This window comes from Bos taurus, chromosome 3 (assembly GCF_002263795.3).
Source record: "Bos taurus isolate L1 Dominette 01449 registration number 42190680 breed Hereford chromosome 3, ARS-UCD2.0, whole genome shotgun sequence".
Taxonomy (NCBI): domain Eukaryota; kingdom Metazoa; phylum Chordata; class Mammalia; order Artiodactyla; family Bovidae; genus Bos; species Bos taurus.
The window spans coordinates 11,721,708-11,782,655 of record NC_037330.1 but is presented as its reverse complement, the minus strand read 5'-3'; the positions used below and the strand labels follow the sequence as shown (position 1 = coordinate 11,782,655).

The following is a 60,948-nucleotide window of genomic DNA, read 5'->3' as shown; positions in this document are numbered from 1 at the left end:
GAAACAAAGGAAAATAGTCAAGCATGACAAGATAATATTATAGTTTAGTTACGAAACAAAGTCAACAGCCTTTAATTCCTCCTCAAGGGACATAGATAATATTCCAAACCATATCCGTGTGCTATTTTGCAGATGCTAAAACCTTTGTCAGGTGAAAGAAGTTAACTGCAGGCTGACCACCAACAGATAAATCCCAGACTAGTTGGAACCAGATGTTGATGATTTTAACTGCTGAAATACCACCCAGTTACCTCATCATCAACCCATCAGAAGGGTGTGCACAAGCTGATCATGCACCTGGAGACGTTCTCCCTCATTCAGTCTTTAAAAAATCTTTCCTTGAAAGCCTTCAGGGAGTTCAGGTCTTTTGAGCATGAGTTGCCCATTTTCCTTGCTTGGTCCCATGCTGGGCACCTTGCAAAAAATGCTGTATTTTCCTTCACCATCACGCAATGTCAGTAGATTGATTTTACTGCAAGTTGGACAAGTGGACCCAAGTTTGGTTGGGTAACAATATTAACCAGTAAAGCTAGTTGTGTTGCAGTTATAAATAAATATGAGAATCTTAGTGGCTAAAGACAACAAAGTATATTTCTCATGCAAGCAAATCTCAGGTAGGCCAGACAGCCCTTTTTCCTGTATCTGCCATCTGTAACAGGTAACTCTTGGGATCCTTTAATGGACTGAAATCTGGTGGTCCAGAGTTGACGATAAGAAAGTAAAAGAGAGAAAGAGGCTGATATTCCCTGTTTTATGCAGAGAACCAATAAAGACCTTGACACAGGGCTTGCATAGCTCACAAAGGCACAGGGTGCCCTCTCGAGGGGGTTTTGGAAGGCTGGGCAGGAGAGTGAGCATGATGGGTTTCTACGCTCCAGAGAATTAACCGGAGAGAGAGAGAGAAAAGAAAGAAAGACACAGGGACCCAAGCTCTGATGGAGCAAAGGTGCTTTGATGATCTTTCTGTGAGTATATATAGGCTGTTGTACAAGAGATTTCTTTCGACAATGATAAAGATCAGAAAACCAAATGTACAGCAACTGTTACCAAGGGAACAAGGGATTAATATTGGTCACAAGGTCAGGAGACAATCCATATCTCAAGAAAGAGGATCGAGACTAAGCAGTTTTTTTTTTTTTTTTTAGCAGTTTTGTCATAAAGAGAATGTTTACTGAAGGAGATTCAAGCCTGTCTCATATAATGACCTCAGTCCTGGGAGCATCTTGCTGTTCCACTGATAAGGAACAGATGATTTATGAGAAACAGCACATAGGAATCCTCCTGTTAAACATTCCCTAATAGGTGACCTCCAGGATGGCACTGCATGGCAAGATGATCAGCTGCCATTGTCTACATGGTCAGGCCTAGAGGAAGCTACATCTCCAGCACACTGCATTGCATTGCTCAGAACTCCATAACATGGCCTTGAGTCAATTACAAGAGAGAAAAACAGAGGCATTTTAAGAATAGGTTACTAGGCAAAAAATATGGTTAACATGTAGGATTATATCAGCTATAGCTTCCTAAAATTGCAAACTAAGTGCTTGCTACTGACAAGAAGATTTAATAAAGATGAGATCTGGTGCTTATGAGTGATTTGGGTGGGGCTTAAATTGTGTTTGGCTCTTGGAGGAGTTTGGAGGTCAAAGAGATTGCCAAATATCTGTATCCAGAAGTCAAGGAAAGCATGGAAACAACCCCATGTTAGTTGCCCCTCCCATTGTTCTTGCTGAGGTTCAGGTAGTTCTTTGAATAGCTTTTGTTCCATATCTTTGGTGATTTTTAGAAATCTAAAATTGGTTATTTTGAAAATTTTGTCCAACTATTATTATCAATATTTGGAGAAAGGATTCGCTGAGCTCCTAACTCTGACATTCAGGATATCCTGCTCCACATAGACATTTAATAACATGATAAATTGAACAAACAGGAGTTTCAATTCCTAAAAATTAAAGCAAAATGCAAAAAGGAGCATAACTGCTTACAAAGTTTGTAACACACCAGAATTTAGGGTGATTTAAAGCGTAAAAATTTATTTGTCTCCAGGGGATACACTTTAGGGCAAGAAAACAAATCTTAAATTACCCCACATCATGTTTTTGGTGGTAGGGTTTTTATTGTTGTTCTAAGACTATCATGTGTATATAGGCTAGTGAGATAGAGTGTACAGTGGGACAGGTAGAGAGTATAGAGTATAGTGTATAGTGAAATTAGATGAATACATTTGTGTTGATTCCCTGGGAACCGGTATTTTCTTTGTGGAGAAGAGAAGTTGATACGAGATGGATAAATAAAACTCTGTAGTTTTAAACTTGAAATATACATAAAAGTATAAAATATATTTATTGCAAGTATAAATTTAAAAAATCATAATATTTAAACTTTAGAAAAAGGTCCTAGCCACTTGAAAATCCCCCAAACCAATGCTTAGGACTCAGAGTATGGTTTTCCCATATTATTTTCCCATTGAAAGTCACCAAAGCATCTTGGGGAAATGGCTAATTTCTAGTTTGGGGTAGGAAGTTTCTACAAGAGTCTGGAACAACTTTGCTGTACCAGAAGGTAAAGGGACGCTCAAGGATAAAGCCATGTTGAAAGGATTCATAAGTGACTGGCTTTAAAAGGCTCCCATGTCACAGCTGGGGACAATTTGAACCTCAAGAAAAACAATGGCCAGGATAGATTCAAGTATTTTTAATATGCTGAAATTCATGACTGTTCAATAATGCAAAATCTTACCCATTGTTCTCCTAGGAAGCAGTATAAGCAATTCATTCTCTCGAAAATTGGTAAATATATGGAAAGAATCAAGTACTCATTCTGCCTTTGGTTACCTCAGGGTAATGAGATAGTTATTTTAAATGAATCTTTTTTAGAAATATTCTAACTTAGAAGACATGATACCTTCACACATCCTCTACAGAAATAACAGATCTAGGTCAGTTGTTCTTGAGGTGTGTTCAGGGACGCTTGTCTGCTCCTGACATGAGTTAAAAGCTATTTTTATACCAAAACCAAGATGTTATTTGAGTGTATATTGTTTTCCAGAGACTATAGGACATCAGATTGTATTTGGGAGCAGATATGAAAATATAGCTGTATTCTACTAAGTCAGATGTTCAAGACAAGTGCAAAAAGTATTTAAAAATTCTCTATTACTATTGGTTTATTTTTATTTTTAATAGTTAATAATGTGTATTTTAAAATATTATTTTTTACCCCTAATATAGTATGCATCTATTATATATGTATGTATCTATCCACCCATTTAAAATTCCATCCCTCACACATTGCTTGTGGGAATGTAAGATTGTACAGGTGCTATGGAAAATTGAATATTACACAAAATTAGACATTGAGGTAATCATTTCACTCAACAATTCCACTTCTAGGTGTAATACCCATAATGACTGAAAACAGATGTTCAAAGAAATATTTGTACATGGAGGTACATAGAAGCACTGTTCACAATCAGTTCATTTCAGTTCAGTCGTTCTGTTGTGTCTGACTCTGCGACCCCATGAATTGCAGCATGCCAGGCTTCCCTGTCCATCACCAACTTCCGGAGTTCACTCACACTCACGTCCATCGAGTCGGTGATGCCATCCAGGATCTCATCTTCTGTCGTCCCCTTCTCCTCCTGCCCCCAATCCCTCCCAGCATCAGAGTCTTTTCCAATGAATCAACTCTTCACATGAGGTAGCCAAAGTACTGGAGTTTCAGCTTTAGCATCAGTCCTTCCAAAGAACACCCAGGACTGATCTCCTTTAGAATAGTGAATAGTAAATAGGAGGAAATAGCCAAATGTCTTCTCATTGATGAGTGAATAAATAAACAAAAAAAGGTATGTACGTACAATGGAATATTATCCAGCCCAAAACGGCATGAAGGATGCAGCCTTGATGTACTCCAAAAATATTATGATCAGTGTATTATGCTAAGTGAAAGAAATTAGACACTAAAAGACACATAATATGCTATTCCATTTATAAGAAGTATCTCAAATAGGTAAATCCATAGAGACAGAAAGAAGATTATTGGTAAGGGTTTAAGGTGAAGGAAAAATGGGGGTTGGTCACTGCTTAATGGGTACAGGATATTTTTGGGGTGACAAAAATGTTTTGGAAGTTGTTAGAGCTGGTGGTTGCACAACAAAATAGTATACTACATGTCATTGAATTGTGCAGTTATTAGTAATTTTTGTTATGTTTCACCTCAGTGAAAAATGAATAAACAATTGTGAGATACTCACACTATAATAGAAACTCTAGAGTCTAAGATGGTCCATTATATAATAATGGAAGAAAAGATGGAAAATCTTTAGAGAGACAAATTGCTTATAAAGTAGTAACAGGTAGACTAGCAGTAGTTTCCTCATCAATAGCAGGTGCAGCAAACCATAAAATAGAATTTGATACTAGAATTTGAAATACAGATTTACCTGGATCTGTATCTGTTATTCAGCTACAAGGCTGATATGGACCTCACTATGTGCAGTCTTAAAAGGTAGAGAACCTTAACTAATCAATCAGTCTGTCTCAGAGGCTGAAATCTTTCTATGTCCAAGTAACTGGGAAGACATGCAAATTTTCACTGAAAAGATGTCCCTTTCAGATCAATTTTGAGGTTTTTCTCTAATACTTAAGAATTTATGGATCCTGAAAAATTTGAAGAAAATAGCTGAAAATATCTCTAACATGGGAAGTGAAATAGTCAATCAAGTCCAGGAAGCACAGCAAGTCCCAGGCAGGATAAACCCAGGGAAGAACATACCAAGACATATATAATCAAACTGTCAAAAATTAAAGACAAAGATAAAATATTAAAAGCAACAAGGGAAAAATGACAAATAACATACAAGGGAACTTCCTTCAGGCTATCAGCTGATTTCTCAACAGAAACTCTACAAGTCAGAAGGGAATGGCACAATTCATTTAAAGTGATGAAAGATAAGAAACTACAACCAGGAATACTCTGCCCAGCTAGACTCTTATTCAGATTTGATAAAGAAATCAAAAGCTTTCCAGACAAGTAAAAGTTAAGAGAATGCAGCACCACCTAACCGACTTTACAACAAATGCTAAAGGAATTTCTCTAGGCATAAAACACAGGAGAACGAAAAGACCTACAGAAAATAAACACAAAATAATTAAGAAAATGGTAATAGAATCATACTTATCAATAATTACCTTAAATGCAAATGGATTAAATGCACCAACCAAAAGCCACAGACTGGCTGAGCAGATGAAAACATGTGCATGCATGCACTTCTACTTATCACATCACTCTGCTTGGCCCTCCCAAATTGTATGTAATTATTTTATATTAAGTTAATCAAGTTCCCATTATGGCTTGCAATTGTAATTTTGTTTTTTGTCTGGCTCTTGATGGTGAAACCTAAACATCTTTTACTATTGTGATTATATAAGTATTACTCACTTAATACCATTATGTCATGATTGGCCAACAGAAAAATAGAACTTTATATCACCCAAACTACAGTTTAATAGAAAGATCTCTTATCACTTTTCAAAATCCAGATGCATATCATAATTATTTTGGAATTTTTTGAAAAATACGAATGCTCAGGTATTATTTTCTTTTTTCCAGAGCTCCAGATATGTTTCTAATGAGCAGCCATGCTTGAAAATAACTGGACTGTATGATGATCTTATACTTTTATCTAGTTTGCTTCATTTTTTCTGTTTTATATTCAGAGCTCCCATTTCATTTAACTTATGTTTTCCAATTTCTCCATCTCTTTTTTGTTGTTGTTGTTATTCTGATGTTCTTTCTCAAACCTTTATCTAGAGTAGCAGAAAAACTTCTGTATACATATATATATATAAATAATGTGTATAATATATATAATTTAGAAAGCATGAATTTTTGCCTAATTTAAAATTAATGACATTTTGATAGAACTTGTTTGACTTGGTATGAATAGAATGCTAGATTTCTAATTTTAAAAAAATAGATATGCAGCAAGCAACAAGGTTTACTGTATAGCACAGGGAACTATAGTAAATATCTGTAATAACCTATAATGATAGGATACTGAAAGAGGAACTCCTCAGGTCAGTAGGTGCCCAATATGCCACTGGAGATCAGTGGAGAAATAACTCCAGAAAGAAGGAAGGGATGGAGCCAAAGCAAAAAGAATACCCAGCTGTGGATGTGACTGGTGGTAGAAGCAAGGTCCGATGCTATAAAGAGCAATGTTGCATAGGAACCTGGAATGTCAGGTCCATGAATCAAGGCAAATTGGAAGTGGTCAAACAAGAGATGGCAAGAGTGAATGTTGACATTCTAGGAATCAGCAAACTGAAATGTACTGGAATGGGTGAATTTAACTCAGATGACCATTATATCTACTACTGCGGGCAGGAATCCCCTCAGAAGAAATGGAGTGGCCATCATGGTAAACAAAAGAGTCCAAAATGCAGTACTTGGATGCAATCTCAAAAATGACAGAAAGATCTCTGTTTGTTTCCAAGGCAAACCATTTAATATCACAGTAACCCAAGTCTATTCCCCAACCAGTAACGCTGAAGAAGCTGAAGTTGAAGGGTTCTATGAAGACCTACAAGACCTTTTAGAACTAACACCCAAAAAAGATGTCCTTTCCATTATAGGGGACTGGAATGCAAAAGTAGGAAGTCAAGAAACACCTGGAGTAACAGGCATATTTGGCCTTGGAATATGGAATGAAGCGGGGTGAAGACTAATAGAGTTTTGCCAAGAAAATGCACTGGTTGTAACAAACACCCCTCTTCCAACAACACAAGAGAAGAGTCTATATATGGACATCACCAGATGATCAACACTGAAATCAGACTGACTATATTCTTTGCGGCCAAAGATGGAGAAGCTCTATACGGTCAGCAAAAACAAGACCAGGACCTGACTGTGGCTCAGACCATGAACTCCTTATTGCCAAATTCAGACTTAAATTGAAGAAAGTAGGGAAAACCACTAGACAATTCAGGTATGACATAAATCAAATCCCTTATGATTATACAGTGGAAGTGAGAAATAGATTTAAGGGCCTAGATCTGATAGATAGAGTGCCTGATGAACTATGGACTGAGGTTCGTGACACTGTACAGGAGGACAGGGATCAAGACCATCCCCATGGAAAAGAAATGCAAAAAAGCAAAGTGGCTGTCTGGGGAGGCCTTACAAATAGCTGTGAAAAGAAGAGAAGCAAAAAGCAAAGGAGAAAAGGAAAGATATAAACATCTGAATGCAGAGTTCCAAAGAATAGCAAGAAGAGATAAGAAAGCCTTCTTCAGTGATCAATGCAAAGAAATAGAGGAAAACAACAGAATGGGAAAGACTAGAGATCTCTTCAAGAAAATCAGAGATAACAAAGGAACATTTCATGGGCTCAATAAAGGATAGAAATGGTATGGACCTAACAGAAGCAGAAGATATTAAGAAGAGATGGCAAGAATACACAGAAGAACTGTACAAAAAAGATCTTCATGACCCAGATAATCACAATGGTGTGATCACTGATCTAGAGCCAGACATCTTGGAATGTGAAGTCAAGTGGGCCTTAGAAAGCATCACTACGAACAAAGCTAGTGGAGGTGATAGAATTCCAGTTGAGCTATTCCAAATCCTGAAAGATGATGCTGTGAAAGTGCTGCACTCAATATGCCAGCAAATTTGGAACACTCAGCAGTGGCCACAGGAGTGGAAAAAGTCAGTTTTCATTCCAATCCCAAAGAAAGGCAATGCCAAAGAATGCTCAAACTACCGCACAATTGTACTCATCTCACACGCTGATAAAGTAATGCTCAAAATTCTCCAAGCCAGGCTTCAGCAATATGTGAACCGTGAACTTCCTGATGTTCAAGGTAGTTTTAGAAAAGGCAGAGGAACCTGAGATCAAATTGCCAACATCTGCTGGATCATAGAAAAAGCAAGAGAGTTCCAGAAAAACATCTATTTCTGCTTTATTGACTATGCCAAAGCCTTTGACTGTGTGGATCACAATAAACTGTGGAAAATTCTGAAAGACATGGGAATACCAGACCACCTGATCTGCCTCTTGAGAAATTTGTATGCACGTCAGGAAGCAACAGTTAGAACTGGACATGGAACAATAGATTGGTTCCAAATAGGAAAAGGAGTTCGTCAAGGCTGTATATTGTCACCCTGTTTATTTTACTTATATGCAGAGTATATCATGAGAAACGCTGGACTGGAAGAAACTCAAGCTGGAATCAAGATTGCTGGGAGAAATCTCAATAACCTCAGATATGCAGGTGACACCACCGTTATGGCAGAAACTGAAGAGGAACCAAAAAGCCTCTTGAAAGTGAAAGTGGAGAGTGAAAAAGTTGGCTTAAAGCTCAACATTCAGAAAACGAAGATCATGGCATCCGGTCCCATCACTTCATGGGAAATAGAAGGGGAAACAGTGTCAGACTTTATTTTTCTGGGCTCCAAAATCACTGCAAATGGCGACTGCAGCCATAAAGTCTGCAGACTGATGTGAAGCTTGGGGACATGATTTTACAGAATGACTTACAGAGTAAAAACGAGGACGTTATTAATTTTTACAGTGATTGGTTATTATAGTGGAAGTTTCTCATGCCATTTTTAGGAAGATGACTTTTTCTTTCATGATTGTCAGAGCCATTTGCAAAGAATAATCTAGGTTGAATTTCACTTACAGTAATGAAATAAGCCAGATTTTTTTTGTTACATGGTTTAAATGCCTGCTCAGGAAATTCCCAAATACAGACTCCATTTGTATTTAATACTAATACTCTTAGATACTGTGAACACCACTCAAACTGTATAAGATTGCACACAGTAGCTGCCCTCAGGCAACCATTAGGTACCAGCTCACTTGGGCACCTGCCTGGTACTTCAGTGGAAGGTCCTCTGTTGTCCTCAGGCTTAGAAATCTTAATTCTGGACCCATGGTGTATGTTTTTCCTGCTTTTGGAGTAGACTGTAAGATATTTGTTGTATTTATTTTTTTAGGGAATCAGAGGTAAATTTTTACCTTTTCCTTGCTACCCTTTCACTCTTATTTTCACCAATAAAGATAGGCCCTTGTCTTCTGAGCTTCTTGATTGCTGTAACTGAGATTCAGAAATAATTTGTTTCCACTCAGGTTTTTGCTTTGGCAACATGGGCTTTTGAGAGAGGAAATGAACATGGGTCTCCTGCATTGCAGGCAGATTCTTTATCATCTGAACCACTAGGGGAGCCCAAGAAAACTGGACTGTCTTTTTTAGTATTAGTGTGGAACAAATATTAAGTTCCGAGGGCCCTTTCCTGGCCATCATCTTCATGTCCCAGCGAGTCTGTCAATACCTTTAACCAAGTTTTAGCCAAGTAGGAGATACTAATTGTGATGGTAACAGCAGTACAAGAGCACAGATTCAATTTTTCAGTACTGACTCCCTGAAATGGGGCTAGGGTTCTCAGAATCTCCCTTTCTATGGTATGTCTCCATTCTCAGAGGAGGTCTCTCTGTGAATGTACACCAAGGTACTGTGGCCACTCACACTGACCCATTTGGTATTCTCTCCAAGACTACCTGCACTACCTCTCTGTTACTGCTACATCACTGACAGTGTTATATTTGCTGTATGAGAGAATGAGATAGGTGGACAAACCAAAGGAATACTTCTAGATTAAAAGAGACTGAGTGTTGAGCAATTGTTTAGTATTACCTTGTTATTGAATAGATGTGGCAATAAAGGATTAGGAAGGTGAAATAACTCTTTAGCATCACAAGGGAGCTTCTCCAGAGTAGAACGTATAAAAGAGATGAAGACCAAAGAATGGAAATGAGATGGAGTGGGAGTTCAGAGCTGTGGGAGGCACAGTTTTTCTGAGATGTGCAATGTGGGTCAAAGATTTGTCAGTTGGGGAAGAGAGGAAGTCAATTTAGAGTACTGAAAAAAATGCTGAAATTAGAGATCAAATATCAGTTCTGAGAGTCAGAAGTTCTACTTCCCAGTGAAATGCAGTTAGGGTGTTTCTACCACTTCTGTTACTTGGAGTTATCCTCCCAGGTGGTGACAATGAGGATGTTAAGAATGACTCTGGCTGCTCCCAGCACAGGTGCAGGGGTTCTGGATAAAAGCATGCTGCACCCACCACTAAGGGTCTGGGCTCTGCTGTCTCCAGCCGTTTCCCCTATTCTGGAGGCTGGAGATGGAGCCAGAAGCTTTGGGGGCAGGGGACCATTTCAAGTTCTGTATTGTTGTTCAGACTCTGGGTTCTTTTTCATACTATCCTAATTCCACATCTCCTCCTCATTCTTCTTATCTTTCCACTGCTACAGTGTTCCAGGGGCCAACCTCCTTCCATCTCATCCAGATTTCAACCTTTGTCAATAACACATGGGCTCAAAATCAAGGCTCAGGCTGGTTGGATGACTTGCAGATTCATGGCTGGGAGAGTGACTCGGGAACTGCCATTTTCCTGAAGCCCTGGTCCAAGGGAAACTTTAGTGATGATGAGGTGACTGAGCTGGTGGACCTCTTCCGAGCCTACTTCATTGGATTCACTCGGGAAGTGCAGGATCGAGTCAATGAGTTCCAGTTGGAATGTGAGTATAGTCCTCTGATCTGGAAAGACTCTCAATGACTTTTCTTTCTCTTGTGTCAGGCTACTGCTCCCTCTGATGATGGTCCCTTTCCCTCCTCTTTATCCAACTGCATGTACACACTTGTCCAGAGTAGCCTTCAACCCCGACTCCATACCTCCATCCAGTATCTGAGATTCTTCCTGTTTCTTGCTCTCTTCTGTGTACATGACCACTCTTGTGGTTATTTCTTGTTTGCATCTATGTAACTTGCTTCTCTAAAACCTCAAGGAAGAATCTCCTTTTCCTACTCTGTGCTTGAGTGAACTTAAGGTGACTTCCTACTCCTCCAATTGATGTTGTCAAGCATCTTCTGCCTGATCCCTTCTCTACACGTAACCATTCCCTACACCGTGGAATGCTGCACTTCTGACTCCATCACACATTGCCCCTCTCCCCTCTTGCCCCCTCTACATCCTTAAAACAGCCTAACCCCATGACTGATAATATGCATACCTCTCCCCAGTGCTCTTTCTGAAAAGTCCTGAATACTGTACTTGGTTTTATGTCAATAATTTCACCTCTCAACTTGTTGCCACTAAAATGAAAAATCCTATGCCTTTTTCTCGTCTCTTTCTTTCCTGTTTGCTTTTTAATAACTTGTCTCAGTTTTCCTTTACACAGATCCCTTTGTGATCCAGGTCACAGCAGGCTGTGAGCTGCATTCTGGGGAGGCCATAGAAAGCTCTTTGAGAGGAGCTTTAGGAGGACTGGATTTTGTGAGTATCCAGAATCATTCTTGTGTGCCTGCACCAGACGGCAGCAGCAGGGGGCAGAAGTTTTGTGCACTCACGACTCAGTATCAAGGCATCTCTGATATCATCGAGAGACTCCTCTCAGAAACCTGTCCTCGATATCTTCTGGGTGTCCTCGATGCAGGGAAGGCAGAACTGCAGAGGCAAGGTTAGTCTTATGCTCTCCCCAAGATGTTTCTATTTCTCCTCCCACAACTTTCTTTAAATTCATTTTGATATATGGCAAAACCAATACAATATTGTAAAGTTAAAAAATAAAATAAAATTAAATTTAAAAAAAATCAGCTTTTTTGCAACGGGTTTGCCGCCAGGACACAGGTGTCGTGAAAACCACCGTTAAACCTAAGCCAAAATGGGAAAGGAGAAGACCCACATCAACATCGTTGTCATTGGGCACGTAGATTCAGGGAAGTCTACCACGACTGGCCATCTGATCTACAAATGTGGCGGGATCAACAAGAGAACAATTGAAAAGTTTGAGAAGGAGGCTGCCGAGATTGGAAAGGGCTCCTTCAAATATGCCTGGGTCTTGGACAAACTTAAAGCTGAACGTGAGCATGGTATCGCCACTGATATCTCCCTGTGGAAATTTGAGACCAGCAAGTACTATGTTACCATCATTGATGCCCCAGGACACAGAGACTTCATCAAAAACATGATTACAGGCACATCCCAGGCTGACTGTGCTGTCCTGATTGTTGCTGCTGGTGTTGGTGAATTTTAAGCCAGTATCTCCAAGAACGGGCAGACCCATGAGCATGCCCTTCTGGCTTACACCCTGGGTGTGAAACAACTAATTGTTGGCGTTAACAAAATGGATTCCACTGAGCCACCCCATAGCCAGAAGAGATATGAAGAAATTGTTAAGGAAGTCAGCACCTACATTAAGAAAATTGGCTACAACCCCGACACAGTAGCATTTGTGCCAATTTCTGGCTGGAATGGTGACAACATGCTGGAGCCAAGTGCTAATATGCCATGGTTCAAGGGATGGAAAGTCACCTGTAAGGACGGCAATGCCAGTGGAACCACCCTGCTTGAAGCTCTGGATTGCATTCTGCCACCAACTCGCCCAACTGACAAACCCTTGCGTTTGCCTCTCCAGGATGTCTATAAAATTGGTGGTATTGGTACTGTCCCTGTGGGTCGTGTGGACACTGGTGTTCTCAAACTTGGCATGGTGGTCACCTTTGCTCCAGTCAATGTAACAACTGAAGTGAAGTCTGTAGAAATGCACCATGAAGCATTGAGTGAAGCCCTTCCTGGGGACAATGCGGGCTTCAATGTCAAGAACGTGTCTGTCAAAGATGTCCGTCGTGGCAATGTGGCTGGTGACAGCAAAAATGATCCACCCATGGAAGCTGCTGGCTTCACAGCTCAGGTGATTATTTTGAACCATCCAGGCCAAATCAGTGCTGGATATGCACCTGTGCTGGATTGTCAGACAGCTCACATTGCTTGCAAGTTTGCTGAGCTGAAAGAGAAGATTGATCGTCGTTCTGGGAAAAAGCTGGAAGATGGCCCTAAATTCTTGAAATCTGGTGACGCTGCCATCGTTGATATGGTTCCTGGCAAGCCTATGTGTGTCGAGAGCTTCTCTGATTATCCTCCCCTGGGCCATTTTGCTGTGTGTGACATGAGACAGACAGTCGCTGTGGGTGTGATCAAAGCAGTGGACAAGAAGGCAGCTGGAGCTAGCAAGGTCACCAAGTCTGCCCAGAAAGCTCAGAAGGCTAAATGAATATTATCCCCAATACCTGCCACCCCAGTCTTAATCAGTGGTGGAAGAACGGTCTCAGAACTGTTTGTCTCAATTGGCCATTTAAGTTTAATAGTAAAAGACTGGTTAATGATAACAATGCATTGTAAAACCTTCAGAAGGAAAGGAGAATGTTTTTGTGGACCATATGTTTTGTGTGTGGCAGTTTAAGTTATTAGTTTTTAAAATCAGTACTTTTTAATGAAAACAACTTGACCAAAAATCTGTCACATTGAGATCCATTAAAAAAAGTTTAATGAGAAAAAAAAAATCAAAAGTGAGAAGTACCTAAATAGAGAAATGATTAATCAATAAGTCATTTGGTGCCCATAGGAGTGGAAGAGGAAACTGTCCAAAATTGTGGCTTTCTGAGTCCCCATGCTCTGGATTAAAGTCATAATCTGACATTCTTACTGCTCCTGCCTACCCCAGTGAAGCCTGAAGCCTGGCTGTCCAGTGGCCCCACTCCTGGGCCTGGCCGCCTACTGCTGGTGTGCCACGTCTCAGGATTCTACCCAAAACCTGTGCGGGTGATGTGGATGAGGGGCGAGCAGGAGCAGCCTGGCACTCAGCAAGGAGACCTCATGCCCAGTGCAGACTGGACTTGGTATCTCTGAGTAACCCTAAATGTGGCAGTTGGGGAGGCAGCTGGCCTGAATTGCCGAGTGAAGCACAGCAGTCTAGGAGACCAGGACATCATCCTGTACTGGGGTAAGAAGGAACTGGGGCCCAACTGGGAATGGGAGGAAATGGCCCTCAAGAATAGAGAAAAGGACACAGGAAGGGGAGGGATTTGATGGATGACGGAAGGATGGAGGGAGGAAGACAGGCATGGAGAGAGGATAGGCGGGGAGGAAAGAGAATCAGGGAGACAGAAAGAGAGTCAGAGAGACAGAGTTTGAGATTATTTCTAGGACTACAGTGCCAGAGGTATGAAAATAGCTGATCTAAGCTGTACAATAGATTAAAATGAAGTAGTCTTCACTACTACAGTAGTAGTCCCACTGTAGTCTCGGTGGGATTCAGCAAGAAGGAAAGATTAAGGGTGGCTGTGCGTATAAGACCTCTGGGAATAAGAGAAGGGGAACCAGAGATGCCCAGGCAACAGAAGCAGTTAATGATGGTGCTGACACTCAGATGGACAAGAAGGCCTGGAGAACTAGAGAATGGGTTTGAAGTGACATTCCTTTGTCTTCTCCCAATTTCCAGGACACCCCACATCCATTGGCTTGATACTTGTGGCAATAATAGTACCCTCCTTGATCCTTTTGATATGCCTTGCATTTGGTGTGCTGCGATTCATGGGGTCGCACAGAATTGGACATGACTGAGCGAATGATCTGATCTGATCTGATCTGATGGTTTTGGACATACTGGTGAGTTTTCATTTTTTAAACTATTTTTTTTCAGTCCATCCTTTTATTCTTTCCCTCCTTTTTATCTATTAATATTACATGTCTTTAGTCTCAAAATTTCTGCTAGAACATTTCCCTTTTGTCCCCAACTCCCATCTGTAGGTAAATTTATTTTTTCTAAACTGCAGTAAAATATGTCTTGGAAAATTTACTGCATTAGCCATTTTTACACTTAGAGTTTAGTAGTGTTAAGTACATTCACATTTATGCAGCCAATCCTTAGAATTCTTTTCATCTTGAAAACCTAGAAGTCTATGCCCATTAAACCACTTTCCCCAATCCTTTCTCCCTCAGGCCCTGCCAACCACCATTCTACTTTCTGTCTATATGAATCTGTCTACTCTAGGTACCTCATAGAAATGAAATCATATGTCGTTTTGTGAATGGCTTATTCCACCTAGCATTATGTCCTCATAATTCATTCATGTGGTGGCCTGTATTAGAATTTCTTTCCTTTTAAATGTTGTTTTGTTTACCTGTTCATCTCTCAACAGACACTTGTGTTAATTCACATTTTAGCTGTTGTGAATAATGCTGCTATGTACATAGTGTACAAATATCTCTTAAGTTGAGCATTTTTTTGCTTGTGTTCTTAACAGGTCATATCAGAATATCTTGTGAGCCCTGACCATGTCTCCTTTTGCATTTGGAATAAGTATCCAGGAACCCTGAAACTCAAGTTGTCAGCCTAGGAGTTAATCTCATCATATTGGTCAAATAATCATCACATTTGATCAAATCATTGTTCCTGTAGGTTGTAAGATAAATCATAATGTATACCCTAGCAGAAACATAAATGAAAATTGTTATTATGAGACAATAGCACTAGCAGGATCCACTCAGATTTCATAGATGTGATTTGTGAGAAAGAATATACCTTGAAATAAATGAAATGATGTACACAACTCCATGGTGACATGCTTTTGACTTCTTATTTAAAACTTTTTTTTTTGCTTCTGCTGAAATATCATTTTTCAAATTGATCTAACTATAGTTATGCTGAGGTAATTATATTTGAAGAGTTGCTGAGAATTTTTAACATAATTTCACTCTCTTTATTTGGATGATTTTCTAACTATGAGGGTCAGCTGAGCAGCTTGTTTCTCCAGATAGCCTTCCTTACTGTTAGAGTAGAAGAAACTCTCCCTTGACTGGTATTGTGCAGAGATTCACTTTACTCTGTACCCAGAACACGGCAGTTCCTTTTCTTTTTCTTTTCCTTCTACTTATGAGTTCCTTAGAGAATGGCTTGTTCTCAGTGGATCCCTGTCGAAAATTTATTTCTGGTGGTAGAGTTATTACTGTTGTTATAAGACTATCATGTTTGTATAGTCTAGTGAAATATAGTATACAGTGTGACAGGTGGATAGTATATAGTTTAGGTGATTATATAGTTGTGTTAATTCACTTGGAACCAAGATTTTCTGTCTAGAGAAGGTGATGCGAGATAGATGTAATATAAGACTCTGTTATTTTAAACTTGAATTGCAAGCATAATTAAAAAATCATAATATTTAGGCTTAAAAAACGTCCTGACCACTTAAAAAGCCACAAAACCAAGACTTAGTGCTCACATTATGGCTTTGACATGTTTTCACACTAAATGAACCAAAGGACCTTGAAGAAATCACTGATTCCTAATTGGGGCAGGAAGATTCTTCAAGAGTCTGGAACAACTTTGCCAGCAATTCACTTCAGTTCAGTTCATTTGTTCACTCATGTCCAACTCTTTGTGATCCCTTGAACCACAGCACATCAGGCCTCCCTGTCCATCACCAACTCCCAGAGTTCACCCAAACTCATGTCCATCGAGTTGGTGATGCCATCCAGCCATCTCATCCTCTGTCGTCCCCTTCTCCTCCTGCCCCCAATCCCTCCCCGCATCAAAGTCTTTTCCAGTGAGTCAACTCTTTGCATGAGGTGGCCAAATTATTGGAGTTTCAGCTTTAGCATCAGTCTTTCCAAAGAACACCCAGGACTGATCTCCTTTAGAATGGACTAGTTGGATCTCCTTGCAGTCCAAGGGACTCTCAAGAGTCTTTTCCAACACCACAGTTCAAAAGCTCAATTCTTCGGCACTCAGCTTTCTTCACAGTCCAACTCTCACATTCATGCATGATCACTGGAAAAATCATAGCCTTGACTAAATGGACCTTTGTTGGCAAAGTAATGTCTCAGCTTTTCAATATGCTATCTAGGTTGGTCATAACTTTCCTTCCAAGGAGTAAGCCTCTTTTAATTTCATGGCTGCAGTCATCATCTACAGTGATTTTGGAGCCCCAAAAATAAAATCTGACACTCTTTTCACTGTTTCCCCATCTATTTCCCATGAAGTGATGGGACTGGATGCCATGATCTTCATTTTCTGAATGTTGAGCCTTAAGCCAACATTTTCACTGTCCTCTTGCCCTTTCATCAAGAGGGTTTTTAGTTCCTCTTCACTTTCTGCCATAAGGGTGGTGTCATCTGCATATCTGAGGTTATTGAGATTTCTCCCGGCAATCTTGATTTCAGCTTGTGCTTCTTTCAGCCCAGGGTTTCTCATGATGTACTCTAAATTAAGTTAAATAAGCAGGGTGACAATATACAGCCTTGACGTACTCTTTTTCCTATTTGAAACCAGTCTGTTGTTCCTTGTCTAGGTCTAACTGTTGCTTCCTGACCTGCATATAGGTTTCTCAAGTGGCAGGTCAGGTGGTCTGGTATTCCCATCTCTTTCAGAATTTTCCACAGTTTATTGTGATCCACACAGTCAAAGGCTCTGGCATAGTTAATAAAGCAGAAATAGTTGTTTTTCTGAAACTCTCTTGCTTTTTTGATGTTCCAATGGGTGTTGACAATTTGATCTCTGGTTCCTCTGCCTTTTCTGAAACCAGCTTGAACATCTGGAAGTTCATGGTTCATGTATTTCTGAAGCCTGGCCTAGAGAAATTTGTGTTTACTTTGCTAGCATGTGAGATGAGTGCAATTGTGTGGTTTTTTAAGCATTCTTTGGCATTGCCTTTCTTTGGGATTGGAATGAAAACTGACCTTTTCCAGTGCAGTGGCCACTGATGAGTTTTCCAAATTTGCTGGCATGTTTAGTGTAGCACTTTCACAGCATCATCTTTCAGGATTTGAAAGAGCTCAACTGGAATTCCATCACCTCCACTAGCTTTGTTTGTAGTGATGCTTTCCAAGGCCCACTTGACTTCACATTCCAGGATGTATGGCTCTAGGTGAGTGATCACACCATCGTGATTATCTTGGTTGTGAAGATCCTTTTTGTACAGTTCTTCTGTGTATTTTCACCACCTCTTCTTAATATCTTCTGCTTCTGTTAGGTCCATACAATTTCTGTCCTTTATCAAGCCCATCTTTGCATGAAATGTTCTCTTGGTATCTCTAATTTTCTTGAAGAGAGCTCTAGTCTTTCCCACTCTGTTGTTTTCCTCTATTTCTTTACACTGATCACTGAGGAAGACTTTCTTATCTCTCCTTGCTATTCTTTGGAACTCTGCATGCCATAAGGTAAAGGGAAGCTCAGTGATAAAGGTGTGTTGAAAGGATTCACAAATGACTGGTGTGAAAAGGCTCCCATGTCACAGTTGGGGCAGGTGAGCCTCAAGAAACAATGGCTAGTATTTGTTGTTGTTCAGTCACTCAATAGTGTCTGACTCTTTGTTATCCCAGGGACTTTACAGCATGCCAGTCTTCCCTCTACTTCGTTATTTCCTGAATTTTGGTCACATTCATGTCCATTGAGTTGATGATGTTAACTAACCGTCTCATCCTCTGCTGCCTCTTCTCCTTTTGCCTTCAAGCTTTCCCATCATCAGGGTTTTTTCCCCCAATGCATCAGCTCTTCACATTATGTGGCCAAATTATTGGAGCATCAGATTCAGCACCGGTCCTTCTAATGAATATTCAGGGTGGATATCCTTTATGATTGACTGGCTTGATCTCCTTGCAGTCCAAGGAACTCTCAAGAGTCTTCTCCAGCACCACAATTCAAAAGTGTCAATTCTTTGATGCTCAACCTTCTTTGTGGTCCAACTCTTTTATCTGTACATGACTACTGGAAAAACCAAAGCTTTGACTATGTGGACCTTAGTTGGCAAAGTGATATCTCTGTTTTTTGTAACATGCTGTACAAGTCTGTCATAGCTTTCCTTCAAAGCAGCAAGTGCCTTTTAATTTCATGGCTGCAGTCACAGTATGCAGTGATTTTGGAGCACACACAGAAAAATATCTCACTGTTTCCACTTCTATTTCCCTTTCTATTTGCCATCTCATACCCATAAGATGGCAGAGTAGAAGAATGCACATTTATCTTCTCTGTCAAGAACACCAATATTTCAATGAGCTGCTGAAAAAGCCTAATAGACAGAATATTGGATCCCACAAAAAAAAGATATCTCATGTCCAAGCGCAAAGGAGATCCTGAAACAAGATGGCAAGAGCGGGGCAACTGCACTTAAACCTCATCCCCTCCAGAGACACTTGGAGCATGCAAAGGAAACCTGTGTGCACCAGGACCTAGGGCAGGGAGCAGTGACCTGCACAGCTGACTGAGCCAGACCTGCCTTTGAGTATTTGAGTGTCTCCTGTGGAGGTAGTGGGGGTAAGTAGTGGCCTGTCATGGTGACAAGGACTTTGGCAGCAGTAGTCCTCGGAGTTGCAGTTTGTAGCATAAGTCCTCTTGGAGGAGGTCACTATTAGCCCCACTACAGAGTCTCAGATAGGCAGATGACACCACCCTTACGGCAGAAGTTGAAGAGGAACTAAAGAGCCTCTTGAAGAAAGTGAAAGAGGAGAGTGAAAAAGTTGGCTTAAAGCTCAAAATTCAGAAAACAAAATCATGGCATCTGGTCCCATCACTTCATGGCACATAGATGGAGAAATAATAGAAACAGTGAGAGAATTTATTTTCTTGGGCTCCATAATCACTGCAGATGGTGATTTCAACCATGAAATTAAAACACTTGCTCCTCGTAAGAAATCCTGTGACCAACCTAGACAGCATATTAAAACGCAGAGACATTACTTTGCTGACAAAGGTGCATCTAGTCAAAGCTGTGATTTTTCCAGTAGTCATATAAGGATGTCAAGATAAGATAAGATCAGTTGCTCAGTCAGGTCTGACTCTTTGCGACCCCATGATTCACAGCACACCAGGCCTCCCTGTTCAGCACCAACTTCTGGAGTTCTCTGGGACTCACGTCCATCGAGTCAGTGATGCCATCCAGCCATCTCATCCTCTGTCGTCCCCTTCTCCTCCCGCCCCCAATCCTGAGCATGACCTTGCCCATCAGAGCAAGACACAGTTTTCACCACGATCAGTACCTCACACCAGGAAGCTTCCACAAGCCTTTATCCTCATCCATCAGAGGGCAGACAGAATGCAAACCACAATCACAGAAAACCAAACTGATCACATGGATCACAGTTTTGTCTAACTCAATGAAACTATGAGGCATGCCATGTAGGGCCACCCAAGACAGATGGTGGGGAGTTCTGACAAAATGTTGTCCACTGGAGAAGGGAATGGCAAATCACTTCAGCATTCTTGTCTTGAGGACCCCATGGACAATATGAAAAGATAAAATGATATTTCATTGAAAGATGAAGTCCACAGGACAGTAGGTGCCCAATATACTACGGGAGAAGAGCAGAGATGTAGCTCCAGAAAGAATGAAAAGTATGGCCCAAAGTGGGAAAAAAAAAAAAAAAAAAGTCCAGCTGTGAATGTGTCTGGTGGTGAAATTAAATTCTGATGCTATAAAGAGCAATACTGCATAGGAACCTGGAATGTTAGGTCCATGAATCAAGATAAATTGGAAATGGTCAAACAGGAGATGGTGAGTGAACATTGACATTTTAGAAATCAGTGAACTAAAATGGACTGGAAAGGGCGAATTTCATTCAAATGGGCAAGAATGTGGGCAAGAATTCCTTAGATGAAATGGAGTAACCCTCATAGTCAACAAAAGAGTTTGAAATGCAGTATATGGGTGCAATCTCAAAAATGACAGAATGTTCAGTATCATAGAAATCCAAGTCTATGCCCCAACCACTAATGCCAAAGAAACTGAAGTTGAATAGTTCTAAGACCTACAAGAACTTCTAGAACTAACACCAAAAAAGATGTCCTTTTCATCCTAGGAGACTGGAAAGCAAAAGTAGGAAGTTGAGAGATACCTGGAGTAAGAGGCAAGTTTGGTTTTGGAGTCCAAAATGAAGCAGGGCAAAGGCTAACAAAGTTTTGCCCAGAGAATGCACTGGTCATAGCAAAGAAACACTTCCAACAACAAAAGGGGTGACTTTACACATGGACATCATCAGATGGTCAATATTGAAATCAGATTGATCATATTATTTGCAGCCAAAGATGGAGAAACTCTATACAGTCAGAAAAAAAAAAAAGACTGGGATCTGACTGTGGCTCAGATCATGAACTCCTTATTGTAACTATCAGACTTAAATCAAAGAAAGTTGGGAGAACCACTAGGTCATTCAGGTATGACCTAAATTGATTCCCTTACAATTATACAGTGGAAGTGAGAAATAGATTCAAGGGGTTAGATTTGACAGATAGAGTGCCTGAGGAACTATGGACAGAGGTTTGTAACATTGTACAGGAGGCAGTGATCCAAACCATGCCCAGGAAAAAGAAATGCAAAAAGGCAAAATGGATGTCTGAAGAAGCCTTACAAATAGCTGAGTAAAGATGAGAAGTGAAAGGCAAAGGAGAAAAGGAAAGATATACCCATCTGAATGGAGAGTTCTAAAGAAGAGCAAGGAGAGATAAGAAAACCTTTCTAAGTGAACAGTGCAAAGACATAGAGGAAAAAAATAGAATGGGAAAGATTAGAGTTCTCTTCAAGAAAATAAAAATACCAAGGGAACATTTCATGCAAAGATGGGCACAATAAAGGACAGAAATGGTATGGACCTAACAGAAACAGAAGATATTAAGAAAAGTGGCAAGAATAACAGAAGAACTACACAAAAATGATCTGGATATCCAAAAGGTGTGATCAGTCACCTACAGCCAGACATCCTGGAGTGAGAAGTCTACTGAGCCTTAGGAAACAGCACTATGAACAAAGCTAGTGGAGGTGATGGAATTCTAGCTGAGCTATTTCAAATCATAAAAGATGATGTTGTGAAAGTGCTGCACTGAATATGCCAGCAAATTTGGAAAACTCAGCACTGGCTACAGGCCTGGAAAATGTCAGTTTTCATTCCAATCCCAAAGAAGGGCAATTCCAAAGAATTTCAAACTACTTACAATTGCAGTCATTTCTCATGCTATCAAGGTCATGCTCAAAATTCTCCAAGCTAAGTTTCAACAGTATGTGGACCTAGAACTTCTAGATGTAAAAGCTGGATTTAGAAAATGCAGAGGAACCAGAGATCAAATTGCCAACATCCACTGAATCATAGAAAAAGCAAGAGAATTCCAGAAAAATACCCACTTCTGCTTCATTAACTATGCTAAAGCCTTTGGCTGTGTGGACTAGAACAAAATGTGGAAAGTTCCTCAAGAGATGGGAATACCAGACCACCTGACCTGCCTCCTGAGAAACCTGTATGCAGGTCAAGAAGCAGCAGTTAGAACCAGATAAAGAGTAAAAAACTTGCTCAAAATTGGGGAAAAAAAGCGACAAGGCTGAATATTGTCACCTTATTTAACTTATATGCTTATTTAACTTATATGCAGAGTATATCATGAGAAATATATACTCTGAGAAATGTGAAATATGAGAAACCCAGCTGGGCTGGATGAGCATGAGTTTGAATCACGACTGCCGGGAGAAATATGAATAACCTCAGATATGCAGATGACCTCACCCTTATGGCAGAAAGTGAAAAAGAACTAAGAAGCCTCTTGATGAAAGTGAAAGAAGAGAGTGAAAAAGTTGGCTTAAAGCTCAACATTCAGAAAAATAAGATCATGGCATCTGGTCCCATCACTTGACAGCAAATAGATGGGGAAACAGTGGAAACACTGACAGACTTTATTTTGGGGGGCTCCAAAATCACTGCAGATGGTGACTGTAGCCATGAAATTAAAGGATGCTTGCTCCTTGGAAGAAAAGCTATGACAAATCTATACAACGTATGAAAAAGCAGAGACATTACTTTACCAACAATGGTCCATAGAGTCAAAGCTATGATTTTTCAGAAGTCATGTTTGGATGTGAGGATTGAACCATAAAGAAGGCTAGTGCTGTAGAATTGATGCTTTTGAACTGTGCTCTTGGAGAAGAGTCTTGAGAGTCCCTTGGACAACAAGGAGATCAAACCAGTCAATCTTAAAAGAAATCAACCCTGAATATTCATTGGGAGGACTGTTGCTGAAGCTGAAGATCCAATATTGTGGCTACCTGATATGAAGAGCTGAGTCTTTAGAAAAGGCTCCAATGCTGGGAAAGATTGAGGGCAGGAGGAGAAGGGGGTGACAGAGGATGAGATGTTCAGATGGCATCTCCAACTCAATGGATATGAGTTCGAGCAAGCTCTGGGAAATGGTGAAGGACAGGGAAGCCTGGTGTGCTGCAGTCCATGGGGTTGCAAACAGTCAGACACAAGTGAACAACTGAACCATGGCAACAATTTGCCAGTAAGTGATGGGACTGGTTGCCATGATCTTAGTTTTAGAATACTGAGTTTCAGGCCAGCTTTTTCACTCTCCTCTTTGGTCCTCATCAAGAGGCTTTTTAGTTCTCTTCACTTTCTGCCATTAGAGTTGTATCATCTGCTTATCTGTGGTTGTTGATATTTTTCCTGGCAACCTTGATTCCAGGTTGAGTTTTACCCAGACCAGCATTTCACATGATGTATTCTGCATAGAAGTCAAATAATCAGGTTGACAATATACATCCTTGATGTATTTCTTTCCCAATTTTGAACCAGTTCATTTTTCCAAGTCTGTTTCTAACTGCTGCTTCTTGACCTGCATACAGGTTTCTCAGGAGGCAGGTAAGATGGCCTGGTATTCCCGTCTCTTGAAGAATTTCCCACAGTTTGTTCTGGTCCACCCAGCCAAAGGCTTTAGTGTAGTCAATAAAGCAGAAGTAGATGTTTTTCTGGATTTCCCTTGTTTTTTCTTGTGATCTATGATCCAACAGATGTTAGCAATTTGATCTGCGGTTCCCCTGCCTTTTCTATATCCGACTTGTACATCTGGGAGCTCTTGGTTCATGTGCTATTGAAGCCTAGCTTGAGGGACTTTGAGTATTGAAGGATGAAGTCTATTTGATTTATTTCCAGGAATAAAGAATGTTTTATTACTCATTTTGTGTCTTCCTGTCTATGTAAATAGGATGACTTAGTGAAAATCTCTCCTTACACTCAAAATATAGATGATATATATCCACAAATTTGGAATATTTTTCTGAGTGGAGAAAACCAAGAATTATCCTGAGAGCCAACATATTGATTATAGTCCAAATATTTCTCCAGTGAATGCTAAATGTATTGTTAAAAGTTGCCAAATGTATATAAAGAGGACATAGGATATGACATCTTAAGAAAAACATCTCTGAACCTTGGATGAAAAAATGCCAAGTTACTTGCTGACATAGCAATGCTTTATTTGGTAATAGGAAAGATCAAAATATAGATGGAGATTATAAAATATTACAAAGGCAGAAGGAAGTTCTACTGTTAATGAGCCTATTACAAAAAGTTATTTTGACTTGGCCTGAAGCTGGGGCATAATTTCTGAAGTTTTATTTGTCTAATGAAGATTGGTTACTGAAAGTAGTAGAGGAGAAGAGCTACTGAAAAGAAGGTCACATACCATTGACCAATGTAATTTTCAACCTCAAAAATTCCTGTGGTGTAAGAGAATTTTGGTCAGAATATAAACTATTTATTATATTTAATTTTGGGATTTGGGCCCCAGCATCAAATATAAAAAAGACAGTGATTGTAAACACACACGCACACTCAGAAAATTTAACATGGAATTAAAAAGCCAGGTAAGAAGAATGAGATACGAAAGAAGGGCCATTGAGATGTTGGGAAGAGGTAATGACAAAGTGCCAGCGGTGAGAAGGCCATGGGGAGGGCGAACAAGATAGGTAGAGAAGCCAAAGGTATTCTAGATTAAAGAGACGGGAAGCTAAGCAATTGTTTAATATTATCCTTTTATTTCAAAGATGTGGAAATAAGAACTGGGAAGGTGAAATAACCTTTCATCATCATTTGCTACTTCCAAGGTAGTAAGTATAAAGGAGACTAAGTTCAAGGAACGGAAATGAGAGGCAGAGTGGGAGTCTAGAGCTGTGGGAGGTACAGTTTTTCTGAGACGTGCAATTTGGGGCTGAGATTTTTCAGCTGGGGAAGAGAGGAAGTCACTTTAGAGTACTGAGAAAAAGGTTTGCTGAAATAAGAGATTACATACCAGCTCTGAGAGTCAGAAGTTCAACTTCCCAGTGAAAGGCTGCCTCTACCTCTTCTATTGCCGGTGGTTATCCTCCCACGTGGTGACAATAAGGATGGTAAGAGTAATGCTGGCTGCTCCCAGCACAGGTGCAGGGGTTCTGGATAAAAGCATGCCACACCTACCACTGAGGGTCTGGGCTCTGCTGTCTCCAGCCCTCTCCCCTATTCTGGAGGCTGGGGATGGAGCCAGAGGGCTTGGGGAGAGAACTGTTTCAGGCTCTATATTGTTCAGACTCTGGGTGCTTTTTCATTCCATCCTGATTCTACATTTTTCCTCGTTCTTTTCAACCTTCCACCAACACAGTGTTCCACTGGCCAACCTCCTACCATATCATCCATATTTGGACCTTTGCCAACAGCTCCTGGGCTCAAAACCAAGGCTCAGGCTGGTTGGATGATTTGCAAATTCAAGGCTGGGATTCTGACTTGGGCACTACCATTTTCCTGAAGCCCTGGTCCAAGGGGAACTTTAGTGATGAAGCAATGACTGAGCTGCAGGACCTATTCCAAGTCTACTTCATTGGATTCACTCGGGTTGTGCAGGACCATGTCAGTGAGTTCCAGTTGGAATTTGAGTACAGTCCTCTGATCTGGAGAGACTCTCAATGACTTTTCTCTCCCTTGGTGAGGCTACTGTTCCCTCTGATCATGGTCTACTCCTTCCCTCTTTACTCAACTACACTCACACAGCTCTCCAGAGTAGTCTCCAACCCTGACTCCTTACCTCCACCCAGTATCCCAGATTCTTCCTGTTTCTTGCACTTTTGTGTAATAGATGATGTTCCTGCTTTGTAGCCATTTCCTGTTTTGCGTGTATGTCACTTGCCACTCTCAAAACCTAGGAAAAATTCCTTTTCCTACTGTGTGCCTGAATGAACTAAAGTATGACTTCCCCATCCTCCAATTCATATCCTCAAGCATCTGCTGCCTAATCTCCTCTCTCAGTGTAACCTTCCCCTTCACCCTGGAATGCTGCCCTCCTGACTCCATCACACATTGCTCCTCTTCTCCCCTCTTGCGCACTGTTCATCCTTAAAAGAGCAAATCCCCACCATTTACAATAGGCATACCTCTAACCAATGCTCTTCTTCCTGAAAAGTCCTGAATACTGCAATTGGTTTTTGAGTTACAATTTCACATCTCAGACCTTTCTTGCCACTAAAATCCAAAGGCCTATGCCTTTTCCTCATCCTTTTCTTCATTGTTTGCATTTTAATAAATTGTCTTAGTTTTCCTTTACACAGACCCCTTTGTGATCCAGGTGATAGCAGGCTGTGAGCTGCATTCTGGAGAGGCCATAGAAAGCTCTTTGAGAGGAGCTTTAGGAGGACTGGATTTTGTGAGGATCCAGAATCATTCCTGTGTGCCTACACGAGACAGCGGCAGCAGGGGGCAGAAGTTTTGTGACTCATGACTCAGTATCAAGGCATCTCTGATATCATGGAGAGGCTCCATTCAGAAACCTGTCCTCGATATCTCCTGGGTGTCCTCAATGCCAGGAAGGCAGAACTGCAGAAGCAAGGTTAGTCTTGTTCTCTCCCCAAAACTTTTCTATTTTACCTCCTATCACCTTCCTTAAATTCAAAAGTGGAGAATACCTGAATCGAGAGGAGTTTAATCAATAAATGATCTGATTCCCATAGGAGTGGAAGAGGCAACTATCCAAATTTGTGGGTTTCTGAGTCCCCATGCTCTGGAATAGAGTCATAATCTGACATTCTTACTCCTCCTTCCTACCCCAGTGAAGCCTGAAGCCTGGCTGTCCAGTGGCCCCACTCCTGGACCTGGCTGCCTACTGCTGGTCTGCCATGTCTCAGGATTCTACCCAAAACCTGTGCGGGTGATGTGGATGAGGGGTGAGCAGGAGCAGCCTGGCACTCAGCAAGGAGACATCATGCCCAATGCTGACTGGACTTGGTATCTCCGAGTAACCTTGGATGGGGTGGCTGGGCTGAGTTATTGAGTGAAGCACAGCAGTCTAGGAGACCAGGACATCATCCTGTACTGGGGTGAGAAGGAAGTGGAGCCCAGCTGGGGATGGGAGGAGCTGGTCTTCAAGAACATAAGGCAGTCCTGAGGAAGGGGAGAGACTTGATGGATGGACTATGGAGGGAGGGAAGGAGAGGGGGAAGAAAGACTGACAGAGGGAAAGGTAGGAAGGGAGAGACAAAGAAAGAGAGTTAGAGTTCGGGATTTATTTCTGAGACTCCAGTGCCAAAGGAATGAAAATAGCTGATCTAAGGCAGGCAATAGGTAGGAATGAAGGACTATAAACTAGGTGGGATGGAGCAAAAAGAACAGACTGTGGGTGGCTGTGAGAATATGACATCGTGGAATATGAGAAAGGGATTCAGAGATGTCCAATCATCAAAAGCAGGTAACAGTGGGTGTTGACACTTGGGTGGGCAAGAAGCCCTGGAGAACTAGAGAATGGATTTGAAGTGATATCCCTTTGTCTTGTCCCAATTGCCAGGACACCCCACATCCGTTGGTTTGATACTTTGTGGCAATAATAGTGCCCTCCTTGATCCTTTCGATAGGCCTTGCATTATGGTTTTGGAGATGCTGGTGAATTTTCATTTTTAATCTTTCTTTTCTGTCCATCCTTTTATTCTTTCCCTCCATTTTATGTATTAATATTATGCCTTTTTAGCCTCAATATTTCCACTAGAAATTTTCCCCAACTCCCATGTGTAGGTAAATTTAGTTTTAAAAAATTGCAGTAAAATGCATCATGGAAAATTTACTGCATTAGCATTTTTACACATATAGTTTAGTAGTCTTAAGTACATTCACATTTTATGCAGCCAATCTCTAGAACTCTTTTCATCTTGAAAAACTAGAAGTCTATGCCCATTAAACTACTTTCCCCAATCCTTGCTCCCTCAGACCCTGGCAACCACCATTCTATTTTCAGTCTATATGAATCTCTATACTCTAGGTACCTCTAGAAGTGGAATCATTTGCCTTTTTGTGAATGGTTATTACATTTAGCAGTATGTCCTCATAATTCATTCATGTGGTGATCTGTATTAGAATTTCTTTCCTTTTAAAGATTGTTTTGTTTACCTGTTGATCTCTCAACAGACACTTGGGTTAATTCAACAGTCACCTTTTGCCTGTTGTGAATTATGCTGCTATAAACAGTGTACAAATATTACTTAAGAAGAGCAATTTTTCGCTTGTGTTCTTAACAGGTCATATCAGAATATCTCATGAGCCCTGAATGTCTCCTTTTCCATTTGGAATAAGTATCCAGGAACCCTGAAACTCAAGTTGTCAGCCTAGGAGTCAATCTCATCATATTTCATCAAATGATCCTCACATTTGATCAAGTCATTGTTCCTGTAGGTTGTAAGATAAATCATAATTTATACACTAGCAGAAACATAAATGAAAATTGTTATTATGAGACAATATCACTAGCAGGATCCACTCAGATTTCATAGATGTGATTTGTGAGAAAGAATATACCTTGAAATAAATGAAATGATGTACACTACTTCATGGTGACATGCCTTTGACTTCTTATTTAAACCTTTTTTTTTTTTGCTTCTGCTGAAATATCATTTTTCAAATTGAACTAACTGTAATTATGCTGAGGCAATTGTATTTGCAGAGCTGATGAGCATTTTTAACAAAATGTCTCTATCTTGGCCTGAATGATTTTCTGACTATAATGGTTAGCTGAGCAACTTGTTTCTCCAGAAAGCCTTCCTTAGTGCTGCAGTGGAAGTAACACTCCCTTGACTGGTATCCTGCATAGACCCACTTTACTCATACCCAGAACACTACGGTTCTTATTGTTTTTCTTTTCTTTCTACTTAGAAGTTCCTTGAGAGAAGAACTTGCTTTTGGTGGATCTCTGGCCCAAAATAATATTTTTGTGTGTAGTGTTTTTATTGTTATTCTAAAGCTATCTGTGTATAGGCTAGTGAGATATGGTGTATAGTGAGACAGGTGGATAGTATGGAATATAGCGTATAGTGGATTTAAGTGAGTACATAATTGTGTTGATTCACAGGAAACTAGAATTTTCCTATGTGGAAAAGTTGATATGAGTAAATGAGTAAACCTGTAGTTTTAAACTTGAATTGCAAGTATAAATAAAAAATCATAATATTAAGACTTAAAAAAAAAAGGTCTTGGCCACTTAAAAAACCCTAAAATGAAGGCTTAGAACTCAGATTAAGGCATTCACATAATATTTTCCCACTACAAGGAACCAAAGTATCTTGGAGAAATGGCTGATTTCTAGTTTGGAGCAGGAAGTTTCTCCAAGAGTCTGGAACACCTTTGCCATACCAGAAGGTGAAGGGAAGCTCAATGATAAATGTATGATAAAAGGATTAATAAGCGACTGGGTTGAAAAAACTCCCACGTCATAATTGGGACAGTTTGAGTCTCAAGAGAAACAATGGCTAGGATTTGATGTTGTTGTTTAATAGCTAAGTTGTGTTGAGTCTTTTTGACCCCATGGACTGCAGCATGCCAGGCTTCAATGTCCTTCATGGTCTTCTGGGGATTGCTCAAATTCATGTCCATTGAATCAGTGAAGCTATCTAATCATCTCATCCTCTTCCACTCCCTTCTCCTTTTGCCTTCCATCTTTCCCAGCATCAGAGTCTTTTCCAATTCATTGGCTCCTTACTTCAGGTGGCCAAAGTGCTGGAGCTTCAGCTTCATCATCAGTCTATCCAATGAATATTCAGGGTTGACTTCCTTTAAGACTGACTGGTTTGATCTCCTTGCAGTCCAAGGAACTCTCAAGAGTCTTATTCAGCCCTTCAGTTAGAAAATATCAATTCTTTGTCACTCAACCTTCTGAACAGTCCAGATCTTACATCCGTACATTGTTGTTGTTGCTCAGTCTCTCAGTCCCATCTGACTCTTTGTGACCCCATGGACTGCAGCACACCAGGTTTCCCTGTTCATCACAAATCTGGAGTTTTCTCAAACTCATGGCCATTTAATCAGTGGTGCTATCCAATCATCTCATCCTGTGTTGCCCCTTTCTCCTCTTGCCCTCAGTCTTTCCCAGCATCAGGGTCTTTTCCAATGAGTCGACTCTTCACATCAGGTGGCCAAAGTATAGGAGCTTCAGCTTCAGCATCCATCCTTCCAATGAATATTCAAGTTTGGCTTCCTTTAAGATACACTGGTTTGACTTCTTTGCTGTCCAAGGGACTATCAAGAGTCTTCTTCGGCACCACAGTTTGAAAACATCAGTTCTTAGGCACTCAGCTTTCTTCATGGTCCAAATCTCACATCTGTACATGACTACTGGAAAAACCATAACTTTGACAATACAGACCTTTGTTGTCAAGGTGATGTCTCTTCTTTTCAATATGCTGTCTAGGGCTGTCATTGCTTTTCTTCCAAGGGCAAGTGTCTTAATTTTGTGGCTGCAGTCATTGTCCACAGTGATTTTGGAGCCCAAGAAAATGAAATATGCCACTGTTTCCATTTTTCCCCATCTATTTGCTGTCACAGAGAAGGCAATGGCACCCCCACTCCAGTACTCTTGCCTGGAAAATCCCATGGACGGAGGAACCTGGTAGGCTGCAGTCCATGGGGTTGCTAAGAGTAGGGCACGCCTGAGCAACTTCACTTTCACTTTTCACTTTCATGCATTGGAGAAGGAAATGGCAACCCACTCCAGTGTTCTTGCCTGGAGAATCCCAGGGATGGGGGAGCCTGGTGGGCTGCCATCCATGGGGTCACACAGAGTCAGACACGATCGAAGCGACTTAGCAGCAGCAGCAGCAGCAGCATTTGCTGTCAAGTGATGGGACCAGCTGCCATGATCTTAGTTTTCTGAATATTGAGTTTTAAGCCAGCCTTTTCACTCTCCTATTTCACCTTCATGAAGAGACTCTTTAGTTCCACTTCACTTTTTCCATAAGGGTAGTGTCATCTGCACATCTTAGGTTATTGATATTTCTCCTGGCAATCTTGATTACAGCTTGTGCTTCATCCAGCCAGGCGTTTTGTATGATGTACTCTGCATAGAAGCTAAATAAGCAGGTTGACAATACACAGCCTTGATGTACTCCTTTCCCAGTTTTCACCAGTTTGTTGTCCCATGTCCAGTTCTAACTGTTGCTCCTTGACCTGCATACAGGTTTCTCAAGCCAACTCTTGAAGAATTTTCAATAAATTGTTGTGATCCACACAGTCAAGGGTTTTAGCATAGTCAATGAAGCAGAAAGTAAAGGTGGCTCAGCTGTGTCAGACCCTTTTCCACCCAATGGACTATACAGTCCATGGAATTCTCTAGACCAAAATACTGGAGAGGGTAGCTTTTCCCTTCTCTGGGGGATCCTCCCAACCCAGGGATCAAACCCAAGTCTCCTGCATTGCAGGTGGATTCTTTACCAGCTGAGCCACAAGGGAAATCTTCAATGATGCAGAAGGAAATTATCACATCCATACTCCATGTGTATGTAGTTTTAATACTCTTTTTTGTTGTTTGTTTGGAGTTCCCTTCCTTTATCTATGTTCCAGCAGATGTTAACAATTTGATCTCTGCTTCCCCTACCTTTTCTAAATCCAGCTTGGACATCTAGAAGTTAACTTTTGGCACATGGTTTAAATTACAACATTAAAAACAAAAGTTATAGCACAGGTTACACGTTGCTTGAGTTTCCTTTGTTTAGTTTATCAACATGCCCAAAATCCAGAAATGGAAAAATTAAAACCACCAAATCAGTAAGTAATATTTAGTAAGAGTTTATTGTGGATATAAAAGCAGTTCACAAATGGGGAGATTCCAAATTAAAAGATTGATGTGAAGTTCAGGGGCATGAAATTACAGAATGACTTACAGAGCAAAAATGAAGACGTTATTAATTTTTACAATGATTGGTTACTACAGTAGAAGTTTTTCTTGTCATTTTTATGTGGTTGACTTCTGTTTCTTTTATGATTGTCAGAGCCATTTACAAAACAAACCTGGCTTGAGTTTCACATACTTTTGTGAAATAAGTTGGTTTTAGTTTTCTTACATGGCTTAAATGTTTTCATCTGTTCAGGAAATTCTCACATCCATACTCCATGCTTATGTAGTTTTAACACTCTTTAGATACTGTGACCACCACTCAGACTGTATAGGATTGCTCAGTAGCTGTCCTCAGGCAACCATTAGATACCAGCTCACTTGGGCAACTGCCTTGTACTTCAGTGGAAGGAACTCTGGTGTTTGCCGAAATCTTACTTCTGGACCTGAGGTGTGTGTCTTCCTTACTTTTGGAGTAGAGTTTAAGGTACTTGTTGTATTTATTTTTGTAGGGAACTTAAGGGAATCAGAGGTAAATTTTCACCTTTTTATCTCTACCATCTCAGTCTAATTTTCACTAATAAAGGCAAGATCTTGTTTACTGATCCTCTTGATTGGAGTAATTGAGATGTTGAAATAATTTGTTTCCACTCAGGTTTTCACTTTGGTACCAAGGGCCATTGAGAGAGCAGCCTTTGAAGTATTAGTGCGGAGTCAAAATCAAGCTCTGAGCACCATACATCCTGGACATCCTCTTCGTGTTCCAGTGAGTTTGTCAGTACCTTTAGCCAAGTATTAGCCAAACAGGATATACTAATGGTGATGATAAAAAAGGTATAGAGAGCATAGGTTCACTTTTCCAGTGTCTGACTCCCTGAAATGGGGCTAGGGTTCTCAGAATCTCCCTTTCTATGGTGTGTCTTCGTTCTCAGAGGAGGTCTCTCTGTGAATGTACACCAAGGTACTGTGGCCACTCATACTGACCCATTTGGTATTCTCTCCAAGACTCCCTGCACTACCTCTCTGTTACTGCTACATCACTGACAGTGTTATATTTGCTGTATGAGAGAATGAGATAGGTGGACAAACCAAAGGAATACTTCTAGATTAAAAGAGACTGGAAGTTGAGCAATTGTTTAGTATTACCTTCTTATTAAATAGATGTAGCAATAAAGGATTAGGAAGGTGAAATAACTCTTCAGCATCACAAGGGAGCTTTTCCAGGGTAGTAAATATAAAAGAGATAAAGACCAAAGAATGGAAATGAGATGGAGTGGGAGTTCAGAGCTGTGGGAGGTACAGTTTTTCTGAGATGTGCAATGTGGGTCAAAGATTTGTCAGTTGGGGAAGAGAGGAAGTCACTTTAGAGTACTGAAAAAAAAAATGCTGAAATTAGAGATCAAATACCAGCTCTGAGAGTCAGAAGTTCTACTTCCCAGTGAAATGCTGCTTCTACCACTTCTGTTACTTGGAGTTATCCTCCCAGGTGGTGACAATGCGGATGGTAAGAATGACTCTGGCTGCTCCCAGCACAGGTGCAGGGGTTCTGGATAAAAGCATGCTGCACCTACCACTAAGGGTCTGGTCTCTGCTGTCTCCAGCCCTCTCCCTTTTTCTGGAGGCTGGAGATGGAGCCAGAAGTTTTGGGGGCAGGGGACTGTTTCAAATTTTGTATTGTTGTTCAGATTCTGGGTTTTTTTTTCATACTATCCTGATTCCACATTTACCCATCATTCTTCTTATCTTTCCACTGCTACAGTGTTCCAGGGGCCAACCTCCTTCCATCTCATGCAGATTTCAACCTTTGTCAATAACACATGTGCTCAAAATCAAGGCTCAGGCTGGTTGGATGACTTGCAGATTCATGGCTTGGAGAGTGACTTGGGCACTGCCATTTTCCTGAAGCCCTGGTCCAAGGGCAACTTTAGTGATGATGAGGTGACTGAGCTGCAGGACCTCTTCCGAGCCTACTTAATTGGATTCACTTGCGGAATGCAGGATCGAGTCAATGAGTTCCAGTTGGAATGTGAGTATAGTCCCCTGATCTGGAAAGACTCTCAATGACTTTTCTTTCTCTTGTGTCAGGCTACTGCTCCCTCTGATGATTGTCCCTTTTCCCCCTCTTTATCCAACTGCATGTACACAATTGTCCAGAGTAGCCTTCAACCCCGACTCCATACCTCCATCCAGTATCTGAGATTCTTCCTGTTTCTTGCTCTCTTCTGTGTACATGGCCACTCTTGTGGTTATTTCTTGTTTGGGTCTATGTAACTTGCTTCTCTAAAACCTCAAGGAAGAATCTCCTTTTCCTACTCTGTGCTTGAGTGAACTTAAGTGTGGCTTCCTATTCCTCCAATTGATGTCCTCAAACATCTTCTGCCTGATCCCTTCTCTGCATGTAACCATTCCCTACACCATGGAATGCTGCACTTCTGACTCCATCACACATTGCCCCTCTCCCCTCTTGCCCCCTCTACATCCTTAAAACAGCCTAACCCCACGACTGATGATATGCATACCTCTCCCCAGTGCTCTTTCTGAAAAGTCCTGAATACTGTAATTGGTTTTATGTCAATAATTTCACCTCTCAACTTGTTGCCACTAAAGTAAAAAATCCTATGCCTTTTTCTCGTCTCTTTCTTTCCTGTTTGCTTTTTAATAACTTGTCTCAGTTTTCTTTTACACAGATCCCTTTGTGATCCAGCTCACAGCAGGCTGTGAGCTGCATTCTGGGGAGGCCATAGGAAGCTCTTTGAGAGGAGCTTTAGGAGGACTGGATTTTGTGAGTATCCAGAATCATTCCTGTGTACCTGCACCAGACAGCGGCTTCAGGGGGCAGAAGTTTTGTGCACTCATGACTCAGAATGCAGTCATCTCTTATATCGAGAGACTCCTCTCAGAAACCTGTCCTCAATATCTTCTGGGTGTCCTCGATGCAGGGAAGGCAGAACTGCAGAGACAAGGTTAGTCTTATGCTCTCCCCAAGATGTTTCTATTTCTCCTCCCACAACTTTCTTTAAATTCAAAAGTGAGACGTACCTAAATAGAGAATTGATTAATCAATAAGTCATTTGGGAACACATGTATACCTGTGGTGGATTCATTTTGATATTTGGCAAAACTTGGTAAAGTTTAAAAATAAAATAAAATTAAAAAAAAAATAATAAGTCATTTCGTGCCCATAGGAGTGGAAGAGGAAACTGTCCATATTTGTGGGTTTCTGAGTCCCCATGCTCTGGATTAGAGGCATAATCTGACATTCTTACTGCTCCTGTCTACCCCAGTGAAGCCTGAAGCCTGGCTGTCCAGTGGCCCCACTCCTGGGCCTGGCCGCCTACTGCTGGTGTGCCACGTCTCAGGATTCTACCCAAAACCTGTGCGGGTGATGTGGATGAGGGGCGAGCAGGAGCAGCCTGGCACTCAGCAAGGAGACATCATGCCCAATGCAGACTGGACTTGGTATCTCCGAGTAACCCTAAATGTGGCAGCTGGGGAGGCAGCTGGCCTGAATTGCCGAGTGAAGCACAGCAGTCTAGGAGACCAGGACATCATCCTGTACTGGGGTAAGAAGGAACTGGGGCCCAACTGGGAATGGGAGGAAATGGCTCTCAAGATCAGAAAGGGGGACACAGGAAGGGGAGGAATTTGATGGGTGAGAGAAGGATGGAGGGAGCAAGACTGGCATGGAGAGAGGATAGGTGGGGAGGAAAGAGAATCAGGAAGACAGAAAGAGAGTCAGAGAGACAGAGTTTGAGATTTCTTTCTAAGACTACAGTGCCAGAAGTATGAAAATAGCTGATCTAAGCTGTACAATAGATTAAAATGAAGTAGTCTTCACTACTACAGTAGTAGTCCCACTGTAGTCTCAGTGGGATTCAGCAAGAAGGAAAGATTAAGGCTTGGCTGTGCATATAAGACCTCTGGGAATATGAGAAAGTGAATGGGAGATGCCCAGGCATCAGAAGCAGTTAATGATGGTGCTGACACTCAGATGGGGCAAGAAGGCCTGGAGAACTAGAGAATGGGTTTGAAGTGACATTCCTTTGTCTTCTCCCAATTTCCAGGACACCCCACATCCATTGGCTTGATACTTGTGGCAATAATAGTACCCTCCTTGATCCTTTTGATATGCCTTGCATTTGGTGTGCTGCGATTCATGGGGTCGCACAGAGTTGGACATGACTGAGCGACTGATCTGATCTGATCTGATCTGATGGTTTTGGAGATACTGGTGAGTTTTCATTTTTTAAACTATTTTTTTTCAGTCCATCCTTTTATTCTTTCCCTCCTTTTTATCTATTAATATTACATGTCTTTAGTCTCAAAATTTCTGCTAGAACATTTCCCTTTTGTCCCCAACTCCCATCTGTAGGTAAATTTATTTTTTCTAAACTGCAGTAAAATATGTCTTGGAAAATTTACTGCATTAGCCATTTTTACACTTAGAGTTTAGTAGTGTTAAGTACATTCACATTTATGCAGCCAATCCTTAGAATTCTTTTCATCTTGAAAACCTAGAAGTCTATGCCCATTAAACCACTTTCCCCAATCCTTTCTCCCTCAGGCCCTGCCAACCACCATTCTACTTTCTGTCTATATGAATCTGTCTACTCTAGGTACCTCATAGAAATGAAATCATTTGTCATTTTGTGAATGGCTTACTCCACCTAGCATTATGTCCTCATAATTCATTCATGTGGTGGCCTGTATTAGAATTTCTTTCCTTTTATATGTTGTTTTGTTTACCTGTTCATCTCTCAACAGACACTTGTGTTAATTCACATTTTAGCTGTTGTGAATAATGCTGCTATGTACATAGTGTACAAATATCTCTTAAGTTGAGCATTTTTTTGCTTGTGTTCTTAACAGGTCATATCAGAATATCTTGTGAGCCCTGACCATGTCTCCTTTTGCATTTGGAATAAGTATCCAGGAACCCTGAAACTCAAGTTGTCAGCCTAGGAGTCAATCTCATCATATTCATCAAATAATCATCACATTTGATCAAATCATTGTTCCTGTAGGTTGTAAGATAAATCATAATGTATACCCTAGCAGAAACATAAATGAAAATTGTTATTATGAGACAATAGCACTAGCAGGATCCACTCAGATTTCACGGATGTGATTTGTGAGAAAGAATACACCTTGGAATAAATGAAATGATGTACACAACTCCATGGTGACATGCTTTTGACTTCTTATTTAAAACTTTTTTTTTTTTGCTTCTGCTGAAATATCATTTTTCAAATTGATCTAACAATAGTTATGCTGAGGTAAGTATATTTGAAGAGTTGCTGAGAATTTTTAACATAATTTCACTCTCTTTATTTGGATGATTTTCTAACTATGAGGGTCAGCTGAGCAGCTTGTTTCTCCAGATAGCCTTCCTTACTGTTAGAGTAGAAGAAACTCTCCCTTGACTGGTATTGTACAGAGATTCAGTTTACTCTGTACACAGAACACTGCAGTTCCTTTTCTTTTTCTTTTCCTTCTAATTATGAGTTCCTTAGAGAATGGCTTGTTCTCAGTGGATCCCTGTCGAAAACTTATTTCTGATGGTAGAGTTATTACTGTTATTGTAAGACTATCATGTTTGTATAGGCTACTGAAATATAGTATACAGTGTGACGGGTGGATAGTATATAGTTTAGGTGATTATATAGTTGTGTTAATTCACTTGGAACCAAGATTTTCTGTCTAGAGAAGGTGATGCGAGATAGATGTAATACTAGACTCTGCAATCTTAAACTTGAATTGCAAGCATAATTAAAAAATCATAATATTTAGGCTTAAAAAATGTCCTGACCACTTAAAAAGCCACAAAACCAAGACTTAGTGCTCACATTAAGGCTTTGCCATATTTTCACACTAAAGGATCCAAAGGACTTTGAAGAAATGCCTGATTTCTAGTTGGGGCAGAAAGATTCTTCAAGAGTCTGGAACAACTTTGCCAGCAATTCAGTTCAGTTCAGTTCATTTGATCAGTCATGTCCAACTCTTTGTGATCCTGTGAACGGCAGCACACCAGCCTTCCCTGTCCATCACCAACTCCCAGATTTCACTCAAACTCATGTCCATAGAGTCGGTGATGCCATCCAGCCATCTCATCCTCTGTCGTCCCCTTCTCCTCCTGCCCCCAATCCCTCCCAGCATCAGAGTCTTTTCCAATGAGTCAACTCTTCACATGAGGTAGCCAAATATTGGAATTTCAGCTTTAGCATTAGTCTTTCCAAAGAACACCCAGGACTGATCTCCTTTAGAATGGACTAGTTGGATCTCCTTGCAGTCCAAGGGACTCTCAAGAGTCTTTTCCAACACCACAGTTCAAAAGCTCAATTCTTCGGCACTCAGCTTTCTTCACAATCCAACTCTCACATCCATACATGATCACTGGAAAAACCATAGCCTTGACTAGACGGACATTTGTTGGCAAAGTAATGTCTCTGCTTTGGAATATGCTATCTAGGTTGGTCATAACTTTCCTTCCAAGGAGTAAGTGTCTTTGGAGCCCCCAAAATAAAATATGACACCCTTTTCACTGTTTCCCCATCTATTTCCCATGAAGTGATGGGACCGGATGCCATGATCTTCATTTTCTGAATGTTGAGCTATAAGCCAACTTGTTCACTCTCTTCTTGCACTTTCATCAAGAGCCTTTTTAGTTCCTCTTCACTTTCTGCCATAAAGGTGGTGTCATCTGCATATCTGAGGTTATTGAGCTTTCTCCCAGCAATCTTGATTTCAGCTTGTGCTTCTTTCAGCCCAGGGTTTCTCGTGATGTACTGTGAATTAAGTTAAATAAGCAGGGTGACAATATACAGCCTTGATGTACTTTTTTTCCTATTTGGAACCACTCTGTTGTTCCTTGTCCAGTTCTAACTGTTGCTTCCTGAACTGCATATAGGTTTCTCAAGTGGCAGGTCAGGTGGTCTGGTATTCCCATCTCTTTCAGAATTTTCCACAGTTTATTGGGATCCACACAGTCAAAGGCTTTGGCATAGTTAATAAAGCAGAAATAGATGTTTTTCTGAAACTCTCTTGCTTTTTTGATGTTCCAATGGGTGTTGACAATTTGATCTCTGGTTCCTCTGCCTTTTCTAAAACCAGCTTGAACATCTGGAAGTTCATGGTTCATGTATTTCTGAAGCCTGGCCTAGAGAAATTTGAGCTTTACTTTGCTAGCATGTGAGATGAGTGCAATTGTGTGGTAGTTTGAGCATTGTTTGACATTGCCTATCTTTGGGATTGAAATGAAAACTGACCTTTTCCAGTGCAGCGGCCACTGATGAGTTTTCCAAATTTGCTGGCATATGAGTTTAACACTTTCACAGCATCATCTTTCAGGACTTGAAGTACCTCAACTGGAATTCTATCACCTCCTCTAGCTTTGTTCGTAGTGATGCTTTCCAAGGCTCACTTGACTTCACATTCCAGGATGTCTGGCTCTAGGTGAGTGATCACACCATCTTGATTATCTTGGTTGTGAAGATCCTTTTTGTACAGTTCTTCTGTGTATTTTTGCCACCTCTTCTTAATATGTTTTGCTTCTGTTAGGTCCATACCATTTCTGTCCTTTATCAAGCCCATCTTTGCATGAAATGTTCCCTTGGTATCTCTAATTTTCTTGAAGAGAGCTCTAGTCTTTCCCATTCTATTGTTTTCCTCTATTTCTTTACATTGATCGCTGAGGAAGGCTTTCTTATCTCTCCTTGCTATTCTTTGGAACTCTGCATGCCATAAGGTAAAGAGAAGCTCAATGATGAAGGTGTGTTGAAAGGATTCACAAATGACTGGTGTGAAAAGGCTCTCATGTCACAGTTGGGGCAGGTGAGCCTCAAGAAACAATGGCTAGCATTTGTTGTTGTTCAGCCACTCAGTTGTGTCTGACTCCTTGTAATCCCAGGGACTTTACAGAATGCCAGTCTTCCCTCTCCTTCACTATTTCCTGAATTTTGGTCACATTCATGTCCATTGAGTTGATGATGTTATCTAATCATCTCATCCTCTGCTGCCTCTTCTCCTTTTGCCTTCAAGCTTTCCCATCATCAGGGTTTTTTTCCCCCAATGCATCAGCTCTTCACATTATATGGCCAAATTACCAGAGCATCAGATTCAGCACCAGTCCTTCTAATGAATATTCAGGGTGGATATCCTTTATGATTGACTGGCTTGATCTCCTTGCAGTCCAAGGAACTCTCAAGAGTCTTCTCCAGCACCACAATTCAAAAGCGTCAATTCTTTGGTGTAAAACCTTCTTTGTGGTCCAACTCTTTTATCTGTACATGACTACTGGAAAAACCAAAGCTTTGACTATGTGGACCTTAGTTGGCAAAGTGATATCTCTGTTTTTTGTAACATGCTGTACAAGTCTGTCATAGCTTTCCTTCAAAGCAGCAAGTGCCTTTTAATTCCATGGCTGCAGTTACAGTATGCAGTGATTTTGGAGCACACACACAAAAATATCTCACTGTTTGCACTTCTATTTCCCTTTCTATTTGCCATCTCATACCCATAAGATGGCAGAGTAGAAGAATGCACATTTATCTTCTCTGTCAAGAACACCAATATTTCAATGAGCTGCTGAAAAAGCATAGACAGAATATTAGATTCCACCAAAAAAAGATATCTCATGTCCAAGCACAAAGGAGATCCTGAAACAAGATGGCATGAGCAGGGCAACTGCACTTAAAATAAACCTCATCCCCTCCAGAGACACTTGGAGCATGCAAAGGAAACCTGTGTGCACCAGGTCCTAGGGAGGGAGCAGTGACCTGCACAGCTGACTGAGCCAGACCTGCCTTTGAGTATTTGAGTGTCTCCTGTGGAGGTAGTGGGGGTAAGTAGTGGCCTGTCATGGTGACAAGGACTTTGGCAGCAGCAGTCCTGGGGGTTGCAGTGTGTGGCATAAGTCCTCTTGGAGGAGGTCACCATTAGCCCCACTACAGAGCCTCAGATATGCAGATGACACCACCATTAAGGCAGAAGTTGAAGAGGAACTAAAGAGCCACTTGACGAAAGTGAAAGAGGAGACTGAAAAAGTTGGCTTAAACCTCAACATTCAGAAAATGAAGATCATGGCATCTGGTCACATTACTTCATTGCAAATAGATGGGGAAATAATAGAAACAGTGAGAGACTTTATTTTCTTGGGCTCCATAATCACTGCAGATGGTGATTTCAACCATGAAATTAAAACACTTGCTCCTTGTAAGAAATCCTGTGACCAACCTAGACAGCATATTAAAAAGCAGAGACATTACTTTGCTGACAAAGGTGCATCTAGTCAAAGCTGTGATTTTTCCAGTAGTCATAAAAGGATGTCAAGATAAGATAAGATCAGTCATTCAGTCGTGTCTGACTCCTTGCCACCCCATGAATCGTAGCATGCCAGGTCTCCCTGTCCAGCACCAACTCCCGGAGTTCACTGAGATTCACGTCCATCGAGTCAGTTATGCCATCCAGCCATCTCATCCTCTGTCGTCCCCTTCTCCTCCTGCCCCCAATCCCTCCCAGCATCAGAGTCTTTTCCAATGAGTGAACTCTTTGTATGAGGTGGCCAAAGTATTGGAGTTTCAGCTTTAGCATCAGTGTTTCCAAAGAACAACCAGGACTGATCTCGTTTAGAATGGACTAGTTGGATCTCCTTGCAGTCCACGGGACTCTCAAGAGTCTTCTCCAACACCACAGTTCAAAAGCATCAATTCTTCGGCGCTCAGCTTTCTTCACAGTCCAACTCTAACATCCATACATGACCACTGGAAAAACCATAGCCTTGATTAGACGGACCTTTGTTGGCAAAGTAATGTCTCTGCTTTTCAATATGCTCTCTAGGTTGGTCATAACTTTCCTTCCAAGGAGTAAGCGTCTTTTAATTTCATGGCTGCAGTCACCATCTGCAGTGATTTTGGAGCCCAGAAAAATAAAGTCTGACACTCTTTTCACTGTTTCCCCATCTATTTCCCATGAAGTGATGGGACCGGATGCCATGATCTTTGTTTTCTGAATGTTGAACTTTAAACCAACTTTTTCACTCTCCACTTTCACTTTCATCAAGAGGCTTTTCCGTTCCTCTTCACTTTCTGCCATAAGGGTGGTGTCATCTGCATATCTGAGGTTATTGATATTTCTCCCAGCAATCTTGATTCCAGCTTGTGTTTCTTCCAGTCCAGAGTTTCTCATGATGTAATCTGCATAGAAGTTAAATAAACAGGGTGACAATATACAGCCTTGATGTACTCCTTTTCCTATTTGGAACCAGTCTGTTGTTCCATGTCCATTTCTAACTGTTGCTTCCTGACCTGCATAGACATTTCTCAAGAGGCAGATCAGGTGGCCTGGTATTCAGATCTCTTTCAGAATTTTCCACAGTTTATTGTGATCCACACAGTCAAAGGCTTTGGCATAGTCAATAAAGCAGAAATAACTGTTTTTCTGGAATTCTCTTGCTTTTTCCATGATCCAGCAGATGTTGGCAATTTGATCTCTGGTTCCTCTGCCTTTTCTAAAACCAGCTTGAATACCAGGAAGTTCATGGTTCACATATTGCAGAAGCCTTGCTTGGAGAATTTTGAGCATTACTTTACTAATGTGTGAGATGAGTGCAATTGTGTGGTAGTTTGAGCATTCTTTGGCATTGCCTTTCTTTGGGATTGGAAGGAAAACTGACCTTTTCCAGTCCTGTGGCCAGTGCTGAGTTTTCCAAATTTGCTGGCATATTGTATGCGGCACTTTCACAGCATCATCTTTCAGGATTTGGCATAGCTCAACTGGAATTCCATCACCTTCACTTACTTTGTTCATAGTGATGCTTTGTAAGGCCCACTTGACTTCACATTCCAGGATGTCTGGCTCTAGGTGAGTGATCACACCATCGTGATTATCTGGGTCATGAAGACCTTTTTTGTACAGTTCTTCTGTGTATTCTTGCCATCTCTTCTTAATATCTTCTGCTTCTGTTAGGTCCATACCATTTCTGTCCTTTATCGAGCCCATCTTTGCATGAAATGTTCCTTTGGTATCTCTGATTTTCTTGAAGAGATCCCTAGTCCTTCCCATTCTGTTGTTTTCCTCTATTTTTTTGCATTGATCTCTGAGGAAGGCTTTCTTATCTCTTCTTGCTATTCTTTGGAACTCTGCATTCAGATGCTTATATCTTTCCTTTTCTCCTTTGCTTTTCAGTTCTCTTCTTTTTACAGCTATATGTAAGGCCTACCCAGACAGGCATTTTGCTATTTTGCATTTATTTTCCATGGGGATGGTCTTGATCCCTGTCTCCTGTACAATGTCACGAACCTCAGTCCATAGTTCATCAGGCACTCTATCTATCAGATCTAGGCCCTTAAATCTACTTCTCACTTTCACTGTATAATCATAAGGGATTTGATTTCGGTCATACCTGAATGGTCTAGTGGTCAAAGGATGTCAAAGCTGGACCATAAAGAATACTGAGCACTAATGAACTGATACCTTTGAACTGTGGTATTGGAGAAGACTCTTCAGTTTCTTGGACTGCATGGAAATCAAACCAGTCAATCCTAAAGGAAATCAGTCCTGAATATTCACCAGAAGAACTGATACCAAAGCAGAAGCTTGAATACTTTGGCCACCTGATGTGAAGGACTGACTCATTTGAAAAGACCCTGAAGCTGGGAAATTGAGGGCAGGAGGAGAAGGGGACAATAAAGAATAAGATGGTTGGATGGTATCACTGACTTCATGAACATGAGTTTGAGTAAGCTCCAGGAGTTAGTGAGGGACAGGGAAGTCTGATGTGCTGCATTCTATGGATTTGCAACGAGTTGAACATGATTGTGACTGAACTGAATAGAACAACTGAGCATATGGCCCACAAACTGGAGAATCAAAGGAGTTCTGGTATAACAAATTTAACAACAGTTCTTTCTTACTGTGAAAGTTCTGGGGCCCACAAGAAATTTCCCAACCTGGGGATCTGGCAGAGCAGCTAAGAACCTCCAGGGAATATACCTTTGAAGGCCAGTGGGATTTGATTACAGAACTTCCACAGGGCTGGGTAAAAAAACTCTTGGAAGGCACAAACAAAACATTGTGTGCACCAGAACCCAGGAGAAAAGAGCACTGATCCCACAAGAGACTGAACCAGACTTGCCTGTGAGTATTTGGGAGTCTCTGGCAGAGGTATGGGTCCACATTGGCCTGCCCCAAGCCAGAGACACTGAGTGCAATAGTCTTGGGATATGCAGCATGCTGGCATAAGTCCTGGAGGAGGTTACCATTACCTCTACCAGAGTTTGGCTTTAGGCCGTCCCATCAGTAGAAAATTGGATTAAAGATTTACTGAGCATGACCTTGCCCATGAGAGCAAGACACAGTTTTCACCACGATCAGTACCTCACACCAGGAAGCTTCCACAAGCCTTTATCCTCATCCATCAGAGGGCAGACAGAATGCAAACCACAATCACAGAAAACCAAACTGATCACATGGATCACAGTTTTGTCTAACTCAATGAAACTATGAGGCATGCCATGTAGGGCCACCCAAGACAGATGGTGGGGAGTTCTGACAAAATGTTGTCCACTGGAGAAGGGAATGGCAAATCACTTCAGCATTCTTGTCTTGAGGACCCCATGGACAATATGAAAAGATAAAATGATATTTCATTGAAAGATGAAGTCCACAGGAGAGTAGGTGCCCAATATACTACGGGAGAAGAGCAGAGATGTAGCTCCAGAAAGAATGAAAAATATGGCCCAAAGTGGAAAAAAAAAAAAAAAAAAGTCCAGCTCTGAATGTGTTTGGTGGTGAAATTAAATCCTGATACTATAAAGAGCAATACTGCATAGGAACCTGGAATGTTAGGTCCATGAATCAAGATAAATTGGAAGTGGTCAAACAGGAGACGCTGAGTGAACATTGACATTTTAGAAATCAGTGAAGTAAAATGGACTGGAAAGGGCTAATTTCATTCAAATGGGCAAGAATCCCTTAGATGAAATGGAATAACCCTCATAGTCAACAAAAGATTTTGAAATGCAGTATATGGGTGCAATCTCAAAAATGACAGAATGTTCAGTATCATAGTAATCCAAGTCTATGCCCCAACCACTAATGCCAAAGAAACTGAAGTGAATAGTTCTAAGTCCTACAAGAACTTTTAGAACTAACACCAAAAAATATGTCCTTTTCATCATAGGAGACTGGAATGCAAAAATAGGAAGTTGAGAGATACCTGGAGTAACAGGCAAGTTTGGCTTTGGAGTCCAAAATGAAGCAGTGTAAAGGCTAACAAAGTTTTGTGCAGAGAACGCACTGGTCATAGCAAAGAAACACTTCCAACAACAAAAGGGGTGACTTTACATACATGGACATCATCAGATGGTCAATATTGAAATCAGATTGATCATATTATTTGCAGCCAAAGATGGAGAAACTCTATACAGTCAGAAAAAAAAAGAAAAACACTGGGATCTGACTGTGGCTCAGATCATGAACTCCTTATTGCAACTATCAGACTTAAATCGAAGAAAGTTGGGAAAACCACTAGGTCATTCAGGTATGACCTAAATCGATTCCCTTACAATTATACAGTGGAAGTGAGAAATAGATTCAAGGGGTTAGATTTGACAGATAGAGTGCCTGAGGAACTATGGACAGAGGTTTGTAACATTGTACAGGAGGCAGTGATCAAAACCATGCCCAGGAAAAAGAAATGCAAAAAGGCAAAATGGTTGTCTGAGGAAGCCTTACAAATAGCTGAGGAGAGAAGAGAAGTGAAAGGCAAAGGAGAAAAGGAAAGTTATACCCATCTGAATGGAGAGTTCTAAAGAAGAGCAAGGAGAGATAAGAAAACCTTTCTAAGTGAACAATGCACAGACATAGAGGAAAAAAATAGAATGGGAAAGATTAGAATTTGCTTCAAGAAAATAAAAATACCAAGGGAACATTTCATGCAAAGATGGGCACAATAAAGGACAAAAATGGTATGGACCTAACAGAAACAGAAGATATTAAGAAAAGTGGCAAGAATAACAGAAGAACTACACAAAAATGATCTGGATATCCAAAAGGTGTGATAGTCACCTACAACCAGACATCCTGGAGTGAGAAGTCTAGTGAGCCTTAGGAAACAGCACTACGAACAAAGCTAGTGGAGGTGATGGAATTCTAGCTGAGCTATTTCAAATCATAAAAGATGATGCTGTGAAAGTGCTGCACTGAATATGCCAGCAAATTTGGAAAACTCAGCACTGGCTACAGGCCTGGAAAATGTCAGTTTTCATTCCAATCCCAAAGAAGGGGAATTCCAAAGAATTTCAAACTACTTACAATTGCAGTCATTTCTCATGCTATCAAGGTCATGCTCAAAATTCTCCAAGCTAAGTTTCAACAGTATGTGGACCTAGAACTTCTAGATGTAAAAGCTGGATTTAGAAAAGGCAGAGGAACCAGAGATCAAATTGCCAACATCCATTGAATCATAGAAAAAGCAAGAGAATTCCAGAAAAATACCCACTTCTGCTTCATTAACTATGCTAAAGCCTTTGGCTGTGTGGACTAGAACAAAATGTGGAAAGTTCCTCAGGAGATGGGAATACCAGACCACCTGACCTGCCTCCTGAGAAACCTGTACGCAGGTCAAGAAACAGCAGTTAGAACCAGATAAAGAGTAAAAAACTGGTTCAAAATTGGGAAAAAAAAGTGCGACAAGGCTGAATATTGTCACCTTATTTAACTTATATGCTTATTTAACTTATATGCAGAGTACATCATGAGAAATGCTGGGCTGGAGAAGCATGAGTTTGAATCAAGACTGCCGGGAGAAATATGAATAACCTCAGATATGCAGATAACCTCACCCTTATGGCAGAAAGTGAAAAAGAACTAAGACGCCTCTTGATGAAAGTGAAAGAAGAGAGTGAAAAAGTTGGCTTAAAGTTCAACATTCAGAAAAATAAGATCATGGCATCTGGTCCCATCATTTGACAGCAAATAGATGGGGAAACAGTGGAAACACTGACAGACTTTATTTTGGGGGGCTCCAAAATCACTGAAGATGGTGACTGCAGCCATGAAATTAAAAGACGCTTGCTGCTTGGAAGAAAAGCTATGATAAACCTGTACAATGTATTAAAAAGCAGAGACATTACTTTACCAACAATGGTCCATAGAGTCAAAGCTATGATTTTTCAGAAGTCATGTTTGGATGTGAGAAATGAACCATAAAGAAGGCTGAGTACTGTAGAATTGATGCTTTTGAACTGTGCTCTTGGAGAAGAGTCTTGAGAGTCCCTTGGACAACAAGGAGATCAAACCTGTCAATCTTAAAAGAAATCAACCCTGAATATTCATTGGGAGGACTGTTGCTGAAGCTGAAGATCCAATATTGTGGCTACCTGATATGAAGAGCTGAGTCTTTAGAAAAGGCTCCAATGCTGGGAAAGATTGAGGACAGTAGGAGAAGGGGGTGACAGAGGATGCGATGTTCAGATGGCATCTCCAACTCAATGGATATGAGTTCGAGCAAGCTCTGGGAAATGGTGAAGGACAGGGAAGCCTGGTGTGCTGCAGTCCATGGGGTTGCAAACAGTCAGACACAAGTGAACAACTGAACCATGGCAACAATTTGCCAGTAAGTGATGGGACTGGTTGCCATGATCTTAGTTTTAGAATACTGAGTTTCAGGCCAGCTTTTTCACTCTCTTCTTTCATCCTCATCAAGAGGCTTTTTAGTACTCTTCACTTTCTGCCATTAGAGTTGTATCATCTGCTTATCTGTGGTTGTTGATATTTTTCCTGGCAACCTTGATTCCAGGTTGAGCTTTACCGAGCCCAGCATTTCACATGATGTATTCTGCATAGAAGTCAAATAATCAGGTTGACAATATACATCCTTGATGTAGTTCTTTCCCAATTTTGAACCAGTTCGTTTTTCCAAGTCTGTTTCTAACTGCTGCTTCTTGACCTGCATACAGGTTTCTCAGGAGGCAGGTAAGATGGCCTGGTATTCCCATCTCTTGAAGAATTTCCCACAGTTTGTTCTGCTTCACCCAGCCAAAGGCTTTAGTGTAGTCAATAAAGCAGAAGTAGATGTTTTTCTGGATTTCCCTTGTTTTTTCTTGTGATCTATGATCCAACAGATGTTAGCAATTTGATCTGCGGTTCCTCTGCCTTTTTTATATCCAACTTGTACATCTGGGAGCCCTTGGTTCATGTGCTGTTGAAGCCTAGCTTGAGGGACTTTGAATATTGAAGGATGAAGTCTATTTGATTTATTTCCAGGAAAAAAGAATGTTTTATTACTCATTTTGTATCTTCTTATCTATGTAAATAAGATGACTTAGTGAAAACCTCTCTTTACACTCAAAATATAGATGATATATATCCACAAATTTGGAATATTTTCCTTAATGGAGAAAACCAAAAATTATCCTGAGAGCCAACATATTGATTACAGTCCAAATATTTCTCCAGTGAATGCTAAATGTATTGTTAAAACTTGTCAAATATGTATAAAGAGGACATAGGATATGACATCTTAAGGAAAACATCTCTGAACTTTGGGTGAAAAAATGCCAATTTACTTGCTGACATAGCAATGCTTTATTTGATAATAGGAAAGATCAAAATATACATGGAGATTATAAAATATTACAAAGGCAGAAGGAAGTTCTACTGTTAATGAGCCTATTACAAAAAGTTATTTTGACTTAGCCTGAAGCTGGGGCATAATTTCTGAAGTTTTATTTGTCTAATGAAGATTGGTTACTGAAAGTAGTAGAGGAGAAGAGCTACTGAAAAGAAGGTCACATACCACTGACCAATATAATTTTCTTTTTTTAAATTTTATTTTATTTTTAAACTTTACAAATTGTATTAGGTTTGCCAAATATCAAAATGAATCTGCCACAGGTATATATGTGTTCCCCATCCTGAACTCTCCTCCCTCCTCTCTCCCCATACCATCCCTCTGGGTCGTCCCAGTGCACTAGACCCAAGCATCCAGTATCATGCATTGAACCTGGACTGGCAACTCATTTCATACATGATATTATACATGTTTCAATGCCATTCTCCCAAATCTTCCCACCCTCTCCCTCTGCAACAGAGTCCATAAGACTGTTCTATACATCAGTGTCTCTTTTGCTGTCTCGTACACAGGGTTATTGTTACCATCTTTCTAAATTCCATATATATGTGTTAGTATACTGTATCGGTGTTTTTCTTTCTGGCTTACTTCACTCTGTATAATAGGCTCCAGTTTCATCCACCTCATTAGAACTGATTCAAATGTATTCTTTTTAATGGCCGAGTAATACTGCATTGTGTATATGTAACACAGCTTTCTTATCCATTCATCTGCTGATGGACATCTAGGTTGCTTCCATGTCCTGGCTATTATAAACAGTGCTGCGATGAACGTTGGGGTACACGTGTCTCTTTCCCTTCTGGTTTCCTCAGTGTGTATGCCCAGCAGTGGGATTGCTGGATCGTAAGGCAGTTCTATTTCCAGTTTTTTAAGGAATCTCCACACTGTTCTCCATAGTGGCTGTACTAGTTTGCATTCCCACCAACAGTGTAAGAGGGTTCCCTTTTCTCTACACCCTCTCCAGCATTTATTGCTTGTAGACTTTTGGATCACAGCCATTCTGACTGGTGTGAAATGGTACCTCATTGTGGTTTTGATTTTCATTTCTCTAATAATGAATGATGTTGAGCATCTTTTCATGTGTTTGTTAGCCATCTGTATGTCTTCTTTGGAGAAATGTCTGTTTAGTTCTTTGGCCCATTTTTTGATTGGGTCATTTATTCTTCTGGAGTTGAGCTGTAGGAGTTGCTTGTATATTTTTGAGATTAGTTGTTTGTCGGTTGCTTCATTTGCTATTATTTTCTCCCATTCTGAAGGCTGCCTTTTCACCTTGCTAATAGTTTCCTTTGATGTGCAGAAGCTTTTAAGTTTAATTAGGTCCAATTTGTTTATTTTTGCTTTTATTTCCAATATTCTGGGAGGTGGGTCATAGAGGATCCTGCTGTGATGTATGTCAGAGAGTGTTTTGCCTATGTTCTCTTCTAGGAGTTTTATAGTTTCTGGTATTATGTTTAGATCTTTAATCCATTTTGAGTTTATTTTGGTGTATGGTGTTAGACAGTGTTCTAGTTTCATTTTTTTACAAGTGGTTGACCACATTTCCCAGCACCACTTGTTAAAGAGATTGTCTTTAATCCATTGTATATTCTTGCCTCCTTTGTCAAAGATAAGGTGTCCATATGTGCGTGGATTTATCTCTGGGCTTTCTATTTTGTTCCATTGATCTATATTTCTGTCTTTGTGCCAGTACCATACTGTCTTGATAACTGTGGCTTTGTAGTAGAGCCTGAAGTCAGGCAGGTTGATTCCTCCAGTTCCATTCTTCTTTCTCAAGATTGCTTTGGCTATTCGAGGTTTTTTATATTTCCATACAAATTGTGAAATTATTTGTTCTAGCTCTGTGAAGCAAACCGTTGGTAGCTTGATAGGGATTGTATTGAATCTATAAATTGCTTTGGGTAGTATACTCATTTTCACTATATTGATTCTTCCAATCCATGAACAGGGTATATTTCTCCATCTATTAGTGTCCTCTTTGATTTCTTTCACCAGTGTTTTATAGTTTTCTATGTATAGGTCTTTAGTTTCTCTAGGTAGATATATTCCTAAGTATTTTATTCTTTCCGTTGCAATGGTGAATGGAATTGTTTCCTTAATTTCTCTTTCTGTTTTCTCATTATTAGTGTATAGGAATGCAAGGGATTTCTGTGTGTTGATTTTATGTCCTGCAACTTTACTATAATCATTGATTAGTTCTAGTAATTTTCTGGTGGAATCTTTAGGGTTTTCTATGTAGAGGATCATGTCATCTGCAAATAGTGAGAGTTTTACTTCTTCTTTTCCAATTTGGATTCCTTTTATTTCTTTTTCTGCTCTGATTGCTGTGGCCAAAACTTCCAAAACTATGTTGAATAGTAATGGTGAAAGTGGGCACCCTTGTCTTGTTCCTGACTTTAGAGGAAATGCTTTCAGTTTTTCACCATTGAGGATCATGTTTGCTGTGGGTTTGTCATATATAGCTTTTATTATGTTGAGGTATGTTCCTTCTATTCCTGCTTTCTGGAGAGTTTTTATCATAAATGGATGTTGAATTTTGTCAAAGGCTTTCTCTGCATCTATTGAGATAATCATATGGTTTTTATTTTCCAATTTGTTAATGTGGTGTATTACATTGATTGATTTGCGGATATTGAAGAATCCTTGCATCCCTGGGATAAAGCCCACTTGGTCATGGTGTATGATCTTTTTAATGTGTCATTGGATTCTGATTGCTAGAATTTTGTTAAGGATTTTTGCATCTATGTTCATCAGTGATATTGGCCTGTAGTTTTCTTTTTTGTGGCATCTTTGTCAGGTTTTGGTATTAGGGTGATGGTGGCCTCATAGAATGAGTTTGGAAGTTTACCTTCCTCTGCAATTTTCTGGAAGAGTTTGAGCAGGATAGGTGTTAGCTCTTCTCTAAATTTTTGGTAGAATTCAGCTGTGAAGCCGTCTGGACCTGGGCTTTTGTTTGCTGGAAGATTTTTGTTTACAGTTTCAATTTCCGTGCTTGTGATGGGTCTGTTAAGATTTTCTATTTCTTCCTGGTCGAGTTTTGGCAAGTTGTACTTTTCTAAGAATTTGTCCATTTCTTCCAGGTTGTCCATTTTATTGGCATATAATTGCTGATAGTAGTCTCTTATGATCCTTTGCATTTCTGTGTTGTCTGTTGTGATCTCTCCATTTTCACTTCTAATTTTATTGATTTGATTTTTCTCCCTTTGTTTCTTGATGAGTCTGGCTAATGATTTGTCAATTTTATTTATCCTTTCAAAGAACCAGCTTTTGGCTTTGTTGATTTTTGCTATGGTCTCTTTTGTTTCTTTTGCATTTATTTCTGCCCTAATTTTTAAGATTTCTTCCCTTCTACTAACCTTAGGGTTCTTCATTAGTTCCTTTTCTAGTTGCTTTAGGTTTAGAGTTAGGTTATTTATTTGACTTTTTTCTTGTTTCTTGAGGTATGCCTGTATTGCTCTGAACTTTCCCCTTAGGACTGCTTTTACAGTGTCCCACAGGTTTTGGGTTGTTGTGTTTTCATTTTCATTCGTTTCTATGCAAATTTTGATTTCTTTTTTGATTTCTTCTGTGATTTGTTGGTTATTCAGCAGCGTGTTGTTCAGCCTCCATATGTTGGAATTTTTAATAGTTTTTCTCCTGTAATTGAGATCTAATCTTACTGCATTGTGGTCAGAAAAGATGCTTGGAATGATTTCTATTTTTTTGAATTTACCAAGGCTAGATTTATAGCCCAGGATGTGATCTATCCTGGAGAAGGTTCCATGTGCGCCTGAGAAAAAGGTGAAATTCATTGTTTTGGGATGAAATGTCCTATAGATATCAGTTAGGTCTAACTGGTCTATTGTGTCATTTAAAGTTTGTGTTTCCTTGTTAATTTCCTGTTTAGTTGCTCTATCCATAGGTGTGAGTGGGGTATTAAAGTCTCCCACTATTATTGTGTTATTGTTAATTTCTCCTTTCATACTCGTTAGCATTTGTCTTACATACTGTTGTGCTCCCGTGTTGAGTGCATATATATTTATAATTGTTATATCTTCTTCTTGGATTGATCCTTTGATCATTGTCTAGTGACCATCTTTGTCTCTTTTCACAGCCTTTGTTTTAAAGTCTATTTTATCTGATATAAGTATTGCTACTCCTGCTTTCTTTTGGTCCCTTTTTGCATGGAAAATCTTTTTCCAGCCCTTCACTTTCAGTCTGTATGTGTCCCCTGTTTTGAGGTGGGTCTCTTGTAGACAACATATGTAGGGGTCTTGTTTTTGTATCCATTCAGCCAGTCTTTGTCTTTTGGTTGGGGCATTCAACCCACTTACGTTTAAGGTAATTATTGATAAGTATGATCCCGTTGCCATTTACTTTATTGTTTGGGGTTCGAATTTATACACCATTTTTGTGTTTCCTGTCTAGAGAAGATCCTTTAGTAATTGTTGGAGAGCTGGTTTGATAGTGCTGAATTCTCTCAGCTTTTGCTTGTCTGAAAAGCTTTTGATTTCTCCTTCATACTTGAATGAGATCCTTGCTGGGTACAATAATCTGGGCTGTAGGTTATTTTCTTTCATCACTTTAAGTATGTCTTGCCATTCCCTCCTGGCTTGAAGAGTTTCTATTGAAAGATCAGCTGTTATCCTTATGGGAATCCCCTTGTGTGTTATTTGTTGTTTTTCCCTTGCTGCTTTTAATATTTGTTCTTTATGTTTGATCTTTGTTAATTTGATTAATATGTGTCTTGGAGTGTTTCGCCTTGGGTTTATCCTGTTTGGGACTCTCTGGCTTTCTTGGACTTGGGTGATTATTTCCTTCCCCATTTTAGGCAAGTTTTCAACTATTATCTCCTCAAGTATTTTCTCATGGTCTTTCTTTTTGTCTTCTTCTTCTGGGACCCCTATGATTTGAATGTTGTAGCATTTAATATTGTCCTGGAGGTCTCTGAGATTGTCCTCATTTCTTTTAATTCATTTTTCTTTTACCCTCTCTGATTCATTTATTTCTGCCATTCTATCTTCTAATTCACTAATCCTATCTTCTGCCTCTGTTATTCTACTATTTGTTGCCTCCAGAGCGTTTTTAATTTCATTTATTGCATTATTCATTATGTATTGACTCTTTTTTATTTCTTCTAGGTCCTTGTTAAACCTTTCTTGCATCTTCTCAATCCTTGTCTCCAGGCTATTTATCTGTGGTTCCATTTTGATTTCAAGATTTTGGATCAATTTCACTACCATTATTTGGAATTCTTTATCAGGTAGATTCCCCATCTCTTCCTCTTTTGTTTGGTTTGGTGGGCATTTATCCTGTTCCTTTATCTGCTGGGTATTCCTCTGTCTCTTCATCTTGTTTAAATTGCTGCTTTTAGGGTGTCCTTTCTGTATTCTTGCAGTTTGTGGAGTTCTCTTTATTGTGGCATTTCCTCACTGTGTGTGGGTTTGTACAGGTGGCTTGTCAAGGTTTCTTGGTTAGGGAAGCTTGTGTTGGTGTTCTGGTGGGTGGAGCTGTATTTCGTCTCTCTCGAGTGCAATGAAGGTCCCAGTAATGAGTTATGAGATGTCTATGGTTTTGGGGTGACTTTGGGCAGCCTGTGTCTTGGAGCTCATGGCTGTGTTCCTTTGTTGCTGGAGAATTTGCTTGGTATGTCTTGCCCTGGAACTTGTTGGCCCTTGTGTGGTGCTTGGTTTCAGTGTCGGTATGGAAGCATTTGATGAGCTCCTGTCAATTAATTTTCCTTGGAGTCAGGAGTTCCCTGGAGTCAGGGTTTGGATTTAAGCCTCCTGCTTCCAGTTATTGGTCTTATTTTTACACTAGTTTCAAAACTGCTCCTTCTATACAGCAACATTGATAAAACATCTATGTTAAAGATGAAAAGTTTCTCTACCGTGAGGGTCACCCAGAGAGGTTCACAGTGTTACATGGAGAAGAGAAGAGGGAGGAGGGAGTTAGAGGTGACCCGAATGAGATGAGGTGGAATCAATAGTGGAGAGAGTGGGCTAGCCAATAATCACTTCCTTATGTGCACTTCACAACTGGACCGCTCAGAGATGTTCACGGAGTTATACAGAGAAGAGAAGCAGGAGGAAGGAGACAGAGGTGGCCAGAAGTATAAAAGGGGGGAATGAAAAGGAGGGAGACAGATCCAGCCAGTAATCAGGTTCCCTACGTATTCTCCACCGTCTGGAACACACAGAAATTCAGAGTTGGGTAGAGTAGAGAGGGGTTAGGGAGGAGACACAGGCAACCTGGTGGAGAAAGAGGAGAGTCCAAAGGGAGAGAGAGCAGTTAAGCCAGTAATCTCGTTCCCTAGAGAAAAATGGGTACTGAAGTTTGGGTTCTTAAAGGTACAAAATTGGTAACAAATACATAAAAGCAAAAATTAAAAATCTAGAGTAGAGCTTGGAATTTTAAAAATATGATGTTAAAGAATAGAAGAAGGAAAAGAAAGAGAGAAAAAACGAACAAACAAAAACAAACAAGGTTGCGAAAATTATAAAGAAAATATAGGTACAAAATAGATAACTAATACCAAAAAGCAAAAGTTAAAAATCTAGAGTAGAGTTTGGAATTTCAGATATACAATGTTATATAAAAGAAGAAAAGAAAGAAACAGAGAAAAAAAAAAGTCACAGAAATTATAAAAAAACTATAGGTACAAAATTGATAACAAATACCAAAAAGCTAAAATTAAAAACCTAGAGTAGAGTTTGGAATTTCAAAAATACAATGTTAAAGAAAAGAAGAAGAAACAAAACAAAACAAAAAACCAAGGTCAAAAAATTATAAAAATATATATATATGAAGTTTGCTGAAGAAAAAAAATAGCGTCTTTTTTTCTTGCAAAGTAATAGGTTATAAAAGTGAAAATTAAAGGAATAAAAGAGGACTTAAAATTTTTTTAAAAAATTAAAAAAGAAAGAAAGAAAGAATGATCATAAAAATAGTAAAAATATATCAAGGACTTTCTCTGGTTTTGTTGTGAGTATTGTGGGTTCAGTTCATTTTTGGCTAGTTCCTTGGTCCGACTTTTATTTCTCAAGATCTATAGGCCCCTTCCTATGTAGTCGGTAGTAACCACAGGGTTTTAATCTATTGCCTGTAGCTTCCAAGGCGGTTCCCTCTGTTATAGCTTCTTCTGTTTGCTGGACTCTTCAATGTCTGGTTTCCCCCCTGACACAAAGGAGATGGTGGAGGACACTTTTTTTTTTTTTTTTCCTTTTTAGGCTCTCTTGTTCAGTCGCGCTGTGGGGAGGAAGGGAGGGATGCTGCAAACAAGTAACACTGGCGTGTGCTCGCAGTGCCTCAGCCACACTGGGTCTGCCCCCCGTTCATGGTGCGTGTAGCCTCCCTGCCCACACTGCTCAGGCTCTAGGTTGTTCCCCCGGGAACCATCCGACGCCGGCCCTGGGCTGCCTGCTCCTCCCAGGTCCAAGCTGCTCAGGTTCAGGCACTCGGGTAGTCCTCAGAGGCGCAGACTTGGTTGGGCCTGCGTTTTGTGCCCTTCCCAGGTCCGAGCAGCTCAGGTGATGAGGTGTTTAGCGAGCGTGATTGCTGCGGCTTATCGCCTCCCCGCGGCTCAGTTATCTAGGTGTACAACCGACGCACCTTCTCAGGGAAATGTTGACCATCCAGACCCCCCAAGAGTTTTAGTTAGCAAAGAAGCCTGCTTACAGTTTTATAGATAACGTCTCTCTGGGGCTGCAATTGCTCACTTCCGGCTCTGGATACTTATCACCGGAAGGGGAAGGTCTGCAGCCGGCTATCTCTGTTCAATCCTTTGTTCTGTGCGCGTGCCTCAAGGTGTCTTAGGTTAGGGCTGGCTTTTCGCGTGGTAGATATCCCACAGTCTGGTTTGCTAGCCCAGATTATTTCGCTCAGATAGCGCTCAGGGTTTTCAGGCCAGGTCCTTACTCTAAGTGATGCAGCCAGCGCCTCCCTGCCCAGCCCCCGCTTGCTAATGGCGTGTGCAGGTGTCTGCACTGCTTCTCCACTGGGGGAGTTACGTAGGGCTCGCAATCTGCGAGTTTTAATTGTTTATTTATTTTTTCTCCCTGTTATGTTGCCCTCTGTGCTTCCAAAGCTCGGCACACATTCGGCAGTGAGAAGGTTTCCTGATGTTTGGAAACTTCTCTCTTTTTAAGACTCCCTTCCCGGGACGGAACTCCATCCCTTCCTCTTTTGTCTCTTTTTTTGTCTTTTATGTTTTTTCCTACCTCCTTTCGAAGACTTGGGTTGCTTTTCTAGGTGCCTGATGTACTCTACTGGCATTCAGAAGTTGTTTTGTGGAATTTACTCGGCTTTTAAATGCTCTTTTGATGAGTTTGTGGGGGAGAAAGTGTTCTCCCTGTCCTACTCCTTTGTCATTTGGCTCCTCCCTCCATCTGTAATTTTCAACCTCAAAAATTCCTGTGGTGTAAGAGAATTTTGGTCAGAATATAAACTATTTATTATATTTAATTCTGGGATTTGGGCCCCAGAATCAAATATAAAAAAGACAGTGATTGTTAACACACATGCACACTCAGAAAATTTAACGTGGAATTAAAAAGCCAGGTAAGAAGAATGAGATACGAAAGAAGGGCCATTGAGATGTTGGGAAGAGGTAATGACAAAGTGCCAGCGGTGAGAAGGCCATGGGGAGGGCGAACAAGATAGGTAGAGAAGCCAAAGGTATTCTAGATTAAAGAGACGGGAAGCTAAGCAATTGTTTAATATTATCCTTTTATTTCAAAGATGTGGAAATAAGAACTGGGAAGGTGAAATAACCTTTCATCATCATTTGCTACCTTGGAAAATGGTTTTCCAAGGTAGTAAGTATAAAGGAAACTGAGTTCAAGGAACGGAAATGAGAGGCAGAGTGGGAGTCTAGAGCTGTGGGAGGTACAGTTTTTCTGAGACGTGCAATTTGGGGCTGAGATTTTTCAGCTGGGGAAGAGAGGAAGTCACTTTAGAGTACTGAGAAAAAGGTTTGCTGAAATAAGAGATTACATACCAGCTCTGAGAGTCAGAAGTTCTACTTCCCAGTGAAAGGCTGCCTCTACCTCTTCTATTGCCGGTGGTTATCCTCCCACGTGGTGACAATAAGGATGGTAAGAGTAACGCTGGCTGCTCCCAGCACAGGTGCAGGGGTTCTGGATAAAAGCATGCCACACCTACCACTGAGGGTCTGGGCTCTGCTGTCTCCAGCCCTCTCCCCTATTCTGGAGGCTGGGGATGGAGCCAGAGGGCTTGGGGAGAGAACTGTTTCAGGCTCTATATTGTTCAGACTCTGGGTGCTTTTTCATTCCATCCTGATTCTACATTTTTCCTCGTTCTTTTCAACCTTCCACCAACACAGTGTTCCACTGGCCAACCTCCTACCATATCATCCATATTTGGACCTTTGCCAACAGCTCCTGGGCTCAAAACCAAGGCTCAGGCTGGTTGGATGATTTGCAAATTCAAGGCTGGGATTCTGACTTGGGCACTACCATTTTCCTGAAGCCCTGGTCCAAGGGGAACTTTAGTGATGAAGCAATGACTGAGCTGCAGGACCTATTCCAAGTCTACTTCATTGGATTCACTCGGGTTGTGCAGGACCATGTCAGTGAGTTCCAGTTGGAATTTGAGTACAGTCCTCTGATCTGGAGAGACTCTCAATGGCTTTTCTCTCCCTTGGTGAGGCTACTGTTCCCTCTGATCATGGTCTACTCCTTCCCTCTTTACTCAACTACACGCACACAGCTCTCCAGAGTAGTCTCCAATCCTGACTCCTTACCTCCACCCAGTATCCCAGATTCTTCCTGTTTCTTGCACTTTTGTGTAATAGATGATGTTCCTGCTTTGTAGCCATTTCCTGTTTTGCGTGTATGTCACTTGCCACTTTCAAAACCTAGGAAAAACTCCTTTTCCTACTGTGTGCCTGAATGAACTAAAGTATGACTTCCCTATCCTCCAGTTCATATCCTCAAGCATCTGCTGCCTAATCTCCTCTCTCAGTGTAACCTTCCCCTTCACCCTGGAATGCTGCCCTCCTGACTCCATCACACATTGCTCCTCTTCTCCCCTCTTGCCCACTGTACATCCTTAAAAGAGCAAATCCCCACCGTTTACAATAGGCATACCTCTAACCAATGCTCTTCTTCCTGAAAAGTCCTGAATACTGAAATTGGTTTTTGACTTATAATTTCACATCTCAGACCTTTCTTGTCACTAAAACCCAAAGGCCTATGCCTTTTTCTCAGCCTTTTCTTCATTGTTTGCATTTTAATAACTTGTCTCAGTTTTCCTTTACACAGACCCCTTTGTGATCCAGGACATAGCAGGCTGTGAGCTGCATTCTGGGGAGGCCATAGAAAGCTCTTTGAGAGGAGCTTTAGGAGAACTGGATTTTGTGAGGATCCAGAATCATTCCTGTGTGCCTGCACCAGACAGTGGCAGCAGAGGGCAGAAGTTTTGTGCACTCACGACTCAGTATCCAGGCATCTCTGATATCATTGAGAGGCTCCTCTCAGAAACCTGTCTTCGATATCTCCTGGGTGTCCTCGATGCAGGGAAGGCAGAACTGCAGAAGCAAGGTTAGTGTTGTTCTTTCCGCAAAACTTTTCTATTTTACCTCCTATCACCTTCTTTAAATTCAAAAGTGGAGAATACCTGAATCCAGAGGAGTTTAATCAATAAATGATCTGATTCCCATAGGAGTGGAAGAGGCAAATATCCAAATTTGTGGGTTTCTGAGTCCCCATGCTCTGGAATAGAGTCATAATCTGACATTCTTACTCCTCCTTCCTACCCCAGTGAAGCCTGAAGCCTGGCTGTCCAGTGGCCCCACTCCTGGACCTGGCTGCCTACTGCTGGTCTGCCATGTCTCAGGATTCTACCCAAAACCTGTGCGGGTGATGTGGATGAGGGGTGAGCAGGAGCAGCCTGGCACTCAGCAAGGAGACATCATGCCCAATGCTGACTGAACTTGGTATCTCCGAGTAACCTTGGATGTGGCGACTGGGGGGGCGGCTGGGCTGAGTTGTTGAATGAAGCACAGCAGTCTAGGAGACCAGGACATCATCCTGTACTGGGGTGAGAAGGAACTGGAGTCCAGCTGGGGATGGGAGGAGGTGGTCTTCAAGAATAGAGGGCAGTCCTGAGAAATGGGAGAGACTTGATGGATGGACTATGGAGGGAGGGAAGGAGAAGGGGAAGAAAGAGTGACAGAGGGAAAGGTAGGAAGGAAGAGACAAAGAAAGAGAATTAGAGTTTGGGATTTATTTCTGAGACTCCAGTGCCAAAGGAATGAAAATAGCTGATCTAAGGCAGACAATAGGTAGGAATGAAGGACTATAAACTAGGTGGGATGGAGCAAGAAGAACAGACTGTAGATGGCTGTGAGAATACGACATTGGGGAATATGAGAAAGGGAATCAATGATGTCCAATCATCAAAAGCAGGTAACAGTGGGTGTTGACACTTGGATGGGCAAGAAGCCCTGGAGAACTAGAGAATGGATTTGAAGTGATATCCCTTTGTCTTCTCCAAATTGCCAGGACACCGCACATCCATTGGTTTGATACTTGTGGCAATAATAGTGCCCTCCTTGATCCTTTCGATATGCCTTGCATTATGGTTTTGGAGATGCTGGTGAGTTTTCATTTTTTAATCTTTCTTTTCTGTCCATCCTTTTATTCTTTCCCTCCATTTTATGTATTAATATTATGCCTTTTTAGCCTCAATATTTCCACTAGAAACTTTCCCCAACTCCCATCTGTAGGTAAATTTAGTTTTAAAAAATTGCAGTAAAATACATCATGGAGAATTTACTGCATTAGCATTTTTACACATATAGTTTAGTAGTCTTAAGTACATTCACATTTTATGCAGCCAATCTCTAGAACTCTTTTCATCTTGAAAAACTAGAAGTCTATGCCCATTAAACTACTTTCCCCAATCCTTGCTCCCTCAGACCATGGCAACCACCATTCTATTTTCAGTCTATATGAATCTCTATACTCTAGGTACCTCTAGAAGTGGAATCTTTTGCCTTTTGTGAATGGTTATTACATTTAGCATTATGTCCTCATAATTCATTCATGTGGTGATCTGTATTAGAATTTCTTTCCTTTTAAAGATTGTTTTGTTTACCTGTTGATCTCTCAACAGACACTTGGGTTAATTCAACAGTCACCTTTTGCCTGTTGTGAATTATGCTGCTATAAACATAGTGCACAAATATTACTTAAGAAGAGCAGTTTTTTGCTTGTGTTCTTAACAGGTCATATCAGAATATCTCATGAGCCCTGAATGTCTCCTTTTCCATTTGGAATAAGTATCCAGGAACCCTGAAACTCAAGTTGTCAGCCTAGGAGTCAATCTCATCATATTTCATCAAATGATCCTCACATTTGATCAAGTCATTGTTCCTGTGGGTTGTAAGATATATCATAATTTATACCCTAGCAGAAACATAAATGAAAATTATTATTATGAGATAATATCACTAGCAGGATCCACTCAGATTTCATAGATGTGATTTGTGAGAAAGAACATACCTTGAAATAAATGAAATGATGTACACTACTTCATGGTGACATGCCTTTGA

The 60,948-nt window shown here is 40.7% G+C and overlaps 2 protein-coding genes, 1 long non-coding RNA gene and 2 pseudogenes across 4 annotated transcripts; all 5 read left to right on the top strand.

Annotated features, from left to right (window-relative positions):
- Positions 1-11,656: 11,656 nt before the first annotated feature.
- LOC781813 (elongation factor 1-alpha 1-like) lies at positions 11,657-13,363 on the top strand (annotated as a pseudogene).
- Positions 13,364-13,571: 208 nt separating this feature from the next.
- Positions 13,572-15,390, top strand: LOC104968507 (uncharacterized). The gene is made up of 3 exons (XR_009493840.1): positions 13,572-13,846; positions 14,345-14,511; positions 15,150-15,390. It is a non-coding gene; the product is annotated as an uncharacterized lncRNA (long non-coding RNA).
- Positions 15,391-24,503: 9,113 nt separating this feature from the next.
- LOC782249 (T-cell surface glycoprotein CD1b-2-like) lies at positions 24,504-28,238 on the top strand (annotated as a pseudogene).
- Positions 28,239-33,120: 4,882 nt separating this feature from the next.
- On the top strand, positions 33,121-36,940 carry LOC781726 (T-cell surface glycoprotein CD1b-2-like). Of its 2 annotated transcripts, none has more exons than XM_010802825.4 (6): positions 33,121-33,269; positions 33,525-33,791; positions 34,438-34,728; positions 35,050-35,328; positions 35,830-35,996; positions 36,635-36,940. In XM_010802825.4, exons 1-5 carry the CDS (start codon positions 33,209-33,211, stop codon positions 35,949-35,951), a joined length of 1,020 nt encoding a protein of 339 aa, XP_010801127.1. In that variant the 5' UTR covers positions 33,121-33,208; the 3' UTR covers positions 35,952-35,996; positions 36,635-36,940. The 2 variants fall into 2 exon arrangements, with proteins under 2 accessions (XP_010801127.1, XP_005203635.1); XM_005203578.5 differs by having other exon boundaries at positions 33,123-33,269; positions 34,453-34,728.
- Positions 36,941-56,939: 19,999 nt separating this feature from the next.
- LOC509005 (T-cell surface glycoprotein CD1b-2-like) lies at positions 56,940-60,226 on the top strand. Its single transcript, XM_059884945.1, is given in 5 exon segments — positions 56,940-56,979; positions 57,715-57,990; positions 58,655-58,933; positions 59,154-59,432; positions 59,897-60,226. Coding segments are annotated over 5 exon segments (972 nt in total). The 3' UTR covers positions 59,995-60,226.
- The last annotated feature ends 722 nt before the right edge of the window (positions 60,227-60,948 follow it).

Bases quoted from the DNA above. Each gene is read 5' to 3' on its own strand.
- LOC781726 (XM_010802825.4), top strand. From the start codon at position 33,209: ATGCTGCTTCTACCACTTCTGTTACTTGGAGTTATCCTCCCAGGTGGT. The intron at 33,270-33,524 runs GTAAGAATGACT...CCACTGCTACAG, and splicing joins AGGTGGTGACAATGCGGATG to TGTTCCAGGGGCCAACCTCC. The intron at 35,329-35,829 runs GTAAGAAGGAAC...CCCAATTTCCAG, and splicing joins GGACATCATCCTGTACTGGG to GACACCCCACATCCATTGGC.